This window comes from Gavia stellata, chromosome 8 (genome assembly GCF_030936135.1).
Source record: "Gavia stellata isolate bGavSte3 chromosome 8, bGavSte3.hap2, whole genome shotgun sequence".
Classification (NCBI taxonomy): Eukaryota; Metazoa; Chordata; class Aves; order Gaviiformes; family Gaviidae; genus Gavia; species Gavia stellata.
The window spans coordinates 42,626,341-42,687,288 of record NC_082601.1 but is presented as its reverse complement, the minus strand read 5'-3'; the positions used below and the strand labels follow the sequence as shown (position 1 = coordinate 42,687,288).

The window sequence follows — 60,948 nt, the reverse complement described above, 5'->3', positions numbered from 1 at the left end:
AGGAGCTAGTTTTCCATTGAACACTGAGGAACTCTGATGACTCAGCATGGGAAGAGGGTCACTGCATTTGGCTTTACAAATAAAGGAAAAAAAAAATACCAAAACCAACCCACAACCCAGAGCAGTAAATCATTTACTAGAAGATTATGACAAAGCAGCACAACTCAACAGATAAACCCATCAGCTTCCTTCAAAAACATCTTCCAGCTACAGCCTGAAGGAGAATACTTTCACAGTCCATATTCTGACCACAGGAACATGTCTTTGCAGCTTTGCTGTGCCCGGATTTTTACCCTCCTCCTCCTCCTTCCTGGCCTCTCAGATGGAGGGAAACTCCTGGTGGTGCCCATGGATGGAAGCCACTGGCTGAGCATGCGGCAAGTGGTTGAAAAACTCACCGAGAGAGGACACGAGGTGGTGGTGGTTATACCAGAAGTAAGCTGGCAGATGGAAACGACACAGGCATACACTGTGAAAACATACCCAGTGTCTTACACGCTAGAAGAGCTGGATAATGCCTTTCATGAGTACGTTGCCGCTCACCTGAAGGACCTGCCTTTCCCGCTGAATGCTCTCGCACTATACAACAGCTCAGTGCATGTTTTCCGTATGTTCTTTGTTCAGTGCAAGAACCTGTTCAGCAGCAAGGAGACCCTGCAGTACTTGAATCAAAGCGGCTTTGATGCTGTCCTAACAGACCCCATTTTAATGTGCGGAGCCACACTTGCTAATTATTTTTCTCTTCCATTTGTGTTCTTCATGAGAGGATTTCCTTGCAACTTACACTATGAAGCACCGCAGTGCCCAAGCCCTCTGTCCTACACCCCGAGACTATTTACCTTCAACTCAGACCGCATGACTTTTTTCCAGAGAGTGGAAAATGCACTGGTTTCCCTTCTGGAGCTTGTGTACTGTGATGGTTTCTACGCAGATGCAATAAAATTTTCCTCCGAAGTTCTTCAGAGAGATGTATCCCTGCTAGACCTCCTGAACTCCACTTCCATTTGGCTTCTGAGATTTGACTTCGTGTTTGAGTATGTCAGACCAGTCATGCCCAATATGGTCTTTATTGGAGGTATAAACTGTGCTCAGAGGAAACCACTGTCTAAGGTATGTTCTTTTTCCTCCAAATTATACATTTTCCAATGAAATGTGATTATGTCATTTCTGGAATTTTAGTGCTATTGAATTTTTTTTATTTCTGGTAATGATTTAATACAACCTGTTTTGGCAGTTGTTTTCCACAGGCTGAAATCAAATTACCTTGATGGTGACAGATGACATATTTGAATTAATGAGGATTTTCTGACAAGTCTAACAAAAAATGGACTTCATCTGCCAGCTACAAATTACTGTCCTCAGTGAATGTGTATTATTCAGCAACCAGATGCAGTTTTGATTTAATTTTCATGGAGTCTGACATAAGTTTCTTTCACCTGACCAAAAACCCAAAGACCGTGCTCTGAGAGTCACCTTTTTGTTTTTATCTCTAGGCTCAGCAAAGTCAGTTAATTTGCTTTGGTTGTGTTTTCATGACATATGGTTTCCAAACTGGCTGTCTATGTCATTTCTGTTTGTAGATCATGGTGAAACATAAATGTCACGTTGACATGGGAAGAATTAATCTAAAATAGTGTATTTGTTGAAAGACACTTCTGTGCAAAACTCAGATAAGTTTTCATAGCTATTTCTTGACATTTGCTTTTACCAGAATGGTTCCGCAGGGTTTTTAAAACTAATCTAGAACTTTAAATCTATTTTGATAGTTACCATATAGTCTCTAAAACAATTAATAGCATTAGACATTTCTTTCTAGGCATAAAGCAGGACACAAATCTCTTTCCTATGAAATTACTCCCTCACTTCTGAATTGTGGTCACATATTATCACTGCACAATTGCAGTACAATATCCTTGAGCTGAAGGGGTTTTTTTTCTTTCAGATTGCTCTTATACTCTTTGACAGGCTTATGCAGAGTCCGCTGAACTTAAAGAATCAGGCAAATAAAGAATAATATTATTAATTAGAATAATATTGTAAATAAGGCATTCTCTCACGTTAGGCTCAAGAGAGTGGCACTTTGTAGTTTGAGATTTAAGAGGCAAATTCTTGCTGGTTGCATGACATAAGTATCTACTTTTTTATCTTGAAGGTCTCAGAGCTGCAAACAGTTTGTAGCTTGTTACAAGGGCAGAGCCATCCTACCCTCATTTTATACCTGGCATCTCCCATCTTCACACTGACATTTATCATTTGGTGGAAATCATATGTTCTGAACCTTGAAAAACCTTGTATGTTCCTCCTATCTTCAGTCTGGCTTTTCGAGCTACATTTTCTACAGATGGCAGAGGGATTTCTCCTATTTCACTTTGAACGGAGCCCAGCAACAAGGCAATAATGCAGTAAGGTGTAAACAAATGTGAAGACAATCATATGGGAGAAAAAAAAAATATCTGTGGTAAGCCCTGGGTTGATCATTACTGTTCAGAAATACAATCACATGATAAGAATAGATAGTTCTCTGAAACGTGGTAGCCCATTGCTCAACAGACAAGAAAACAAGAAGTTAGGATGTCTGGGAAAGGGGGAGAGAACAAGGGATTCAAAATACAGTTTCTTTTCCAGATAAGGAGCTTAAGCCACAGACCTTTCTGTTATACCACTTCCCATAGTTTTCCACAGGCAGAAAATTCGGGCATTGTGGCTTTATTCCAGAAGAGGGCTCCTCTCTGTCTTATCTCACATGGTTCCGTGGAGTACCTGCTCCGGAGCTGAAGGCATCAGGGTGCTGAGGAGCTCCTGCTTTTGCAGAACTGGGCATGTGGGTCTTATCCAGCACAGAGCTGGGAATTAAATCCCAAATTCCCTGACCCTCCTGAGCCGTAAGCATCATCCACAGCCTGCAGTCTCAGAGGGAGTGAGAGAACATGCAGCCACGGGACTGGGCCTGGGGGAATACCAACTGCACTTATTCATTGACTAAGATAACCGCACTGGCTGCCTCAGGCTGGATTTCCTCTTGCCCTGCACTTTGCATAGCCATCTATCTCAGTATCAATTACATATTCATTAACAGACACATAAATCCGGTTGCCAAGTCACGATGTGCCTGGAGGTTTAATACAAGGCTCGCAGGAAGTCAAACCCAATATCTTGGCTGAGCAGAGGTCCTGTGCCACTGTCATCCTCCAGTCGCACCTGAAGGCTGGCATGGTAAGTGGTCCCTTGTTAGGGGGACATCGCAAATGAACTTGGGCCGTGAGCCCGGAGATATTTTGATGAATATCTCATCTTTAGTTAATGCAAAGTAGCTTTCTTCAGCAGTTCGTAAAAACAAAGTTCATATGATTGGATCAAAGCTAAGTTCATAAATGTAAGCTATAGCAACCTTTCAAAGTTGTTCCTGGGATTTTTTTTAAACCTAAAACACCCATTACTTATTTAAACAACTGGTTAACTTAAAACATTAAAATAACCCTGGATTTAAGTAGGTAGTTACTCAAGTAAAGGAGAAGTGTAACTGAAGAAAGACCCTGTGGTTTGTCCATCCAGCACAAGCATTAAGAAAACAGGTCCTGTTCTGAAACCCTCCTGCCAGAGCCAGCAGCATCTGGGAAGCTCTGATAAGGAGACATTTCTAACTGGTCCTTTGAAATGTGTAATTGAAGTGCAATTCAAAGACCTTGGCAAGAAACCAAAGACTACAGTAAGCAGTACCAAAGCGCGCACACATACCTGATAGATGGAGACACACTTTTCAAAAGCCTGCACAATGCAGACGTCACTTCGCGTGACCTCAGAAGGGATCCTGTCATGTCTGCGGGTACTGTTAATTTGCTAACATGGGTAGCTAAGATGAGTACAGCTACAGGGGAACTCTTCATTTTCAGCACCGCAGCAATAGTCATCACTCTGTTCGTGAAACAAATATTAGGGTTGGGGTTTTTCCATATAATATGCGCGAATTTGTTCACGAATAGGTTGATGTGGCGGTTCAGAGCAGCCTGATACCACATCAGCATCTGTTTATTATGCTTTTGTAAAGGATGTTGAGCACCTTTAAAGCCAATGATACTGTTCATCTGCCTTATATTGCAATGGCAAAATGCACAACATCAGGCAACTAAAAGCAGCACTACTTTTGAAAAGGGAAATTTAACTGTTGTGCGTTGAAGACGTACAATGCACAACATGTATCAACTCAAAATGGCTGCTCTAACCAAACTGTTCATCTTACTGTCCTCTTCAATCTGCTTTTATCCACATCCCTTTACCTCCCGTATTTTGAAGAGGAGATATTGAAGGAAGCTGTAAAACACAGTTCCTTTGACAAAAATTCCCTCGTATCAAATGGAACTGCTGCCTTAGTTTCCTGTTCCATGAGATGTGTGTCTTCTGGTTAAATTAAAACACCTTCTGTAACGTGAGTCTAAAGGTACAGTATTTGACAGAGGTCTATGCACAAAAATGTAGAAAGGCTATGAGAGTATTAAATTTACAAATATCAAACACATTGCCCTACAAAAGTTAGGATATGTTCCAGTTACAGTTACCTGGGCAGCCTTAAATGTCATCTTTCTGTTAGGATACAGTCATTCATTTCAGGATCACATACTATCTTTTTCATATGATTTCTAATTACAGCTTAGGAAAGGGCTGCCCTAGAAATGACCTGTCTTTTGTGATTTGCTTAGCTGTCTGCTGCTTCTTGCTCTTGCAAAGACTTAGAGTAAGGTTACTTTCAAACTTGCAGTCAACATATCGTCACTTTTATGGGCTGTTTTTCCTCTGAAGGCATGCTAGCCAGACTACACACTATCTTATACTGTGCAGGCAAATGCCAGTGTACCTCCCTAGCTATGTAAAACATAAGGGGGAATCAGGCAGGTTCATGTCCTCAGCTACGAACCTGCATTTTACTATAACCCTTTTGCCTGACACTATTTAGCATTAAAAAAAAAAAAGAGTGGGTTTAATTACACAAGGATTCCTCTATGTATAAGCCCGATGCATCATCCAAAAACCTGGGAAATCAAATTACAGAATCACAGAATGAAATTACATCATTACTTGTGCATTTGAACAACCTGTTCCTGCTTGCAAGACCCAGAGCATAAGGGGATGAGCAATCTCATCTAACAACAGGAAAAATGAAACCAACAATTCCAGGCTGCCTCAACAATCTGGTTTTAGAGCTGCTCATATAACAAGTAGCAGCTGAGGTATCCATTTGCTATCTTCTTCCCTTAATGCTACTTACGGTTTGCTGCTCAGGTTAGCAGGCATCCACACATCACAACCAGTCCAACTCAGAGATAAGCAGTTTGAGGGAGTTTTCGTACCTTTTCTAGCTGAAGCAATCATAGGGTGACACATAAGCACACCTGCGCCCAAACCCCTCAGCATAGTTATGGCTCAGGGTCCAAGCAGTCTCAACTCTTCATGCTGCTTGCATGCTAGTGCAGCACTGCTCCATCACAGCAATACTCCTTGCCAGCTCAAAGAGACACCCTGGAGTAACCCACACAAGCCTTATGGTGAGAGGCACTCCTGGGAGGAAAATAAATCTGCAGTCTTGAGTCACCCAAGCTTCAGCCTCATTTAACATAAAATTTCTGTCCTTAGTATCCAGTAGGAAAGCCTTTCCTCCCAGATGCCAAGAGCTCACACACAGTTCTCACTCTTTGAAGCTTCTGTTCCTCAAACTACTTTGTGGTGCTTGTTTGCACATACAAGAGGAGTCGGTAACGAGCACCACACCCTTCAAACCTGAAAGGGGTCCAGGTGCCCTTTGCTGCTGGATAATGAACAACATGTGTAAACCTACTATGTTATTTTGCAAAAAAGAGCCAGTCTATTAATTTTCTGAATAATAATGACCCTGCTTAGATCTAACCTCAGCTGATTCTGTGCTAACCTAAGAACTTAATCCTTTCTTTGTCTGTTCTCTGTTTACCTCTAATTTATCTTTTTTTTTTTAATTTTAATTCTGTCTTTCCTGTTGCTGCGTTACCTTTTCCACAGTTTTTGCTCTGATGGTCTGGTACAAAAAGTAGGGAGTCTTTTCAGTCCGTAAGAAAGTGTAGCCGTACTAGCAAGAGGCTTGTGCTCATATAGAGACTGGAAGATGAACTTTGTATTAGCTGTTTTCAGCCAACTAATTTTGTTGTTGGAGGTCATATGCAAGTGCAGAGAAAAAAACACGCCAAGCAGCAAGGTCGAAATGGATTTGGTCACTTCCTATCACAGCACTTGCAATACACTCTTTATCTCCAAATCTCCAGCATTTAATCAGTTATTCGTAAATCTGTTCATTCTCACACTTTCAGTCTGGGCTTTACAAAACTGCCTCCCGCTTCTCACTCCCCCATATTTGGCTCTCTCTATCAGTTCTCCATGTCTAAAGGTGGTTTCTCCATGTCTAAAGGTGGTTCCTCCATGTCAGCTGTGACAGTATGGAGCTACGCAGAGCAGTGCTAGCACCCTTTGGGTGTCTACTGAGGCAAACCCCATTGCCTAAGGCTGTAAGGGTTTGTTTCTCCATACTAGAGATGCTGGGAATCCCACCACCACTTATAAAAGGAAGGAACAGGAAAAACTTTGTGCTGCTGATAGTTTTGCATCAGCTCTTTTTTTCACAAGGACCTTTTCCTTAGCACCACCCAAAAGACTTTGGTCTGGCATTGCTTTTACTTGCATAAAGACAAAACATTCCTCCAGCAAAGCCCTGAGGGCCTCAGTTCGCTGCAGGTTTCCAGAGGATAGCAGCAAATGCCAGCAAACAAGGGGTCACAGACCCTAGTAGAGCTTTCTTTGGAAACCCAAGCTGGGGTGTTACCATCTAGTTCTTTTTACAGCAGCCCAGCAATCAGTTCCTCCCTCAGGAAATATGAACTCTAGGGACAGCTTGTGCCTCCCTGTGAGTGGACTCAAACCCACAGGTCCAACTACCAAGTTCCTGGCTAATTTAATCACAAGAGGATCTCTCTACTCATCAAAATTGGGCTGCTGCTCAGAATGGAACATGGAAGAGGAAAGGCGAGTTTGCAGCTCTGTCAGGGCTTGTAGCTGAAGAAGTCCAGGAGACACCTGTATGTGGTTGCTTACATTACCGCCTGTATCTGTAAAAGGAGGAGAGCTCAGAAGCCTAGTTTGCTTGTTGGGGTTTTCCGTGTGTGTGTTATCAGTGGGATTAGTAAAAGATATCGTATCTCCTCCTAAATTTTGCTTTGTTCACACTATATAAAAAGGGTTTTCAGGACAGTGACCAAGGACAAAGGCTCCTTCTTTGTGTCCCAAAAGGTCTATGCCGGCTTCTTTTCCCTTCGCTTCCCCTGAACCCATCATTTATTTCAATTTTTTTGTCTAGTACCATGGGGAGAAAAGCCAAACAGGATTGTTCTTCTCCTCCTCAGATTTGGGATTGTATGGTACATCCTGGTAGATGTGATATATTCATAGGACATGCAGGTTTGACAGCTTACAGGACACGGGAATTTAACATCAACCTTCTACATACTGGTTAGGTGTTCTCAGTTAGGCTAGTCCATAAAAGAAATGGTGTTGCAATTTCCATTCATTCTGCTGGGTGTATTTTAAAGGTTGCCTTTTGAAAGCAAAACCAAGCTTATTTTCTCACTGGGTACTTACCAAGTCAACAGTATTAACCACAATTATTATTACAAGATGACATCCGTGGTCTTCTTAGTTTCACAAGGGAAGTAAGGTGATGACATACTTCCAAGCTTAAAAATTAACAAAAAGTTCAAAGGGGAACATCTTTTTTCAAGAACAGTGTGCTCCCCTTCTCTGTTGTATGAGCAACTGCAATATTGAAGGATAACCACAACAATATCAGGAAGTTAAATATTTATTTCTGCAGTCAATAAGTTACCTGCAGAAAAGTTAAAGCTTGCATGGACCTTCATACAAAGGACTGTGTCGGATGCCTTCAGAGCAGAACTCTCCAGTTTACTTCCACCGAAATGGCTCTTCTGTTTCAGTGTTTTTACCAACGTACTGGGATATTTCTTCTTCTGACATCGTCTTTAATCTTTGCTGAAGGTGGAAAGATCCTGGTGATACCGCAGGATGGAAGTCACTGGCTCAGCATGCGCCCAGTAGTAGGGAAACTCCAGCAAAATGGACATGAAGTTGTTGTGATTGTGCCGTCAACAAGTTTGTATATGAAGCCAAAGGAGCCTCAGAATTATACAGTGAAAATATATCCAATGCCTCACGCAGAGGATCATTTAGCTGTTGTGCTCGAGTCATTCGTTAATGCTCATTTTATTGAACAATCTGTTTTGAATATGATCATTACAATGTATCAAAGCATGTTAGACATTTCCAGGTTCTTTCTCACCAGCTGTAAGAGCCTTTTGCACAACGAAGACATGATGCAGTATTTGAGAGAGAGCAAATTTGATGTGGTTTTCGCAGATCCAATTCTGATGTGCGGACCGATAATTGCTGAGTATCTTTCCATTCCTTCTGTTTACTTTTTGCGGGGACTTCCTTGTGGTATGGATTATGAAGCTACCCAGTGTCCAAACCCTCCTTCCTATGTCCCCAGACTCTTCGTAAATAATTCAGATAGCATGACATTTGCTCAACGCGTGAAGAACGTGCTGGTCCATATGCTGGAGTTTGTTTACTGTAAGCCTATTTTCGCTCAATTTGAAGAACTTGCATATGAGATTCTTCAAAAGAAAGTGACAGCTACAGACCTTCTAAGCCGTGCATCTGTTTGGCTAATGAGATATGATTTTGTGTTTGAGTTCCCGAGACCAGTGATGCCGAACATGGTTTTTATTGGAGGGATAAACTGTGGTCAGAGGAAGAAGCTGTCTGAGGTATAAAATTTTATTTTGTTTTTATTGAAAAGGCAAGATCATAAATGTTTAAGCATCCTTACATCAAAAGCTAACTGACAACACCCAGCTATTTAAAAATAGAAAGCTAATGAGAAATGATGCAGAAATGTTATTTCCTAGTATCCCGCATTCAGATTGTATTGTATCCTGGCAAAGCTAAATCCTTATCAGGTATGAGAATTTAAGTGGCACGTAACCTTTATGCAAATGCTAAGATCTTTCGTTGAACTGAAGCTCACCTGAATTTTGGTGAGTGGCAAACTTTCCTCCCCAACAGGAGCCAGACTTGTTAGCTTCTGTTTCATCGAAGTTTCTTATGCCATGTCCATCTCCGTAAGAGCTGTCCCTGCAAACAAAGCCAGGCTTGGAGGACTTGGCTATATTGCTCTGAAAGAGAAGCCTGAGGAACACCCATAAGCACAGTCTGCTCTCTGTCTGCCCCATGGTGTCCTCCCGTCCCAGCTGTCTCATGGACTGTCCATCCATACTTCCATATACCCATTCTCCTTTCATCCCCATTGAAGGTTATGGGACTTAAGATTTTAGCTGTTCATCGGGGGTTCTTTTTCTGTCACATCCATCTGCCAGATGGATTCATTTACATCTCTGCCATTACGTCAAGGTGTCAGTATCTAACCCCAAAAAGAAAGCCTTTTTAAATTGTATCCTCCCCTTCTTTTATAGGTTATTTAATTAGGTTTTAGGCTTTTCTTGGCGTGGATGTCTTCTGTAAATTCCTATTCAGGTTTTTGGGTACTAACCAGGTCTCTGAATCAAGTACAGCATATTCTATAGCAGATCGAAAGCAGGAAAGGGATGTTCAAGTATTGCAAATTGTGAGTGCCCCTGAAACAGAGTAGTGTAGAAGACAGCCCTTTTGTCCAGATAAGTATGTTTAGTGCTTGTGTTGGAAGTGGCAGACCCAATTCTCTTACCAGGACTTGGATCACTCTAACTGGTTATGTATGTTCGAATGAAGCAAAAGGAGTAGCAGTTGCTCACAAGGGATCCTTCAAAGGACATGGAGTCAGGAGCGGGAAAGATGGCTGATAGGATATTAAGGACCCAAAAAGATGTCTGTAAATGCCCCACATGGGAAATGCATGACTGTCTTTCTTCATCAGTCAGTCTAGCTTGAACGCATCTTCTTCTAGTGTTCATTTGACAGCCTTTTCAGAGGTTATGAGCAACAGGTCTGTTTCTGTGCATCACCTTCTCCTGAGCTGTTTGAAAATTCCCATTAAGTTAATCCTATGTTGTAAACTACTGATATGGGAACAGTGCGGGCAATGGAGCTGGCTGCTCTTTTCGGAGGGCAGGCTCTCAGTAAGGTCAAAGCTTTCCCACCAGGCTTGAAAATAAGCATGCAGAAACTGCATGTGAAAGAAAGCTCCACCAGTGATGTAGAGCCTTGAATGCCTTGGAGGAGCAAATTGTATCCCAAAGGCACCCATCCAGCCACCTACTTATAAACTTTTATGGTGGGAGGTTATCACCAACGTTTAAAAACCCAGCAATTTATAACTGAGAAGGATCTGGACCCACAGAGTTGATGAACTGTTTCAGTCATGAACTGAACTGACATTGGTCATGAACTCGCAACTTCATGAATTAGAAACGTGTTGTTGGTTTATGTTATCTGAGGTACAATGGTAAACTGCTGTTTTGCAACTTAGTTTTATGCCTGATAGGATAAGAGGTTAGATGAAAATTTTATGTAGAGATGGGGAAAGATTTTCTGTCGGCTACTTCTCTTCAAAAAATGCATGTTTGCATCCATGAAAAAAAAAATAAAAATTTCTCAGTTGTACCAACTGGTTTTGGTTATTAAAAAAAAAAAGCGAAAACCAAACCCCAGGTACTTTAACATTGATTTCTCATATTTATCTTTACTATAAGTTATATTTCACTGTACAACTTGCCTCAGCTTCATTAGAAAAGAAAGTACTTGTAAAAAAAAATACCAAATTACTACACTCTGTGACAACTCTGACAGCCTCCAGTGACATAGAGAACACCAACACTAGATGGAAATGAGTAATTTTGGTGCACTCTTTATAGACCCGGTACTACCATGTGGGGTAATCCCAGCAGTGTTTCAGTCCGTCCACTCTGTGAATGCATTTCTTTCATGGATTCCCATGTACCTTAGAGCAATGCTGTCAGTAAGTGTCAGTAAAGGTTGCTGGGTTGCTGATGGTAAGAAGTGTGAGGCTGTGGTCCTACTATGGGAAGGAGAAGAGAAGGCTGAGGCATTGAGCTTGTAGTCTCAGCTTGGGTGGGTGAAGCGTGTGATAGGAGACACACCTTTCTTGTGCTCATGCGAACCCGATTTTGAAGTACAAACCTCATCTCAACCTTTTATAATCATTAATGACCTACACTCCATTGCGTGCAAGCTTGTGAACACCTGAAATGTGAGGCAAGTCAAAAGGGCAGAGGTATCATTAGAAAGCACTGCCAAGTTGTGCGTTTGTGTAGGTGGAGCATATCTACAAAAGCTTGCGAACCATCCCTGGCCTCTCTCTTGTGCACCGATTCCTGTCTGTCCAAATTGCAACATGCTGGTGGCAGTGCTGCTCCCCTTCTTGTGCTGCCTGAGTCCTGCCGCTGCTGGGAAACTGCTGGTCGTCCCGATGGAGGGCAGCCACTGGCTCAGTATGAAGGAAGTGCTGGCTGAGCTGAGCAAGAGAGGGCACAAAATAGTTGTCATCGCACCTGACAGCAAAATGCTGACAGATTCCTCGGAGATGTATGAATTGAAAACATATCGTGTACCTTTCAAAAAGGAAGAGATGGAAGAACTTATGCGCACGTTCACTGCAAATTGTTTTAGCGAAGAGTCTTTCCTAAGGAGATTTTTGAATACCTGGGATAATTTCAGAAAGAGCTCTGCCATGTTTCAAGCTTCCTGCAATTCCTTACTATACAACAAAGAGATGATGAAATACATCAAAGAAAGTAAATTTGATGCCAACTTTACAGATCCTCTGACACCCTGTGGACAAGTAATTGCTTTGCACTTTTCTATCCCTACTGTTTTCTTCTTGCGGGGTGTCCCGTGTGCTATAGACATTCACGCTGCTCAGAGTCCAGACCCACCATCCTACGTCCCACGACTGTTCTCACTCAATACAGATCATATGACATTCCCTCAGAGAGTGAAGAACTTCCTGATCAGCCTTTCAGAGTCTTTCACCTGCAGTATGGTCTTTTCACCGTTTGAAAGCCTGGCGTCAGACTTTCTCCAAAAGCCAATGACAATTACGCAGCTTTTAAGTCATGGATCCATTTGGCTGAAGAGACTTGACTTTGTCTTTTACTATCCCATGCCTGTAATGCCCAATATGATTTTCATTGGAGGCATAAACTGCGGACAGAAGAAACCATTATCTCAGGTCAGTGACTGGCTGGGAAAGGTATAACAAGGGAAAAGTTCTGGCAGTCATACACCTGCATGATCTGGATGAGGTCTAATAGTGTGTTTGATACAGACATTTCTTACCTAAAGAGATAATTTAGATTAACGCTTTCTGTATAGCCAATCCACACGAAAAACAGAGTGGTATAGTAGACCAGGAGGACAAGATGCAATTCCACCTCCTTTCCTTGGGTCTGCCCAACATAGGGGTTTTGTTCGGTGAAGGGATCGTGTGCTATGCTGTGTTTAACTCCAGCTGAAGTCAGGTACACAAACACCACCTCACCCAGGAATTAATGCCAAAAGGGCAGGTGAATTATAACGGCTCTTCCAAAAATTCTTTGCCTCACATAAGAGGCAGTAAAATATTTCTTCAAGAGCATTAGCTGCTTATCCAGTCAGAAAAATAACTTATTATGTTATACGCAATAGCATCATGTGCTCTTTTCTGTAACACCAGCATTGTTTTTGAGTCGAAGGCTAATATTTTGTGGTGGAGGTTTTGGTCTAACAACAGTTTCCATCACAAAAACTAGACAACTGAATTCTCAACTGCATTTTTAGGAGACATCCAGTTTGGATAGGGAAATGTTGATGGGTGGTTGCTTGGGCATCTGTGGTCTAAAAAGCACTTGATAAAGGCACACACATGATGTATGTTAGGTTATTGATGTTCACGATGTACATTAGCTTGTTGCTGCATGTGATGTCTATTCTTGCTTGTTTGTGCTGTGAGTAGAACAGCCTCATGTGAAGCCGGAGACTATGTGGAAAAGGAGAGATAGGAGGAGACAGCTCTCCTCAGTGGGTGGTGCATCTGTAGTTAGTGTCATCCAGCCGTTTCAGCAATAAATCACATTGTTTCCTAGAAAGGATAAAGTTTTATCCTTTGTGAACGTTTCTTAAAAATAAACAGACTCTCCTCTATTCTTCCCTTGAACTTTTTTCACTTGCCAGCCTTCTCTGAGTCTTAAGGAATGGATTCCTCCTGCCTATCACCACCCTTACTCTTCCCCCAAATTCATAGGCCTTTGTGAACATGAATGAGTGAAGCTTCACAACAAAACAGATTTGCATTTTACAAGCCTGGCACATCTTCCCCAGAGCCAACCTTATCTGGCCTCAGGCTTTGCTTTACTCCTCCCAGTACTTCACCTGATGCTGCCCGTTGAAAGCACTGCTTATTTCTGTTGAGTTGCTAGTGTTCAGACCCTGCTTTTTCACAAAAGTCTCTTTTCAAATGGCCACTTTTATCAGGGTAGTGCTTTTTCCTATCTGTTCTGTCCATCAGAGCTGCTTAATGGCTCCTCAGGGACAAACCCGGGCAGATCCTCTGGGAAAGCAGTGAGACAAATCCTGCCTGCAGGCAAGGTCATGTGGCAGCTCCAGCTTAAAATCAGACTCTCCTCTGAAGACAAAGCTCACTCTCACTCTCATCTTGCTCAGGGGCTAAAGATCATAGTCCAGCAGCAATATTTACTGCAGAAGTACCAATTCTTCAGTCCTGATTTCTTCTTGTCATCCAACTGTGCCTCTGAATCACACAGTTACATCTAACGGCAAAATACAATCCTGCGGTTTGACAGGTTTATGACAAGTACTTGTTAACTGCTCAGATGTGGTATCTTACTTTTAGTTTTTCATCTGAAGTAATGCCACCACCTCTTACCATTTAAAATAAATTCCTGGCCTGAAACAAGAGGGCTATTACTGTCTACTTTGGTCCAGGCTTTCCTGTATTGAATGAGGTACAAGGAGAACTGAGCAGTTTTTCCTTCCTATTGCTGCTGGAAGAAGAAAATGATTGAGAGAGGCACAGGATGAGAACAAAGAAGTGTTGTGCATGACAGCACAGATTTGGTGGTTTTCCTTCACTGATGCAAGCCTCTGCTGCAGTGTTGCTTATTGTAATAAATTTGTACCTGGTGTTGTACCTGGCCCTAGTGCTGAGCTGTATGTGAATCACAGACCCTCCTCCTTAGGATTTGCACAGATATCGTGCTGTAGAGTGGCATAATTTTATAATTTGATTTAAACATAAACTTGACAAGCATTCTAGAACAGCTGTACAATGCTTAACAAAAAGAAAGAAAGAAAAGAAGGAAAGCAAGCAAGAATTTCAACACCTGCTTTCAGCAAGCCCAGTGACTTCCAAGTGCCAGCACTATTCAAAGACTTGGGATTTTGGTTTTGCAAAGTCTGATTTTATTTTCAATCTAACATCAATCAGCACAGGGAATCAATCAGAAAGGACCCATCCCAAGGGAGCCTCAGATACCAAGCCCAGTTCTGCCCAAGTTGATTTATCACATTCCTTAAATGATTCGTCAATGCCTTGAATGGTTACTGGTGACTGGTTTTGCTGGAAAAGCTGGATCGTTAAGCGGGAATGTGAGAATCTGGCAGGGGGCTGTGAGTCTACTTAAAATCTGTTAGGTCAGGGCAGATGAACAGACTTAGGATTTCTAGGAACATGGCTCATGTAAGTAAATACAGTTACTTAGTTTCTGCGAGGGTTTTGGTTTTCCTGTCTCTGTTTTGCCTGGGCAATAGTGGAAAGCTGTTGGTGGTGCCAATGGATGGGAGTCACTGGCTCAGCATGCGCTCAGTGCTGGCGGCCCTCAGCCAGAAAGAGCACGAAATTGTCGTTGTCGCACCAGAAGTAAACTTGAACGTGAAGGCATCTGAATATTACACTCTCAAAACGTATCCAGTGCCTTTAACTAGGGAAGAACTGGGAGCAAGTATGCATTCATTTGCTAACGATCTTTTTGAGAGAAGACCTTTTCTTCAAAGAATTGCTGCGCTTTATGAAAAAGTTCAAGTCATCTCCGGTCTCTACGTCTCCTCCTGTACCAGTTTACTGCACAATAAGAATCTGATGCAATATCTCGAAGGGAGTAAATTTGATGCTGTTCTCACGGATCCTGTTGTACCATGTGGACAAATACTGGCTCTGCATCTCTCTATCCCATCTGTTTTCTTTTTACGGGGACTCCCCTGCAGTTTTGATTTGCAGGCTACCCAGTGTCCAGATCCCCCTTCCTACGTCCCAAGAACATTTTCAGACAACTCAGACCACATGACGTTTATCCAGCGCGTGGAAAACTTATTTCTCAAATCATCAGAATCCTTTCTTTGCAATTTTGCCTATTTGCCATTTGAACTTCTGGCCTCAGATGTTCTCCACAGACCAGTAACAATGAAGGAGCTCTTAAGCCATGGATCCATTTGGCTTAAAAGAATGGATTTTGTTTTTGAGTATCCCATGCCAGTGATGCCCAACATAGTTTTCATTGGAGGTATAAACTGCGGAAAGGAAAAGCCATTATCTCAGGTCAGTGATTTCCTTGATAAAATATATTAAGGTTTGAAGGGAAAATGCTGTTTGCAAGTGCTCAGTGTGTATATAATTGTATGCATGAGTTTGTGGGGTTTATATGTGCAGTAAGGTATACTGTAAAGACAAAGAAAATAGATGAAAAACTGCGTTGATTTTAATTCTTTCCCACTCTTGCAGGTACTCTTCTATAGCATTAGCAGAATCTAAGCATTTCTGCTTTCACAATTGTTTTCTTTGGGCTAGGTGGAAGTAGTTTATCACTGCACTCTTGCTAACGAGGCATATACCCACCAGTGAGGGTGATCCCTGTCTTACCAGGCAGGTCTGCTGCTTGTATTTACCAGATCGGTATTATTACCTGAGATTATTTGTTTTACTGTCACAATCCATTTTTAAAAACAATGAAACATTTCGGTGAATAGAACCATCCTTTCATAATTTAGAAATAAAGTGTCATAATGTGTCAGTCGGCAGGTAATGTTGTGGTTGCTTTGCCAGTCTAGGCTTATCCTTTCACCGCATGGATTCCTTACAAAATTTTCTGCAAAACTGTTGGAGGTTGATGTAGCTGCTAGCCAGCACTGAGCATCTGCAACAGCTTACACTGCCTTCTGAAAAGTTTCTGTACAAAAGGTGTACAGGGAGCTGCAGTAGTATGGTAAATGTCCTTAAAATTCTGGTGCATACTATCAACCTTCATAGTAAATTTATGTATGGTCAAAATTCTGTGCAATAATTTTCATAAGTAGGGCTGATTGTCTGTAAATCCTGTCGATGCATTAGTGTTGTTTGCTTTCATGGCCCTGGGGCATGCTCTTCCCAGGCTGATCTGGAACGGTGTTTCTGAGTTGCTAATCCAGTTTTACATATATCTGGCAAAAAACATGCCCTTGTCCTTCCTCCTTCCAGGCCCTACTTCATCCTTCCAAAAAGAGGCCTTTCAGGGAAATGAACTTTGATAGCCAATTTTCCATTTTCATTACAATGTCAAGATATAAAACTGATAAAGAAACCAGACTATTTCCCATGTGAAGCATTAATGTTTTTCTAAAATTTCACAAATAGAACATTATTTGGACTGGCAGGAGGGGAGAAATTTTCTTATACTGAAAATTCTTGTTTAGAAAATTGATGACCTGTTAATCAGCACTTTTGAGCAGACCACTTGGAAGGATTCCTCATTTCCTTAAATCCCAGTGTCCTCCAATACAAAGAGGTGGATGTTTCCCAGTCTAGCGGCTGCTCTGATTACTGTCTGCCAAATTGGCTGCACTTTAACACCTCTTATTCCTTCTTTGCCATACCAATTATTATACATTTACACAGAGCAAATAAGTCTAAAGATCATCCTAAGAAAGCACAGCATAGATTGCTTAAAAGTGTGGAGCTGGGAAGATTCTTTCTGGGCAGCACTCACCAGATTTCTGCAGAAACGGCCCTGGTGCTTAGTGCTCATCAGTCACGCTGGTTCTGCTCTTGTCCGTGCTGAGTTTGGCTGCTGGTGGGAAGCTGCTGGTGGTGCCGGTGGACGGGAGTTGTTGGCTCAGCATGTGGGAAGTGTTGGACGGTCTCAGGTAGAAAGGACGTGAAATAGTCGTCATTGCACCTGAAATAAACATACATATAATACCATCAGAGAATTTTATTGTGAAAATGTATCCAATACCCTTCATAAAGGAAGAGGTGGATGGAAGTAGCCATTCTTTTTCACGGGATGTATTTGAAGAAGGATCTTTTCTGGAAAGATTACTTAAAGTATACCAGAGACTGAAAAGCATCTCTGCCATTAGTCTCTCTACCTGTGCACACTTACTGTACAACAAAGAGCTTGTGAGATATCTTGAGGAGAGCAAGTTTGATGCTGTCCTTACAGACCCTGTACTACTCTGCAGGCAGATCCTGGCTGAGCATCTTTCAGTCCTTTCTGTGTTTTTTTTGCGAGGACTACCGTGTGGTTTCGATTTTGAAGCCACTCAATGTCCCAATCCCCCTTCTTATGTCCCCAGGGTTTTTACAGAGTATACAGACCACATGAACTTTCTCCAGCGGGTGAAGAATCTAATCTTTGACATCCCAAATTATTTTTTTATGATTTTGTCTTTCAACCATACACAAAACTGGCTTCTGAGTTCCTTCAGCGGGACGTGACTGTGCCAGATCTCTTACGCCAGGCTTCCATTTGGCTCATGAGTTTAGATTTTGCGTTAGATTATCCAAGACCTTTGATGCTCAACATCATTGTAATTGGAGGAGTAAACTGTGCTCACAAGAAGCTACCTCAGGTTGGTCATGCTCTGTTTTTAATTCTTGCTCTGATAGGCTTCTGTGTTTACAAGGGTGGAATTTTATATTGCAGATAGGAGTCAGGTTCCTGTTTAGGGTGAGTTAGGTAAATAGTCATGAAAGGCATTATTTTTCTCTCACTTTCTTCCTCACTTTCTATTTTCTGTGTAGGCAGCTGTATCTTTTCATTTATAAAGTATGCTCAGTTGAAGAGAAACTCTAGGCTCTTCTCATGAAGGTCTGTGATGGACATTGTATCCACCAGCAAATGGGATTGTCAGTCTTTCTGGACAGGAGGACAAAGTGCTGGATTTGTCTTATGAGCAACTCCCATGGGATGGCCCACAAAACTTTAAAATCTCTTTCCAGGCTCAAAAACCCAGTCCTAATGAATGGAGCCACGGAGCAGGTCTGCTCTGTCACGTCCAGCAGAGCCTGACTAGCACTGAGGGGATGGATGCAGCCTTGGTGATTATGCTAAGCTTTCAGATGTGGCATGTGCTTTGGGTGCCTTGAACGTAGAAGACAGCAGTGTACGCAGTTCTTACTGGAGAGCCTTCTCTGTTGGTCTGTGGGAGAGCCTGGAGAGTTGTGCTGTTCTTTTTGGTGCCTTGGCTTTCTCTTCAGTCATATTATTCAGGACTTGTATGCCATGGATTGAGGCCACCAAGCCTGTGTGTCAATTCCACCCATCTCCAAGTGGTGGAGGTGGCTGTGACATCTTACAGACATCCTCATGCACACTGTAATTTGCCCCCTGAGCATTCATGCGACTCCATCGCTGCTGGACACCATGCAAGATTTGCCAGTGACAAAAAAGAAGCCAGAATTAGGCCCTGAATTGTTTCGTGGGAAGTCCCCTTCAAAGAGTGTTCAGACATTGCTGATCTGTCCACCAAGCTCACAAAGCCAACCCCTCCATCCCCTGAGGGAGGTCTCAGACACTGGAAGTACCCCTTAGTGTGGGTGATGTGTCCTGCAGACAAACCTGGCATCATGCTTCCACCTTCATCAGTCTTCTCACTCTGGAAACAATCTTAAATAGCTCTTCCACATCTGCTATGGGGCCATAAGCCTCGTAGAGATGAGTCTTCAAAGAGATAGGTGGGTGGGTGGGGGACAGGTCTTGCCCAGGGGGAGGGAGCAGCCTCTGCTAGGCTGAGTGGTGATGTGGATGTGACACATCTGCACTTGCAAAAGGTTCACCCAGAGGAAGGCTATCATGAGTGCAGTCCCAACTAGAACCACCCCTGCCTCCTTCCTGGGACACTCTTTGCTGTTCTTCTAACAGAAACAGATGGGGGTTATCCGGTGCATCCACCACACACCAACAACCTGTGGACTTGGATGGAATTAATGCTTATTATGCAGCCTTTAATCAAATGAATGATTATCCATTTACCACACAGCAAATACCTCCAAGGATCAAAAGTTAGGCTGTAGCAAAGATTGCTTAAAAGCGTGGAGCTGGTGCTATTGCTTCAGTGCTGCCAGTGGTTTTTTTTCTGGGCAGCACTCACCAGATTTCTGCAGAAATGGCCCCGGTGCTTAGTGCTCATCCGCAAGTCACGGCGGCGCTGGTTCTGTTCCTGTCCGTGCTGAGTTTGGCTGCTGGTGGGAAGCTGCTGGTGGTGCCGGTGGATGGGAGTCATTGGCTCAGCATGCGGGAAGTGTTGGACGGTCTCAGGCAGAAGGGACATGAAATAGTCGTCGTTGCACCTGAGGTCACTTTGTACATAAAGCCAACAAAGAATTTTGTTATGAAAATGTACCCAGTCCCTTTCACACAGGAAGAGATGGATGAAAGTTTCCAGGCATTTTTACAAGATGTACTTGAAGAAGGATCTTTTCTGGAAAGATTTCTTAAAATTTACCAAAGTATGAAAAGATTCACTGATTTGGCAATCTCCAGCTGTGCACACTTACTGTACAACAAAGAGCTTGTGAGATATCTTGAGGAGAGCAAGTTTGATGCTGTCCTTACAGACCCTGTACTACTCTGCGGGCAGATCCTGGCTGAGCATCTTTCAGTCCCTTCTGTGTTTTTTTTGCGAGGACTACCATGTGGTTTAGATTTTGAAGCCACTCAATGTCCCAATCCCCCTTCTTATGTCCCCAGGGTTTTTACAGAGTATACAGACCGCATGAACTTTCTCCAGCGGGTGAAGAATCTAATCTTTGACATCCCAAATTTTTTTCTCTGTGATTTTGTCTTTCAACCATACGCAAAACTGGCTTCTGAGTTCCTTCAGCGGGATGTGACTGTGCCAGATCTCTTACGCCAGGCTTCCATTTGGCTCATGAGGTTAGATTTTGCATTAGATTATCCAAGACCTTTGATGCCCAACATCATTGTAATTGGAGGAGTAAACTGTGCTCACAAGAAGCTACCTCAGGTGGGTCATGCTCTGTTTTTAATTCTTGCTCTGATAGGCTTCTGTGTTTACAAGGGTGGAAGTTTATATTGCAGATAGGGTGAGTTAGGCAAAGAATCATGAAAGAAATTATTTTTCTCTCACTTTCTTCCTCACTTTCTATTTTCTGTGTAGGCAGCTGTATGTTTCACTTATAAAGTATGCTCAGTTGATGCCTTTTTCATTACGTGGATTCTAAGCCATTTTGTGTAGTGTTGAGTAACTTGGTACTCTCTCCCTTGCTGAGTGATGGATGAGAAGCAGGCAAGTCTGAGGGGCTGTCAAAGCCTTGCAGTTAGGTGTAATCCATACAGCTTTGCAAATGGTTGTAGTAGGGTCCGGTATTTACGGAGAAATGCACATCCGGCTTCTGTCCTGGGGCACCCTTGCTGCCTTACTACTTCTTTCTTTGTTAATGAATTTCTCTGCTCCTTCACAAGGGTATTTCCGAAGGTGGAATCAGCAGGAGTGTTACAGGTTGTGGACTCTCAGGCCAAGAAGCACCATCTCTGTTTACAGGCAGGACTCAGAAGATTTTTGCCTTGATTATAGCTATATGAGATCTGAGAACAAAATCAACCTCAATGAGTCTGAAGGGGCTATGGTGGCTTGGCGGATCTTGCTCAAAGGCAGTAGAGCTGCCAAGGCTTTTCTAGTAGAAACAGATGGGTCTTATCTGGTGCATCCACCACATTTACCAACTGCCTGCATGGATTGCTGAACTCTAGCACTTGTTATCCAGCCTTTTATCAAATCATTTACCGCACAGCAAATACCTCCAAGGATCAAAAGTTAGGCTGTAGCAAAGATTGCTTAAAAGCGTGGAGCTGGTGCTATTGCTTCAGTGCTGCCAGTGGTTTTCTTTCTGGGCAGCACTCACTAGATTTCTGCAGAAATGGCCCCGGTGCTTAGTGCTCATCCGCAAGTCACGGCGGCGCTGGTTCTGTTCCTGTCCGTGCTGAGTTTGGCTGCTGGTGGGAAGCTGCTGGTGGTGCCGGTGGATGGGAGTCATTGGCTCAGCATGCGGGAAGTGTTGGACGGTCTCAGGCAGAAGGGACATGAAATAGTCGTCGTTGCACCTGAGGTCACTTTGTACATAAAGCCAACAAATAATTTTGTTGTGAAAATGTACCCAGTCCCTTTCACACAGGAAGAGATGGATCTCACTTTCTGGAGAACTAGCCAGGATGTATTTGAAGAAGGGTCTTTTCTGGAAAGAATTGTTAAAACATATGAAGGAGTGAAAAAAACCTCTGCCATGTTCCTGTCTACCTGTACACACTTACTGTACAACAAAGAGCTTGTGAGATATCTTGAGGAGAGCAAGTTTGATGCTGTCTTTACAGATCCAATACTACCCTGTGGGCAGATCCTGGCTGAGCATCTTTCAGTCCCTTCCGTGTTTTTTTTGCAGCAAATGCCATGTGGTTTAGAATTTGAAGCCACTCAATGTCCCAATCCCCCTTCTTATGTCCCCAGGGTATTCACAGAGTATACAGACCACATGAACTTTTTCCAGCGGGTGAAGAATCTAATCTTTGACATCCCAAATTTTTTTCTCTGTGATTTTGTCTTTCAACCATACGCAAAACTGGCTTCTGAGTTCCTTCAGCGGGACATGACTGTGCCGGATCTCTTACGTCAGGCTTCCATTTGGCTCACGAAGCTAGACTTTGTTTTACACTATCCGAGACCATTTATGCCCAACATGATTATGGTCAGTGGAGTAACCTGTGCTCACAAGAAGCTACCTCAGGTGGGTTGTACTCTGTTTTTTCTTGTCATTCTTGCAGGCTTTTACATACTCTGAGAAGCTGTAACACCGGTTTTATTAGCAAGGTCTCTTTCTGTGGGTAAAGTGATTTCAAACTGCTTTTGCTTTGGAAAGACGTGCCAGTATTCCTTTCAGTGAATGCATCCAAATATCACAGTATAAAAATGGAGAAAGTGTTGTAAATTAATTTAGCTCTGAGAAACTCCCCATTGGTCACGTGCCTCTGCTCAAAGCCAGCTTTGACATTAGAGCAGGTTGCTCAGGGCGTCTTTGCTCAGGCCTGTTGATGTGGTGCAAAGCAGACTTTCATCTGAGGAGACTTTCGCTCATCCTCTGGTCCACCCTGTCATTGCTGATTTCCTCTATGTTCCTGTCTTTTTTTCTTCAAAGAAGGATTCTCTATGCTTTGAATTGTCATAGACTCATAAAATACTTAGGTTGGAAGGTCATTTGCAGGCCTCTCAGACAACCTCCTAGTCAAAGCAGGTCCAGTTAGTTCAAGTTGTTCCATTCTATGTCTTGTCAAGTTTTGAATATCTCCTGTAACCCTTATAGTGAAAACACTTTATTATATCCAATTTATTATTTATCCAATTCAAATTTTCCATGTTGCAGCTTGTGTCTGTTGCCTCTTGTCCTGTCACTGTCAGTCTCTCAGAAGAGTACAACTTTGTCTTCTTTATGCCCTTCCATTAAGGTAGTTAAAGACAGCAATAAGGTCTCCTGTTAGCCTTCTCTTCTGAATCCTGAGCAAGCTCCTCTTTCTCAGCCCCTTTTTGTACATCATGGTCCCCAGCTCTGAACCATCTTCTTGGCTTTTGCTGGACTTGCTCCAGCACATCAATATCTTTCTTGTACTGGAGAGCCCAAAACTGGGTACACATCTTCAGACGTCTCGCAAGTGCCAAACGGAGGAGAAGGATCACCTCTCTCAGTCTGCTGGCTTGCACTCTTACTCATATAGCCCAGGATGCTATTGCCTCTGTGGCTGCAAGGGCACACTGCTGACTATATTCAACTTTTTGTCCACCAGTACCTGGGGTAATTTTCTGCAGAGCTGCTGTCTGTCCAGCTGGAGTGCAGCCTGTCCCGTGGCACGGAGTTATCCCATCCCAGAGGCAGAACTTTGCTTTTGCCTTTGCTGATCTTCGTGATGCTCCTGTTGGCCCATTTCTCCACCTTGTGGCATTCCTTTTGCCACATCCCAGACCATTGATGCTCCTTATTTAAAGTATCAACTGGCATCATAAAAATAAAGTATAAGTTAGGTTACTTTATTCTTATAAAATGAATGTTGGATTTATTTCAGATTTTTTTGGAAAGTGTATTCAAATATATTTTGTGGTTTGCAGAGTAACTTCATAGCTTCTATTGTTAGAAATAACTATTCCTGTTAAGTAAGTTTTTCAGACATTGACTTTTTGAAACAGTGAAATAGGGCTTATTTTTCAGAAAAAGCTGAATCTCATGCAGTACAAATGAAGCATTTTTAAGAGGATTCAAACTTGGCACTCAGTCTAGAAAAGCAGAGATGGAATAAACCATGTAACTAAACCTATGAAAAGAACTATGACAGAGGATCCGTGACAAAGGTCTATAAAATCCTGAAAGGTGTAGCGAAGGTGAAAGGGGAACTGATATGCGGTTTGTCCCAATACTCGACCTATGACTAACACTGAAATGAGGCAGCAGCAAGCTTAAAGCAAACAAAAGGGAGTACTTTTTCACACCGTGCACAAAAAAATAAATAATCTGCCTCTCAACAGCAGCAGACTTTTTTTGTAGACAAAACCTATGAATTTAAGAAGGATTTGGGTGGTTAATAAGAGGTACATTCTGACTGCCAGGATTTATACGCTTACAAAAGAGGTGATCATGGATTTCCCTAACTGGAGATATTCACTGTACCGTTTCCAGCGTACAGCCTTGGCCCTCCACTCTGTACTTTAGCTTTACTTTCTCCTGATAGATATCTCTTTTCACCCTTGCCTTTGGAATGGGCTGAATTTGTGGACTTCAGTCTCTGGACTCATATACACATGAAAGTGTGTTTGTGTGTTGCTCAAAATCCAGTGACACAACTTTTAAACTCTCATGAACGTGCAGTTAGCCTTAAGGGTTTGGTTCAGGTTTTTTTACCTCTTTAATGTTGTTTTATAGCATTTTATATTAGTGTTACACAGATAATACACATTTGGCTGAAACATTAGCAGAACTTAAAGGCTACATGGAAGTGACTATATATCAAATATGAGTTTTGAGGGCCCATTATACGTTAGCATAGGGTAACTACATCAGCAACTCCAGGTTAACTACCTGAGTGTACACTGCCACCTTAGGGCATATGTAATGCTGCATCGCCTTGGTACGTGAGATCTTTTCATCGCTGAGACGAGAAAATGCACACATAGGTACTGCAGCTAACTCTCTGGCACATGAGAATACCTTCTGTCCACCTCCTTTAGTTTTTGTTTTTTTTAATATCACCTCGCTGTCAGCTAGAGAGAAAGTTTTGCTTAAACAGGCTGCAGAATGGGACTGTATTGATGTCTGAAACTCCTTCTTCTTTAATGCAGTTTCCTGAGTCATTACAGTCCTTCTTGCTGGCTTATAAGAATCACTTTTTTTTTTTAACATGACACATGGAGAACCTCCTATCAAAATAAACTTTTTAGGACTCACTTCATATTAGCCTTGGAATGTGCTTATCACACCCAGGTACGTTTGGCAAAAGTAGCTGTTTTATGAACCAGATTTCCCATCACTCCTGCCTGCTCCAAGACAACTCTTCCAGGCTGTTGCACAGCATGAAGAAACTGTTCAGAGCTCTCTCCGATCAGGTGTGCTTAGTTGGGGGGTCTAAAACAGTCTCTGTTCTTCAGCCAGCAATTGCTCTTGTTCAGCTACCATTCCTATATCTTGCTTTGCTTTTGCAAACTTGCAAACTTTTGGCATCCACCTTTTCCCTTTCCATGAAATATGCCTTAATGGCAGATGATTAAATCTTCTTGGTCAGGCACTTCTTTTAAGCACAAACTGCAGATATCTGCTTTTCTAGATTTATCTTGAAAATTTTCACGTGCCTTTGCATGCTCTCCCTATCTAAGGACATTGCTTTGTTTATAGGTGCCTATTTCATTCACCCGTCTACCTGTTGGGTTTCCATTGCATCATTTGCTGCAGCTACAACCCAGCTTCTCAAGAATAATTAGCCCTTAAATCCCATTCAAATCAACCTGATTTGGAGATCTAAACAAGTCCTTGGAGTGGGACTGTCTTCCACATCAGATCATGTCAGCCATGCTGTTACACAGGCAAACCTTCAAAACCTCAGAGGTAAAAAGCTTTTTCCAAATGTTCAATCCAAATGTCTCAAACTGCCGTTTGTGGCCCTGATTATACTATTTACTGCTATCCAGAAAAGTTTGGCTCCGTCATCATTGTTACTCCCCATCGAGTAGCTGTAGGCTGCGGTCGAGTGTTACAGAGAACAGGACTTCCAACATGGCTTTGGGTTTTTTTTTGCCTTAGAAATCTTATCACAGCACATGCAAAAGCAGCTCAGAAACTTGGTTCTCCCCTTCTTCTGGTAAGTGCAGGACACAAGTGTGGACTTCCTTGGGCTCATACCACAGCCAAGCCTTATTAACGTCTTTTGAAAAGTAACTATTATTAAGAACTTTCAAAAATGTTTGGCCCATAGCCTCTCACCTATGAACTCTTATGGCCCCTCTTGAGCAAGGACTGCATATTCTGCTGCATCACCACGTTCAAAAAGACATTTGGCCTCGAGCCACTCACCTACGAACTCTTATGGCTCTTCCTGAGCAGGAACTGCATATTCTGCTGCATCATTATTTAGGTGAAAAGGTATTTGGTTAATATGTTACCCAGCCTTTGGTGACACCAGTCCTTGGTGCGCCAGCTGCTGCTTACCATGTAGAACACCCTGTGTGAACTCCAGGCACCTTTCTGAGCACAGGTGTAAGAGAGAAAGTTGGAGGTTTAGGTCTTTCATGTCAATAGTGCAAAATGCTTCTTGTATTGTAAGCTCTCTGGAGAAGCTCAGTGGCCATAAAAGTTGATTCCTGACTTGAATCTGGCACAGGACAGTCAAGTGCACAGTGACTCACTTGAAACAAGCCTGACCCAGAAAAATCCCTCTACAAACAACCGCTACCTCTGCTAATCAAAGACCCTGCTAATTGTTCTGAATCATTTCATATAACTTAAATGCGTGGAAATGCTTCTTGCTTTAGATCCTTTGATATCACTCTTATCAGTGCTTTTATCACCATTTAAAAATGTGATCAAGAACTCCCAACAACCTGTCTTAGTAAACATTTTGTAGAGGTAAAGATTAAAGACCATCAAGTTATAAACGAGGTACAACTATTTTTTGCTTTCATATGCTGCTTGGAAGAAGTAAGAAGGAACAGTTCATTTCTTTTCTTGCTGACAGCCCCATGACAGTTATGTGGAGGTACCAGATATATGCTGGACTTGTTCTTTTTCTTTCTGGAGTTTGGCAGAAGGTGGGAAACTCTTGGTCATGCCTCAGGGTGGAAGTCACTGGCTGAGCATGCATGAGGTTCTGGAGAAACTCTGTGAGAGGGGGCACGAAATCATTGCAGTGATTCCTGACGCCAATTTGCTCATGAAAAGCTCACAATCTTTCACCATCAAAACATACGCTGTGACTTACACACAAGAGTTTGTGGATAGATGTTCCCATTCCATCGGCGAAAAAAGTTTTGATAACCCTCCTTTTCTAGAAAAATTTACAGTTTTACTCAGCAATATATCAGAACTGACCAGCATGTTCTCTTCTACTTGTCAGCATCTCTTATATGATGAAGAACTGATGAAGTACCTCCAGGACAGCAAATTTGATGCCATTATGATGGATCCTGTGTTGCCACGTGGACTAATTGCTGCTGAATCTCTCTCTCCCTTTAGTGTACTTCATGCGTGGTCTTCCATGTACCTTAGCCTCCAAAGCCACCCAGTGTCCCAGTCCTTTTTCTTACGTGCCAAGGACCTCCATGGCCAGTTCAGATCACATGACATTTACGGAGCGTGTGAAGAACCTCCTGGTTGGGTTTTCAGAGCATTTGTTTTGCTATCCATTTTATTTAAAATATGAGAACTTAGCTTCTGAGTTTCTTCACAGAGAAGTAACAGTACTGGAACCGTTGTAGCAAAGCATCCATTTGGCTGATGAGATATGACTTTGTTTTTGAGTATCTGCACCCAATAATGTCAAATATGGTCGACACTGGAGGCATCAACTATGAGCAGAAGAAGCCATTATCAAAGGTTTGTCACTGTTTACGTTGAGGGTATTACAGCATTTATTAGCGATTATTTAAGATTTGCTTTTTTAAGTAAGTGCTTCCTATAGTAGTAGTCTTGAGCCAATATGTGATCGAATACCAGCATGGCATGATTTGGAAGTAGGAATCTCAGGCTCTGATAGATGATCACAAGACTTGCACTGCAAGCAGCTGAAGGGTTGCTCTCCAGGAGAGCTTAGGTGAAGTAGTCTAAGCTAATGTAGCTGCCTAGGCGTAGCTTAGCTTGTTGTAAGCATAAACCCATAATATTAGACAACCATGGCACGTATGCTACATCTAGATAAATGACAAAGTAATTCTAGGTCATACGATTTAATATCCCTAACAGTTGTGGAATGCAGGAGACTTGATTGGATGAAAAATGGAAATGTGGAACTAACTCTGTGTATATACTCAGGCATTTACAGCATGCCATAAAGATTGATAATGCGGATGAATACCCCAAAACCAGGGGTATGCAATCAAAGATGGTAGAGAGAGCTCTTTTGCCTCTGAATTTGTGTAAGAAGCAATGTAAGATAGCACAGAAGAGGATGATTAGAAAAAAGAAACCTCAGGATTGTAACTATCTGCCCTCCCTCCCTCCCTAGCTTGTTTAAATCTCCCTAGTGGGCTGTGCAAATAGTGCAGATGTCAGTCATTTATTCTGTTTTTCAGACCACAGTGGTGTTGCAACAGCAGAAGTTATTGCTAAGCTTGCATCGCGTTTACTGCTGTAGTCTCAGGGCTTTCACTTTGATAACTGGTATAATATAGAAACAAGCCTGAAGACAAACCGTATCAACCCACCATATATCAAATATCTGTCAATCATTGCTTCTTGTTTAGACTAGACTCTGAGAGCACAAGCTAATCCAAAGGTCAGACTTCTGTTCCAAGTTTTGTGTCCAATCAGCTGAGCAGACTCAAGGGAGGGAGTTCATCATTAACTGGATGTTAATAAGATAGTGTTTGCTTGGTCAGGTGTTACTTCCCATTCATAACTCTGTTCAGCCTTTCAGTGCAACACATGGCCAATTGCTTGACACTTCTCCCTCGAGCATTTGAATCCTCTAATGTTAATTCAAGCATTCAACTTACCTTGCAGTGCCCGGTTGCTAAAAGCCTTCACCGTGTGCACAGATGATAAACCCAACCTTTACCCACAGTTAAAAATTACTCTCATTTCTGCCCAGAAACATACAGTTCGTTAAAAATTAAACACTTACCTTAGTTAAGATTAAAGTGCAAAGTACCCCACGATTCAGTCCTCATCCCCTGCAATAGTTTTGCGGCCGTTTAAAACTTTGCTGACAGCACAAGGAAAATGGCTTCTTCAAATCCAGGATTTAATTCTCTTGCCTCCTGGGCTGTGTTTTTCCTGCTCCTGTGGACCTTTTCTGAAGGTGGAAAGCTTTTGGTTGTACCTATCGACGGCAGCCACTGGCTCAGCATGCGCCCGGTTGTGGAGCGGCTCAGAGAGAGGACACATGAAATAGTGGTAGTTGCGCCAGAGATAAATTTGCGGATAGATTCGTCGGTGCATTATACCATGAAAACATACTCTGTGCCTTACACCAAGGAGTATGTGGAGGCAGAATTTAAGAAGCTGGGCTATAGGAGTTTCACACCTCAACCCTTCTTGGAAAAATTCTCAAAAATGGCAAATATTACAGCCATGTTCTATGATTCCTGCAAACGTCTTCTGTCTAACAAAGAGCTGATCAAATACCTTGAAGAAAGCAAATTTGATGCTGTCTTTATGGATCCTTTTTTTCCATGTGGACAGATAGTGGCTGAACATCTCTCCCTACCTTCTGTGTACCTTGTACGGGGACTGCCGTGCAGCCTAGACTTCCACGCTACCCTCTGCCCAAATCCTCCTTCTTATGTTCCTAGGTTCTTCACTCGCTACACGGACCGCATGGCGTTCCTCCAGCGTGTGGGCAATCTCATAGCTAGCCTGAGCAGCTCCCTGGCTTGCAGTTTTCTTTATTCACCGTATGATCATTTGATCAAAGAATTCCTCCAACAAGAGGCAACAGTGCTTGAACTGTTCAGCCATGCGTCTATTTGGCTCATGAAATATGACTTTGTGTTTGAGTACCCCAGGCCCCTAATGCCTAATATGGTCTTGATCGGAGGCATAAGCTGCACTCAGGAAAAAGCATTATCACAGGTTAGTTACCTTTTTTTCCCTAGTTAAGCTATGACTGCACTGTTCGCTCTCACCATGAGATGGAGCTCCTGGCAGTAACAAATAATAAGAGGAGAAAGAGCAAGGTGGGAGTGCCTAGGAAAACACTTTGCACCTCTGCACCCCCTGTGCAATGAGGAGTACGTTATTTTGTGGGACACCTCCAAATTCCCAAACAAGCATGCACGAAAAGCTGGGCTCTTCCAGTTTTTTTCCCCAAGTATTTTCCTGTATTTCCAGTAATTCTGTTTTGTATACCTTCTTACAAGTCTTGGTGCTAGCTATGTAACGCAGCAGGCCAAAAATCATGCTAGTCCTCTGCCCTTGAGCAGAGGACTGTTCCCGCAGGAATTTCAGAGACTGTGGCAGACCTGAATGAAATCCCTACCCCCTCCGGTGAAGCAGCAAGAGATCTGCTTCTTTCATGTAAAATACTCTGTCCCAGATCTGGACGGCAATATTTTGCTTGAACAACGCCAAATGTCCCAAATATGGGATATCTGCCACTTTCAACTAAGAAATCTTCCTAATTCGTAGTGCTTTCTCATATTTTTCACTGGGTGTCCACTGCAAGTATTTCATAAAGGTCATGTGGAACACTCACCGATACAAGCAGATGCTGGTTAAAAAGTCTTTAGTAAAATAATCCACCTATTCCCAAAGCAGGGCTACAATCATTTTCATAATGGTAGTGACGTTTCTGAGCAGAAAGTCGGACCTTGGCACACGAAAACATTTAAAGAACAGAGTAAAACTGATGTGACTGGACCCACAGAAAATAAACAGGGCTAAATACTCGCTGAGATAGCCATATCTGTTCCACTGCATCGGGAACTGCAGGAAGCAAGTCAACCACTAGCCAAAGAATTTTGTACCAAAAGCGCATTTGTAATTTGGGGAGGATTTTGCAGTTCCCAGCCATCTGTGAGTTTATACAGAACTGAGCCCCGAGTTCCCAACCGGACATCTACAACTCTGTAATGGAGAGTGTGTCTTCAGAGAGGTCTGGTAAGACAGAGCCAAGCCCTGAAATGAGACTTACATTTCACCTTGTTTGCCCCCAGGAGAGCGTCAGGTCTGCTGTTCACGGTGCAGCTGTCACCAAACCTTCGATGGCTCCTTCTGTTTGGGATCCAGTCTCAAGTGAAGGGCCACGGCACTCTGGTCAGCCACGAAAATACGTAACAGAGCGTAAATTAAGAAAGTTAGTCTCAGTTACCCCCTCAGACCCTAGCGATTACATTTCAATTGCCAGACTTACGGGAACATTTAATTCATTTTATTCCACTCATTTAACTCTGATGCCTGCAACAATTCCCTTCAGTTTTGTCTTTCCTTCCCTGGCTTTATCAAATATTTTTCTATGGCACAGTATTTTTGCTCCAGCCTTCAGCTCTTTTTATGCTTCATCAGAATCCTTTTGTTCTTGGATTCCAGTGACAGATCTCCTAGTCCTTCTTTTATTTAAATCAAACAAACAAAACAGATAAAAAAACTGGCAGCAGTTCAATATTATCATACTCAAAGCAGACCCAATAAATCCAGATATTAGAAGTTAGAGGTATCTGCTGTCAGAACACTTTTCAAAATCTTAACTCACTCTTGCAGTCGCATGGGCTGAAAAGAAGAACATCAACTCTAAAGCCAGACCATCTGACTTGCAATAAATGTGAAAATAAACCACAATGGATTCACCTGGGGATTCGTTGCCAGGAAAAGTAGGATGATGAATTGATCTCCTTAATTGGTACAGTATTGTTTTTACTGCACAGAAACCAATGTATTTGAGCAGGCAGGGTTTGCTACGTGACTGAAAGTAAATTTTTTGCTCATGTCTGTACTGAATCTTGGTTCGGGCTTCAACTCTGCAAACGCTTTCACACAGCTCCATGACTTTGCTCATTCACGTGTGCCCATTTTTTTTTTTCCCCATGGGACTCATTTTCATATAGATAACTAATTTTCCTGATCATAATTTTAGCTGTGTTGACTGCTCATTTTATTGCCTTCCCAGATAGTTTTGTGGGAACGTGACAGAAATTACAGCATATGACGTGAAAGGCACTTTGACTAAGGATGTGCTTTGTGTTGGCAGGAATTTGAAGCTATTGTGAATGCCTCTGGAGAACACGGCATTGTTGTCTTCTCGCTGGGCTCCATGGTCTCTGAGATTCCTATGAAGAAAGCCACAGAAATCGCAGATGCCTTGGGATCAGTCCCTCAAACGGTATGGTTTCCCTCTCCCCCTTCCAGCACAGCAGTTCAACACTGTTTTCAAATACAGTACATGACTACCTTCAGCTTTCAGTGTGCTCAGTGTCCTCCCTTCCTTCTCCTGCTCCTTGATGCCAGAAGAAACTCTCACCCCAGCTGCTCTGTGCAACGAAACAGCTTTTGTGCACCACGGGTGTTTTCAGCTGTGCTTTCCAAACCCACTGAGGAGCAGCAAGAGGCTGGTTGCTGAGAACTGACATTGTGTTTACTTCTCTTGAAAGGTTTTGTGGCGATACACAGGAAAGGTGCCCCCCAACCTGCCGAAGAACGTAAAGCTCGTCAAATGGCTGCCACAGAATGATCTTCTAGGTAGGTCTGAGATACCTTGAGTGATACCAGGGTTTCTTTTAATCTCATTATGCTGTTGTAAGGCCCCATTAGCATCATCTGTGCTGACTGTATCACTGTGGGTCACAGGACTGCCTCACAGCCTTTGCTATTTGAACCAGAGCTCGTCTTTTAGAAACTTACCTGATTGCAATTTCAAAATTGCCAAATTATGAAACAACACTGTTTGGAAAGGTTGACTACCCTTACTGTCAAAAAATGGGGGGTCTTTATCTCTGACTAGCCAGTCTCAACACCCAGCCATGCGTTTTTGTTGTATTTTTGTCTACTGGACTGAAAAGAAAATTTAAGATCCTGGGGTGAGCATTTCCAGATAGGTCATCGGGCTTTTCAAGTGGTAAAATTGTACGTGCTATCGCCAGGAGTGCATTTGTTGGTTATACAACAGGACTCAGCTGTGAGAGATCTGCAAAACCAGCAAATGGAAGGCATGGTAAAAAAGCAAGCAATGGTAACATCCTCTTTAACCTCACTTGGCTCTGATTTCATCCTAAAATATGAGAAGCTTTGGAGGATTATCCAAGGCTTTCCAGAGATTACCCAAACCAAGACAGAGCTCTGCAACCCAAGGTTCATTCAATCCCCTATAATATCCTGTTCTCTGCAGCCCTAAGTCTGTCCATAAGTAATGATGCACATGACAGCCCAAAGTTCTTGATTTATACCTACCAGTGCCATTTTTGTGCAAGTTTTTCCCCACAGATGTTTTACTGTGATTTAACAACTCAAATAGCTAAGCCACGTCTTTCTTTCCTCCACAGCTCACCCTAAGGCTCGTGCCTTTATTACCCATGGAGGCTCACATGGTGTTTACGAGGGCATATGCAATGCGGTGCCAATGGTACTAATGCCTTTATTTGGAGATCAGATGGACAACGCCAAGCGAGTAGAGTCACGGGGAGCAGGACTGACACTGAATATACTCGAAATGACTTCAAAGGACATATCCACTGCCCTGAAAACAGTTATTAATGATAAAAAGTCAGTAATAGAAGCACAGCCTTTCTCCTTCTACTGTTGTGCAACACCAGCACTCTAGCTTCCAGCTTAACAGCATACTAATCTGTTCTTATATGCCTTCTTATATCAAAGTTACATCATTGAGAAGCTGATGCTTGCCCTGGCTTCACCTCGTCCTGTCCCTGTAACAGTGCTGTCCTTCTCACTGACAGGGATTATAATCATTAGGTGACAAGAACTGGCTGATACGAGAGGATGCAGGTATCGGAGAAGATGGGGTATAAGTGCAATGGAAGAAATCAAGTTGACAAAAAATGTGTCACCTGCTTAAAGCCAAATTTACTAGGCAGTGATGTCGAGGGCTTTGACACAATGCAGTAGAAAAGGCAATCGGTGAAGGGAGATGTGGCAAACTGCTTTTGTTCCCCAAATCAGTGGTGACATAAGTCAGCGGAGAGCCTGAAAAAGTTGAAAGGCTCGGCTGCCTGGCTGATTTTCTTTGCATGAGGATTGCCCAGAGATGCTGTCTGCACAGCAGCAGGAGGAAGGAGACAAGTGGCAGTGCCTCAGTATAGTCCAGACGCTGGACTGCGTCAGGAAGCATTGCCTCCCAGCTGGCAGGGTTTACTAAACACAGCTATTATCACTCGTTTATTTTACAGACCAGTTTTCTCAGTCATTTATCCCCCCCTTGTGCTCGTAAGGAGCTGTATGAGCACAGTCAGCTGCTGCCTGCCTCAGCAACGCTGGACAATTCCAGCACAGAGCAGGAGGAATATACAGGGATACGCTGAGGGGGTACAGGGAACCACGCTAGACATCATAGTATTGCAGTCAGTGTGCCCGAGGTGTTTTAAGGCATCACAGCGAAGGGGAGTTTTAAGACATAGCCTCCTCTTCCCCGCTCCCACTCTCTGTTGTCACTAGGGCCTCTCAGTCCTTGGCATCCTTTTCCCCATCATGCTTCTGAAAAACGGCACCTTGTTGCCACTGTTTCCTAATCACTCTTCTTGTAGCAACAATAATAATAACAACAGTAATAATAATAATAATGCACCTCGATCTTCAGCTGGATGGCTTTTCTACACCCAGTCTCACATTTCAGCCAGATACCTTCACCCCAGAGATTTTGCTGACTGCTCAAACTAAGCTGTTTCTTTTTCTTCTTTTCTAATACCTTTCCCTCTTTTTTTGTCATTGAATACACTTTTCTAGGCCCATAACTTTGCCGTTATCCTTCTCATGGGGTGGTGGCGTTGGGGTAACATCACCAGAGAAGCCCCCAGTGGGCCATCAGACAACTGACACTGCATCCTTTATTTCTGGGGACTCAGTCTCAGCAGCACAAGTCATTGAAAACACCGAACGTCTTTTCTTGGCAGGTACAAAGAGAACATCAAGCGCCTCTCTGACCTTCACCTCGACAGACCCATCCACCCCCTGGACCTGGCTGTGCACTGGGTGGAGTTTGTAATGAGACACAAAGGGGCCCCACACCTGCGACCTGCTGCTCACGACTTGAATTGGATCCAGTATCACTCCCTGGACGTCATCGCCTTCCTCCTCGCCGTGGTTCTCCTCTCTCTCTTCATTTCTCTGAAGTGCTGCCTGTTCTGCTGCCGCAGGTGCTGCTGTAAGAAGGGAAGAACAAGAAAGCCAACCAAATCAAAGTCCCACTAGCAGGTGAAACCAGTGGTAGGAGATAAGGCCTCTGCTCCAGACTAGAAGGATCAGAGAACATCTCAAATTTCACTAAAATAATTGCTGACTTTCAGTCAAGAAATAATAGAGTTCCTTTAAACTAGCACCATGGGAGGGGGTGTTTCACTGATAGAATTTTTGCCTTTAATTGAGAATCGGTTGTGAAAAATAATTTGTATAGGAGTGCTTTAGTCAGTCACTTGGGAAGATATTAGTGTGAAGTCCAAGGCTCCTGGCTTCCACATCTGGGTGTACAGAGGTCTCATGGTGACATTTTGGTTTTTTTAACCTTTATATGCAATGGAGATACAGAGGGATTTCACAAGACTTTGCTTCAAGGGCTTTAGAAGAACTATTTGCTCTAGTGTAAGACTGTCAGGTTTATCAAGCACTTTGAAATCTGCGTATAGCTGTTGTTACAGAAGAGGCAAATGGTATGCACTGACAATACGTCTCACATAAGCTAAGCTAGATGCACATCTTAAATGGGGTTTGTGCATGTTTACCATACCCTGAACTCAGTTAAGGTTTCAGCGGGGAAGTGGTTGTAAAGCCACTGGTGTTTCACCCAAGTTCCCCATCAGGCAGAGTGCTGTGTCTGGAGCTTACCTGTTAGGTGATGAGACCTTTGTAAGCATTGTTTATAAAACCCAACTGATTTACTCTTTGGAAATGATGTTCAGGTAAAGACCCAAACCCCAGCCCTATAAATAAACCCCCAATACTAACGGTAATGGCTCTTGTGTTTTCTGACTTGAGAGATACGGGGCTGGACCCTTGTTCGATCATGGAGAGAGAGCTGGAGAAGGGAAAGATTCAATGCCCCACGGTGTGAAAGCCACCTCTATGCACAAAAGCCAGTTCTCAGCATTACCGTCTCGCTGCTTGGTGACTCGGTCCTTGCTGAGAGGTTACATCCTGAGGCTGCCACGGTCCCCACTACTACGTATAGAAAAAGTCAGAAAAGACCTTAAACATAAGTTAATACTCAGGGCTCAAAACAGGCTGGGGCATCCCGGTACGTTATGGCAGCACAGGCATCCTGCTAAGTACCTGGTGCTGTTATTTTCTATTGCTGTTTGAAAAAGCACGTACTTTAGTGAAAGCTGTTAAGTTCAAGAAGACGGTCCTTCTGCTCCTCAGCCTGTCCCCATTGCAGTGCCCAATTCTCGCGGGCATCCATGCCACCTGCAACCCGTCCAGGACCAATGCTGACCGTCGCTTTTCATCCTCTGCCCTTCCCTCCCCACCTCCTGCCCTCGGTAAACAGATGGAAACCTTTTCCTTGGGACACACAGAGGGAGTCTCCACGGTGCATGAGAGCTGACCTGCTTTTAAAATGCAGCTTTTGCAGCTCCACATGCTCCTGAAGTGACAGCTCCGGCTGTCCCCATGGTCCTGGCTGGAGCATCTGTGCAACGGTACGCAGTGCCTCTGGAAGCGAGACCTCGCAGCGCCCATCACACTACCAACCACGGTGGTTTCAGTCGTCTCTGAGCATGGGGCTGGCTTCCAGCAGCTGTGCGATGCAAAAAGCACTTTAAAATGTCCTTATGGAGATGTTGGCTGAGTACCCTTCTGCAAACAGGCTCTGGATCTATCCAGTGACTTTCTCTGCACAGACAAGAGAAAAACCACTTCATTTCAGAGCAGATGAACAGAATTTAAAAAAAAAAAAATCCCAATGGCAGCTGTTCGGGGTTTGGGGTTTTTTTCAGCTGAAAACCTCTTGTGTTGGTGGCGGAAAGGAGCTAAGAGAAAGGGAGGAGAATGCAAAACGCCCATCCCATGGCTTTCATTTCAGAAAGATCTCTAACAAAGCTGAAGCAAAACAGCCGCAGAAACCAGGCCTCCTCCTCCTCCTCATTTCCCTTTGCTCGCCTTAGCCTCGACTAGTTTGTCCTGTTCTTTATTTTCCCTTGGCTTACCGGAAAAATACAGACGAGAAAGAGGCCTTAGGGGACGCGTGATGCCAGGACTGGACAACCGTCATGTCGTATCCATTTTCAGCTGTGCCCAGCAGAGGACACTACGATATCACTAACAGGAGGGAGCAAGGGAAAGGCCATTCTTCCCCGCCAAAGCCAAGGTAGAAGTCGATAGCGTCTTGTTTATCCACCCGTGCTCCAGGAATACGGACCCGGCTGCAGAGGGATCATTTTCAGAGTGAATTAGGGGCCAAACTGCGTGGGACGAGCAGCTTCGGTGCAAAGGAGGGAGCCAGAGGGGCTGCAGTATCACCGCAGCACGGCCTTCCCGATCATTCTCAAGGGAAGAGTTACTCTGGGGATGCCGTCCCCTCTTATCACCCCTTAATCAGGTACCACATAGAGCCGTGCTACCCCTTAAATGGGGCAGAGAGCCCAAGCCCCTGCTTCCCTTACTGGGAGAAGGAGAAATCATTACCATGATGCATTTCTAAGCAACAGAGCTGAGATTGGGTCACTTCTCAAAAGGGGAAACTGAGGCAGGGCCACCCATCGCTGCTCTCCCTGAGCTGCGCAGGCTCCACATCATCCCAGGACTCCAGGCACTGCAGCCTGAGCTTTTCCAGCAAACCCTCCAAATCTCTGTTTTTAAACACCTGCCATAAGAGAGCAGCCCAAATCCCTTCGCTGGCTTTGGAGAAAGGAGAGGCACAAACACCTCCTGCCTCCGGCAGCCTCTCGGCATCGCTGAGTGCTCACGTAGCACTCCTTCGGAGCTGCGAAAAGAGAGGAGAGCTGTTGCTTTCCGCTCCCGCCTGGGGACTTTTTTAGAGTTTATTTTACTTTTGCCTGGATTTTAACATCCAGGCTTACAATAGACTGGGAAAAAAAAAGCAGCGCAAGCCAGTGCTGCTCCTGGCTCTTCTGGCGACCCTCAGACCCCCCTGGCTGCAAACCATGGGCGAGGGCCTCTTTGGCTTCCAGATGGGGGTGTCCTGGGGGACACAGCAGCCCTGGCTCCGGTGGGAGGATGCAGTCGGCATCTCTCGCTGCTTCCCACCAGCCGGACCGCGGGAAATGACAGGAATTGCTGACATTTTTCTGCAGCCACAGGGTTTCTGCAGCTTCACCCCAATCCTCCGGTCCCCAGGGGCAACGGTGAGGTTTTTCCACGGCCACGGGAGCTCCGGGTGGCTCTCAGGCTCCTCCACCTCCCCGGTACATGGATCCAAGATGACTCCTGGCCCCCAGGGACAGAGCGCTCAGAAGGGGACTTGCCCGCTTGCAAGACAAGCTGAGAAGTTAAATAAACTCGTTATCCGAGGGCAGAGCAAGAAACAGCAGCAACAAGCAAACGAGCGCTCCCTCCTCCTCCCCTGCGCAGGGCTCCCCGGGCCAGACACCCGGCAGATGGGTGCCCAGTGCTGCCTCACCCCGTGCACTCCCACTTGGATGCTCGTGCTCAGACCTGCAATTATTTAACCTGATTTTTTTTTTTTAAAGATCTATCTTTTGGGTGGCTTTGTAGAATGCAAATACTTACTGCTGCTGGCAGTCAGCCATGACCCCAGTTTTGGGGGTTTCACAGGAGCTCCGCATCGTTCTCCAGAGCTATCCCAAAGCGGGCTCTGCTCCCTGCAGCATCCCAGCGGGAGAGCTCTACCCCGCCAGCCTGGAGCTTGGCACTGGAGATGTCCCATCCCGTGACACGCTGTGTGATGGCTGGCTCTGGTCCCCAGCACTGCCTCGAGGATGGCAGGGAGCCGCCGCTAGCTTTTAGCTGGAGCAGCCACACAGCTTTCCAATTAATTATCACCTGCAGAGGTGTGTTTAGGAGTTATTTATAGGTGAGCACAGTGAAACCTGGGGAAAGCAATTCCCAAAGCGAACCAGGCACAAAATGCAGGACAGCCTCTCCCCTCCCCGGGGAGCAATGCGCCCCGCTGAACCCAGAGAGGGAGCGAACTGCTCCGGCTTTAGCATTTAAGCTCAGTGAGCCAGGTTAAGCCCATGTGGCAGCTGGGCTTGGTCCATAGCTTGGTCCATAACCCTGCTGCTGCCAGCGCCGCAGGCTGCTGGGGCTGAACAGGGCTTACAAAGGAAAGAGAAGATGAAATCTCCGTCCACAAATGTTTCCTCTCTGTCTGAGGATGCCGGTATTTCTAGGAGAGGCGATGCTGTTTCCGAGCTCATCTTTCCCAGAGCGAACTCCTGCCCTGCCTACGGCGAGTGTCACAGCTCGCACTAACCATCACGAAAAAAGCTGCTGTCGCGCAATTCTGCTTTGACAGGTACTAGCAAGTGCTCCCAGCGTCAATTCCCTTTCTATTAAGGATGGGTGAAAGGTTTCATACGCCAGATCTGATTGCTTAGGATGATAAAAGCAAGTCATCAGCATGGGCTGTTCAGGCATCAGCAAATCCTAAATCCCCCCCAGCCAGATATTAGCTGGCTTATCTAACCGCGTGACCTCTCTTCAAAAGCCAGCCTGAACAAATGGAGCAGATTTCTTCCCTGAAATGTTACCAGCCTAGATTATCTTGGGGGTTGATAAAGTCCCCCCCTTCGCTGGGGCAGATCCAAGCAAGCTGCATCTGTTACCAAGCATCCCTCTCCGGCTCATCGCCCTCTCCCAGTGAGGGACCGGACCGCATCCCAGTGACTCGCTTTGTGCCGGACGAGACTTCGCAAAGCGTCTGCTGGAAGATTTAATTAACGTTCAGTGGGGGGTGATCAAAGCAGGGCAGGAACCCAAGGTTCGTTATCTTCCGGAGGCTGCTGAAGAGGCGGTGGGGCTGTCCTTTGGGTTTTGACCACAAATGGTTGGTCCAAACTCCTTGGAGGGGTGGGTCCGGCATGATTTCAGCATACCACGAGGGAGGCTGCGGGATGGATTCGGTGACGGGCAGGGGAAGGAAGGGGAAACTACAACCAGCGGTGCTCCTGACGTCAAGCGAGTCTTAAACAGTAACAAAAATAACACGTTCATCTCCCTAGCCAGAGACTCCTTCCTTTTCATGTAGGACATCAGGATCCTCCCACCCCAAACCAAACAGTCACCCCTTGCAGAACTAACCACTCGACGAGTGAAGCTTGCCCCTCTTTTGGCCAGGTTTCGCTGCATACAGCCTTTGGGAAAAAACACGCCTTTATATTCTGCTTTTCCTCCCCCCATTATAATAAAAGAGCCCAAACGTGTGTTTTGTTGCTTGGAAGTCCCTGAATTTCACCGATGGATTAAGCCTGCTGAGTTGTGAAGAGACGAGCCCCAGGGGATCCTTCGTGTAAAGCCCGTTATGCAAAAAAAGGGCTTTCGATAGGAGGCGCGAGCGGGTCACGACACGGATGCGCAATGGGAGTTACATTTCCAGGGACAATGACCATCTCTGTTAATTCACAGTCATCCAAGCCCACATTTTACGAGGGATCAAGCCCGATTAAGTTGGCTTGGGTTATTAAGGTGGGAAGGTTGTAAGAGTCCAGCAGACAAGGAAACCCAAACCCGGAACAGGACGGCCGAGCCAGACGCGCCTGGGATGCCGGCCAAGCCCGGCACCCAGGACAGAAGTCCAAGCGATGCATCATGATCCTCGCTGAAGGTGTTTTCTACCACCGTTTTTCACAAAGCAAACCATCGTGCCTCCACCCTGCACAGGGGATACGGCCATCAGAGGAGAGCAAATGCAGGAGACGGCACTGGGAAGGATGGCTTTCTGGTGACAAAAGAAAGCTACCAACAAGAGAAAGACCTAGGAGCAGCCCTTTAACCAACTCCTCTCCTCTAAGCACTCATGACCAGCTCCTCATATTGCAAGACAAGGGTGTCCTGACGGCAGATAATCCACCACAAGCGTTTAACTGAGAGCTGGGAAGGAAGCAAAGGAATTGATTTTCAGCAGGGATTTCTAGGGATGAAAACGGATGCCCAGAGACCTCTAGGGTCTTTAATCAGAGACTAGTTTTCATTGCAAACTGTGCTGGATATCCAGACTCTGAGAGCTGGTGAGGACAAAGCAAAAATCATAGACACAACAGCTTTTCTGTAGACACCGATAACCCAGAGGTGACTTTTTTTCCTCCTCCCCTTCTGACATATCTTCTTCAGTCATTTAGTGTCAAGCTGAGCTGATAGAAGATGATCATTCAATTTTGATAGCTGAAGTAGAGGAGAAAAAGATGCGAATGCATTTCCAAGGTGAGCTGTGCTGAAGCAGGCGGTTCCCTTGATTGGCCCGAGGAAAAAAAGCCAAATCATTTCCTCAAAGTTGAAATATTAGAGGGAATCAGTCACCAGTGAAGCAGCTAACGGGGAACTGCCCAAATCAGATAGCTACTGCCCTTTATGCCCAGACCACGTAGGAGCAAGGTGGCACATGGTGAAGCATCCGTGGTGGAGCATCATCCATACCCATCCTGGCAGTGAACCTGCAGTGCCGGGGCAGTCAGGAGGAAACCAATAACCCCAGCAGAAACCAACCCTTTATGCAAATAATTCAGAAGTTAAATCAGAAAACGCCACAGCAGACCATCAGTGGGACATCATCGCACACACACTCCCTTTTTTGCTTTCTCACCGGGCATACCTGTGCTGGAGGATGGGTTTTTTTGTGCCACGCTATGTTATGAAGCTCCCAACACCAACCACCACCCCAGCCGTGGGTTACTGGCACTGACCAATTTCACAGAGGAAAGGAAAGAAGTAAAGACGGGCAGCTAAGAGACCTTCTTACCAGCAGAGACTTGCTAGCAGTTCAAAAAACATGTGGACGTGGCACTTCAGGACATGGTTTAGTGGGCACGGTGGTGTTGGGTTGATGGTTGGACTTGATGATCTTACAGGTCTTTTCCAACCTTAGTGATTCTGTGTGTGAGTTGGAAATGAGGGAAAAGAGGCAGGCAATGGGATACACAGAAATCTGCAGGTTTCAAGGAAGCAAGGCAATGTATCATTATTGGACCAATAGATCCATATGTGTAATCTAATCCAGGGTCATTATTCCCAGTTTACAGACATCTCAAAGCATGTGTATTTGCATAAAGCAAGCAACGAGCTGTTCTAGGAAAGCATCTGTAGGAAACATCAGAGGGCTGAGAAGCAGCAGCGGCAAGTAAAATAGTGGCTCAACCGCATCATCCCCCCCCGGATTACAACTTTGTCCCAAACGCACCATTTTAAAGCGCAAATGTCAGCCCCAACACAGCCGCTCTCCAGCGTTGGGGCTGCAGCAGTGCTCAGGCTGTAGCCCTGCTCTCTCCAGGGAGCCTCAACTGGGGGCATGAATTGACTGAAGCCCCAGGAGTGGGGACGGTGTCTGAACCACAGCCCAAACCCCGTGACGGCCACGGGTCCAGGCACCGAACCGAGCTGGGACGATGCAGTAAGGGCTGAGCGAGCCTGGGCTGGAGGAGTGTGCTGGCAGCACGTCCATCACCCTGCTGTGGAGGCCAACACCCTCCTGAAGGTAGGGCTGAAAAATTAAATGGGTTAGATGGGAAAAATCTGCTTGGGGAACAAGGGACTGCTGAGATCAGGAGACAAAAGGAGGAGAGCCGAGCTGGCTCCTGGTGCATCGTGCCTGGAAGAGTCTGGGAAGAACTCGGTTGCTCATTCCCTTTGACAATGCAAAGGGATGTTCTGTACTTTCCTTAGCTCATGAGTTCCACAAAAAGGTTACTTTCTCTTTTTCCTGCACTCTCTTCATCTTCTCCTAGGCCAGACCTTAGTTTTGCTCTGGAAATTAAGTCACGTTATGCCGAGAAGGAAATTTCCAGCCTCCTTCCATGAGCCAGATGACCTGGTGTCAGCAGGGTCTGGTACCCAGCTCCGTGCGCTAATTAGCCACCAGCGTGCACCCTTCTGCAAGCTCATCCTCCTCGGAAGGAGGGCCCAAGGCATTCAGGAGAGGACACAGTAACACCCACCCAGGCATGGATGGAGCAACGGGTGCCAAGCAAGGTCCGAGCACGTCCTTGTGCGCGACACCACCTCCTCGCCACCCGTGAGATGCGGCGGTCCTGGCTCAGCAGCCCAGAGGTGCCTCCTCGTGCCGGACCATGAGCCGCGTTTACCAAAGATGAAATCCAACCATTGCGTCACCTCTTCACCCTCGGCAAACTGAAGCCACAGGCAAATAGCTGAATATTTCACCTTCAGGGCTTAAAATCTGAACTTTGTATCGGGAGCACCATGACTGCCTTTGCTAAACACGTTTTTTTTTTTTCTCCATTCAGAAAACAGCCAGAAAAACATCTCCGCGCCAAAACAAATCCTGCAACCAAATCTTTTCCCGCTTCACATAGTTTCTTACCTAATACTTGAGCACAAGCAGCACCTTGGGAGGCCGAATCGTTTCCAGCAACTTATCCCCCAGAGAGGGCAGGAGGGAAAGCACAGGGAAGGAGGATGGGATTGAGACCAGCCCCGGAGGACCGCTGGCTCCAGGTGTGGAAACGTGTTGTGAGAAAACACGTCATCCGCATGGTGGAAAACCCACCAAATTAATCCCACGTGTCCAAGCTGCTTTGAGACGAAGAGACAACAGTAGATGACGTCTACTCAGGAGCACTGGAATAGTAACAGCTTTAATCGGAATTATTTTTTTTTTCCCCCAAATTTTTTTTCTTTAAAAAAAGAAAGAAAAAAATAAAGGAACATTAAACAGCAAGTACAACAACCAGTTACTGCACGAAGGGTGGTAATGCAAAGCCCAGACGGAGCCTTTGGAGAAGGGCCTGACGTTTAGTGGGCAGAAAGCATCCGAAGGACATACAACCAGTCCCGACACGTGAGGAGGGACTGGATTTCGGACTGAGGACAGGGACAAATTAACGCAGCGGTTACCCCAGGGGCCCCAAAACGTGCCGGCTGGGCTCCTGCAGGTGTCAGGGAGGGTGTATGCCATCAATGAGCCAAACACAGCATGTTTTAGGCTGCTGCTGAAATGTTAAGCTGGGTATACGGAGTACCTGAGGTAGTTAGAAAAACCAAGGGGCGGCTGAAAAAAAAAAAAATAATGCTGAAATTATTCAGGGACATCCCTGAAACACAGGAGGCTCAAATTTCTGCCCTCACCTGCTGCCGACACCCTCGGGGGTCCCCAGTGCCGCTGTTCTGCAGAGCCCCAGACCCTGCGCAGGGCCCACCCTTCCTACAGCACATGCCGCTTCGGAAAGCGGCGAAAGCCAAGATTTGGGTACAACCCTGGGAGAAAGCCGTCCCCCTGCCTGCACGCACGCTCTGGCAGGTGGCATTCCTTATTGCAATGGAGGTTTTTGCTCGTGCATGGAAAAATGTGCTCTTAGGGTGCCTTAGGGAAAGAAAAAGGGGACGGGTAGTGGGCTCAGCTGCTGCCAGACCCTCTCTCTGTGCTATGTTAAGTTGCATAGGAAACTCCTTAAAGCCCCTGAGGAGAAACTTAAGGTGCTATTTACTTCTTGTGGGGTGCGGCGAGAGCGATCGTTTCTGGGGACGTGATTTTGGGAAGAGGAAAGGAGAGCAGTCCCTCCCGAGGCCACCGTGCCTGCACGATCTGCCAGATGCCTTTCCCATTCTTTTTCTTTTTTTTTTTTTCTTTTTTTGTTTTGATTATCCTGAAAGAAAATCATCCTTTAACAACTAACCTTTCTGTGGTAGCAGTGTTTCACTATAAAGAGACCTTGCACTTAAAATCATCTTTCTGTGCAAAAATATTTCCCTCCCATGTAAAAATATTTGAAAGCTGGCGAGCGGAAGGAGGAGGGGAAGTCATTCAAAAGACTCGGCTATAAAACAAAGGGGAAAAATACGGGCACTTGGTGCTGCAAATATTTAGCTCGATGGCACCAGGTTTATAGCAAAGACTATTTACAAGTTAAACTGGACTTTAGGAGCCTTGAAAAGCCCCGCTCGAAGCCCTCCGAGATCACTGGCAACGAGCGTTAAGTCACATAGCGCATCTGGAGCGTCTCCAGTGAGCTCAGATTTTAAATTAGGACAAACATTTTCTCTTTTCCTCCTTTTTTTTTTGGTGTGTGTAAAGGGATATACGCATGGCAACAATTCCCTCCCTTTTTCTGGCCTCTTCCCCAGAGCAAGAGCATCTGGAGAGGAGCAGCCCAAGCAGTTTGCTGCCATGGCAGGGTAAGCCACTCTCACCATCCTCCTGGTCTATCTCCCACGGAGGTCTTTGCTGCACCTCAAACCTCCAGCTTCTTCCAGAGATGTCCTACAGCACCCGGCTGGGATGAAGCGCAAGCAGCAGCGACCGCTTCTCCTGGTTAAAAACAGTACCCGTGCATCTGAAAACAGGCAACGAGCATCTCCCTGTCCGCAAATGAGAAAACGCATGTTTGCAGAGATGTGAAAATAAAACAAAAATCAACCAAACAGCTCACGGGGCCTGTGAATATTAATAATAATAATTAAAAAAAGCTCCTTTTTTGGTGTAAGATGCTCGTTGGGCTGAGGACATCCCAAGTTCATACAGCGCTTTACAGTCACGTCTGGGAGTCTGCCAACGCCTGACCGTGGCGGTGGCAGAGGGCATTTACTGTGCTTCCTCTTAAAATACGTATTTACATGACTCACGTCTCAAAAACGATAATTTAAAAGCAGTTTCTACAACATAAAAAACAGCCACAGCTTCCCCCCAAAGTGGTTACAACCTTTACTGCTCGTTACAAAAATTAGACTTTTATTTGTAAATGTCTAAAAAAAGTGATTTCTTTTGTGACCCCTCCCCACCCCCTTGCCCCTTTTAAAGTTTTTTAGTAAGAAATAGTTTAACTGGTATCAATGCCATATGAAAAGTCATCCCCCTCTGGATGCCTTCCCATCAAGGAGGGATGTCTCCTGCTGATTTCCAGTCCCGGTGGAGAACTTGCAAACTTTGGCCTCTTAAAACGCCAGGAGAGCAACGTCCGCTTCTTTTTAAAGTCAACTGCTTAAAAAAAAGGGGGGGGAAAAAGCACAGAAAATCCCCAGCAAACGAGATGTGGACAAGAACATTGCTGCAGGAGCTAGATGGCAAAATCCTCGTGGTCTTGCGGGCTGAAGGCAGCTGCCCGCAGCATGTCCAAGGAGTTGACGAGGATCAGGGTGCCGGTGAGATGCTTCCAGCGCTTGGTGATGGGGTTCTTCATCTTGTCCAGCCCGGTGTGCAGCTCCTGGATCACGTCACGATAGCTGTCGCCCATCTGGCTGCTCCAGGTGAGAAGGAAATCGTATGCTGGCTTCCACATGGCCTGCAGTGGTGGGGCAGAGGGGAGAGGAGATCAGAGCTGAGTTGGATGGCCAGTGAGCAAGTGATGCCATCCCCCACACACCCCCATCCCAAGAACAAGCACACTCCCCCAGGGAAGAACACCCCCAAATTTCCCCAGCACACCCAAATCTCTTTTATCCCCCAAAGGTGCACCAGAAGAACGTGCTCTGGAGGTATCTCCAACCATAGGGGACCCATGGAGACTGAGACCCATCCGCTCTCACCTCGCTGTCCACCGCCCCTGTCTTGTCCCGATGCGGGGCCTCATAAGCATCCATCTGCTGCTTGGAGACCTTGGCGAGCTTCTCGGCGAGCTCCCTCCAGCGCTGGGCCACCTCCACGGCCGTGGTTAGCAGCACGAAGTCCTGGATGAGGCGGACGACCAGCCCCTGGCAGTCCATTTTCAGCAGAGCCTGAGGGAGAGTGGTGAAAACCAAACCAGACAGTCAAGGCAGGCAGTAGAAGGCAGGTGACCAGGGGACCGTACAGGGAAGTCCTTCAAGAAGCCACCCCAAAAATCCTCCCACCCACTTTCTGGCGACAGCCGGTGAAATTAGGCCACTGGGCTCAACAGAAGAGTAATCCCATTAATTGAACAAAGCGCCCTACCCCTGTTCAATGAGGCTTGCAGCCTGGGCTGGCCAACGCAGCTTTATTTTCCAGGCAACCCCTCAAGATGTTCAGTCGTCACCATAAGCAGTTTAAAGCACCCCAGGGGCTGAGAAGAACAGATGCCTTTAATCAAGGTAACTAATCCAGCGCGGTCCAAGCTGCATGGTTTGCCTCCCCGAGCCTGGAGGAGCACCGTCGTGGGTAGGGGCCAGCCAGAACATTTTGGGATGAGATGTGGACATCAGCCTCGGGAGGAGAGGGGCTGGGGCGAGACCTGGGCGAAGGGCCAGTTGGCAGCACTACAGGACCATCGCTCGGCTTAGGATGTTCTTGCTCCTCTCACCACCCCTCTGCCTTTCCGTGCCAGTTTAGAAACCACCTCCTTCTGCCTCATTTATTGACCTAAAAGCTGAGATTTTCTACAAATTGTTTTGAAGAAGTGGGGAAGAAGAACCATAGCAGTCACAGTTTTCTAGCTAGCGATAACTTAGCCAGGAAAAAAATGACAGAGTGGGGTTAGCTCCTATCTTTAGGTACCACATCACATTAACATCTGCTCAAAGCGGGAAAACAAGTTGCAAGAAAGGGTTTAAGTGGCAATTATCAGAGGACAGGATCTGACTGACAGAATCAACATCCCACACACCAGGGCTCCCCCATCCTCTGCCTGAGCCCGTGGACCGCAACAGCCTCAGCAGCAACCCCAGTCCCTGAACAAATCCCACCTCGAACCTCACGTGGCTACAAGAAAGGTGATTTATATTACGAAACAGCAAACAGACCCCAGACTACGCCTTGGGCAACAGTTTGCCGAGTACCCTCTTGTTTTCCTACGGCCAGATCCGGACCCGTGGCACCAGCGGACTCAGGATGGTGGCTCCAGGATGGGTGAACCCAAGGGCTCAGTGTTTCAACAGAGGGTCCCACTTCAGTAAAGGCAAACCACAGCTCAGGGATGCAGGAGACAGCCCCCTCCCGCCCCGAGGGATGCTGAACACCAGCGAGCACCCAAGGAACCACGCTGGCACACGTGTCCCCATTGGGAACATCACCCACACCTTCACAACAGCACGGGGCTGGTTATTACAGAAACTGTGGATGTTGTGGTCCACACGCAGCCAGAATCCGCCCGCTTTCTGCCGCCGTGGGTCCTGACATCCTCTCCTGGCACAGGGGGGTCTGGTGTGGCTCTGGGGCAGAAGAAGGGTTAAATCCTCGCATAGGCAGATACACAGGGACAGTTGGGAGAAGATGGGAACATCTGAAACCACTCCAGCAATTTGCAAAGCAAATGCATGTTGATTTTTTCCCTTATCTGTTTCCAGCTTAAAGCTGGGCTCTAATCTAATTACAGCTGCAGACCAGCATTTGTTTGCTCCTCAAGTGCTTACACTGGTTTCCTGTACTAGGAGAGAAGTAATAAAGCTTCTTGTTAAGCAAGAAAGGAAAACACATTTAAAAAAGCATTATTTTTTTTAAAAAGGGCATTAAGAAGCATTTAGATCTCACACCTGTGCCATAACCGCCTCCTCTCCAGCAACGCTACCTTACCACCCAGCCCCCAGATTCATCACCCTCTCCTCTGCAGGCGGAGGATTCGGATGATCCTAAGGAAGGGCAGATTTCACATCCTCAAACCTGCGGTTCCCCGGCAGCTCGGTTGCCTGCCTTCAAACCCCAAAACAACCTGGTATTTAGCAAAGCAGGCTAAATGAGCCTGTTCTCATCTCTTGCCGGAGGCCAAGCAGGTCCGAGGCAGCAGAGGAGGCCACCGGGAGCAAACTGCACCGCAGGGGTTAAGGATAGAGCTGCAGGAGAGGGATTCTCGAGTTCCTTCTGCTGCTCGATGTAAACAAGAGAAGGCATCAAGTAAAGCAGCTGGGAGGCCACATTAACTGAGAACTGTAAATCGCTTGAAGCAACAGCTTTGGAAGAGACAGATTGCTCCCCGCAGCGCAGCATGTTAACTCTGAAACCTACTGTTCGTCACCGAAACACCTACTTCCTGCACTTTGTGATTTGAGCTGGGGAGGCTCAACACGCACACTACGGGGTGGGGAAAACGCGGGTTAGCGGGCAGAGATGATGGGAGATGGGGACAGCACCAAAGCCAGGTGGGGACAGGGTGCAAGAAGGACACACAGCCACCAAGGCTGGAGCCAAAGGGGGAATATTAGTGGTAAGAGAGACACTTTTTTTGGCCTAGGCACAACTTGCCCCCTCTGTCACGGAACTACGTGAAACGCACGCGGGCATGGGGCTCTCCTGGAAGCCCTGATTGCCCTGCCGGGATCAGCAGGGCTCACAACAGATTTAAACCTCCAGCAGACACTTTTGGGACTACGCTACCATTTCTTTCCAACCTCCTCCCTCGCCCTGGACAAACCTCCCCGGATAGCTGGGTACACTCACCGTGTCTCCATCCCTCGGTACCCAGCCGTGCCCCCTGCCCCGGCGTGACCCGGGCTATGCCTTTCCAGAGCACTCCAAAGCATTTATTAACCTCGGAGCGGCTCCAAGCCTGCTCCACCAGACAAACACATAGCAAAGGAGATGGTTTGATATTCAAATCCCAGTTCAAAGCGCCTCTACTTAAAAGGCATCCAGGGGAGGTTGAATTTGCATCCCGGCTCTGAAATGCAGAATCCCATTTCCCATCCTCTAACGATGGAAACCTGCAACTGGAAGAAAGCAAGCAAAGCCAGAAGCAACAGGCAACCCCAAAGACCACCTGAAGACGCGTGGCCACCCCTGCCCGTGCCCATCACCACAACCTTCACAGCCCAGCTCCCAACTCTGCGGGCCTCCAGCCCTGCTCGCCCTCCCATGCACAAACACGCAGCTCCCCGTGGCCCAGCCCCGACTCCCACGTGTCTTATTTCTTCCCCATCTTCAACCAAACTAAAGGAGTAAAAACCTTTCTCCTTTGCCCCAGGAGCAGAAAGCATCACCAAGTTCACGTGTGCCCACCAAGCGTGGCACAAGACCTACAAGGAAGCTGTTATGGAAATGGACTTTTAAAATTAATGGTATTTTTAAAAATAGCATTTAAATCAGAAAACACCCCAGGGGGGTCTAAGCGTTATCATGAATTACTCATCCCCCGAAACATCTGTAGGGTGTTTGGCGGGGGAAGCGGAGATGCGGTTACCGTAAGCAGTAATATTTAGTGTCCCGTTAACCGCTGCGGGGATGTGTGCCAGGGCAGGGATGCGACCCGAGCGTGGCAGACAGGGCAGGCAGGCGATGTGCCTGGGGCAGCACCACGCTCTCACCTGGCTCCCGTGCTCACAGCCCCCGGGATCTCCTCAAACACGGGGAGAAAGGCGTTATTTCAGAAGAAGTGATGCCGAGTGCCATCAGCCAAGCGCAATCAATCGCAGGCAGATTTTTTTTTTGCGAGAGCAAAATTGCATGGGAACGAGAGCACGGAGCCTGCAACCACTGCGCTGGGGATGGGAAGGTGGTTAAAGATTTCCTGCCAGCCCCAGAAAATAAAAGCGGGTTGTCTTATACCGCCTGCGGAGTCATAAGCCCAACAACACGACAGCTGAAAGGCATCGGTGGCATTTCTACAGCTTTCTATTAATTGGTAGGGGCGCAGGGCAAGGCTTACAAGCGACGTGTATGAAAAAGACCTTGCTGGAAGCGACTCCTCTTCTTCTGGGGCTGCAAGCAACTTGGCTATGCAAAGACAAGCCATGTCCTACAGGAAAACATCCCCACCAACTTCAGCGTGGTGCAGCGTGGTTCCTTAGGGGAACAATGTCCAGCATCTATAGGTGTGGTGGGGATTTGTTTCCATGAAAGCAGAAGAAGAGCAGGAGTCTGGTTTTCCCCATGGACCCAAATTCAGCACGGGGACTACCATTACACAGCAGATTGCTTTGGGATAGAGGAGAAAGAGGGGCCCAATGTGAGCAACCTTGGGCTGGCATGCTCCGGGCGTGCTAGCACAAGGTCCAAGCAGTGGACACCCTGCTCCGCAGGACGTGAAGGACTGCTTGAGTCCACCAGCAGCTCTTTGGGGTCTGCACACACCAGGGACAAGAAGTATCTTTTGGTAGAAGAAAGGCAGCATGCAGATACCTGCAGTCAGAACAAAAGATAGAAAACAATGGGGAAAAAGAAAAACCCCATCATGATCTGCATGATCTTTGGAAGTTGCCTGGAGAAGAAAATGCTCATAGTTTCCACAGCTCTCTGCTGACATGCCCAGTAGCATTCCCAGAAGACCCATGTTTTTCCCAACAGCAGTGTCTGCTGGAAAGGATGATAACGCTCTATAAAAACATCGTATCGAAAATCCAGAGAGAGAGAAATGCTGTGTCTCATCAAAGGTCTAACCGCAGCTCCCGAGGACCGGGTAGTGCAGCCATTGCATGGCCAGGTACTGGTGGCCCAGCCGCAACGAGGTCTTCTGGCATGAGGTTTTTTTAGCAAGAGCATGTGCGCTGCCGGCTTTCAACAGGCAGAGAAGAGGGAGGGGAGAGGTAGATTTCCCTTTCTGATGTGGTGACTAACTTCTGAGCAACATTTCCCCAGTTACCTTCACAGACCGCTGCTAGTGCTAGATTAGAAAAATAAAGTGCAGATTACTTATTAACTAGTCATCATGACCGGGCTTTTCCATGCTTGGCTGCTGGTGCATGGTTCTGCCACTGCTATGTTGTGTACTCAACGCTGAAGTCTGATAAGCCTGCTTACTACCTCTCCCTTCACGGTCCCTTTGAGAGGTGACAACCAACTAAGAGATGAAACAGCCAGGTCAGAACTTAATCCAACCAGTTCTTCTTGCCAGCAGACGCCAGAACGCGAGTCCATTTGTTACAAATAAAATCAGATTTAAACACAATAAAAATACATTACTGCTCCATCGTCATCCCCTGAAACATCTATTATTTTTTTTTTCTTTTTAAAAACAGGCTCAATCTAATTTCTCCATCAACTAAGGAAGATTTGACAGCAGCAAGGGGTTTAGAAGAAGCATCATCTTCTACCAGGAAGGGAGCTCATCCTTTATCGACAAGCTCAGACTCACAAAGCGACAGAGCCAACACTCAGGATTTGCCTCCATTCAAACAAGGAAAATAAAACCTGCTCTGGGACTCTGCACTCCAGGCATTCCCTGGGGAGCAGGATGTTTTCCCGCAGCTTACGGCCCTCCCCTTGACTTAGCAGCTCCCTGAGTAGCCAAAGAGCCTTATCTTTCCCTTCGTCTCCCTGCTGAGGTCTAGCAGAGATTTTTCCGTGACCTACAGGCTGTCTGGGACCCCTGGAGACAAAGTGAATAGATAAAAGAAACGCTTACAGGTTTGCGAAGCGGTAAGGCAAACAGAATGAAATCCTTGGAAGCATCCAGCAAGAGGAGCACAGATTTCATCCCATCCTTCACCGAGGCTAATGATTAAAGGAGCAAACCCTCACTTGGGGGAACCACGGGGCCAGATACCAACCTTGGCTACCACAGTGATTATTTTCCCCTGCCAGAAAGAAAAGAGACAACCGCATACGATGGCCAGAAGAACCCCTCAACAGAAGCGGCGTTGGTGGCACGACCTGAACGTCAAAGCTAAAACATTGACTCACGGGCCACAAAGTGGTACCCAGGCACTGGGAACTCCCTGGAAAATATTCCCATGAGTAACGAAGGGTTCCGTACTCTTCATAATGCCTTACACCTCATATTCGATCCTCAAATTTCCCCCTTCTTATTACAGGGGGTTTGGGAAATGAAATACTTCACACGGCTCCAGTCCTCCTTACCCAGTCTGCCTACTCATAATTTCATTTTGCATACTGCTGCCTGCGCCCACCATCGCCAAGCAAAGCTGTCGCTATTCCTTAATTCAACTGGCATTTTAAAGCACACGATTCGCCGTAACTCAGTTATCCTGCTTCTGTGGGAGAGCCTGTTAAGAGGCAAGAGCTGCAAATCTCTTCCAGACATTTCGTCCTGTATTTTCTTTGGCTCACTTCCTACGAAATGCTAGAAATGATCATGAAGATGATTTCTCGTAAGAGGCTTCCTAACGGCATCCTAGAAATACTTGCAGGCAGTGCTTCCCCAAACACCTTTCAGGACAGAAGCAAGCCATGCATTTCAATTTGCAAACGCGATCCACAGTTGGATGTAAAGCATCCCGGCTCAGAGGTGCCCTTGGTTTAGCTGCCACTCAAAGAGAGATGGGGCGGACATAACCCGACATTATTATAGAGGAATTTGAGGTTGTTTCGTGAAGGTAAAGGTGTACCATCCTTCTTCACAGCAGCCATAAAACCCCTTTCCGGCATGCTTTGACACACCTAATGATGCAAAAGTACGTGAGCCGAGAAGTGGCTCGCCTACCCCACTCTGTGTAGGAAAAGCTTTTGTTTTTCTTGCCCTTTTTCCAGTTTTCCATCAGTATTGCCTTCAACGATGCACGCTTTGACACTGGGGTTGAAGAGACCAGCAGCTCTCAGGTAATTCCTCGAAGCGTGCATCATTGAAGGTTGAAATGTAAATACCCAGCAGCAGGGACCAGCTGAGTGCCATGAAAACATTGGACCAAAATCACCTTGATTCTGAGGCGCTTCAGATTAGCTACATTCCAAAGCAAGCCCACTGGCTGCCCTCACGCAACACGTACCTACTGTATTTCACCCAGCGCATCCCTCATTTATAGCCACAATCTCATTAAACCAGGAGCCCTCCAACGCGTACAACTGCAGGGCTGAACTTCCACCTGACTGTGCCAAGCAGCCCGCAGAAGACCTTAGAAATGGACTTCATTTTCTACAGACTGAATTAGGAAACTTCTACCTCCAGTTCACCCTAATCGCTCTGTACGGCAGAGAATTAAGACTCCCTCATCAGATCTCGGACTCACCGTCATCAGCTCCTTCTGGAAAGATTTCCTCTCCTTGTTCTCGGTGTTGTTGCAGTCTTCCTTCAGCTTCTCCAAGACGGAGGCCACTCGCTCCGGCTCGCTGTCCAACTCCGCTCGACAGAAAAACGTGAGCGGCAAGTTCAAATACCCCAGCGCATCGGCAAAAGACCTCCAGCTGCTGAGGTTCTCCATGAGCAGAGTCCTCACGGAGGCGTAGATGTAGGTCAGGAACTTGCAGGGCCTCAGGATTTGCTCCAGCAACAGGCTGGTGGTGAGATCTGGCCCAGAAAAGTAGCTGGGCTTGACCTTCCCGACCACCAGCACGTTTTTGGTGTGCACAAGGCCTATTTTTCCCTGGTAGTAGCCAATATACCACTCTTTGGTCCATAGCTGCCCTTTCAACCTGATCTTCTCCTCACTGAGGAGGGCGATGACGTCTCCTTTCTTGTACTCCAGCAAATAGTGGTTCTTGCTTTGCCGCACCACTGTCTTCAGCAGCTTGCCGTACTTCAAGCTCAACACCGGCCGGTCCTGAAAAACTGGATACTTGGCGGTGGCAGCCAGAGGTGAAAGGATGATCTTTCCGACCTCGTTCTTCTTGAGGAACCGCCTCTGCCCCGTCGGTTTGATGGCACTTTTCGGAGGCGGCTGCGGCGTCTGGACGCAGAACTGGGTCAAAATGGCATCCTTGTCATCCTTGACCTGTACCCTTAACGTGAAGTCTGAGAGCTCGTTGGGGTCATGGGATGCAATGGGGAAGATAAGGCGGCTGACCTTGCCCAGCTTCATCTGGAAGCCCCGCACAATTTTGGCTTGCTCGCTAGCTTTCACCTCGTAGTTGGTCATGTTGGAGAACATGCAGAGCTTGAGGTCCTGAGGCCGGGACAGAGCAAACTGATGCTTACCCCAGAGCTGCAGGGCCACGGGAGCCGGGCTGTGGGACTGTCTTGTGACCTCGTTCACCAGGAGAGTCTTGGGCGCGCATTCGTGCCCGAACATAGCCACGACGGTTTTAAAGGAAGGGTGAATGTGTTTTGGGCCGTAGACGCCAACCGTGATCTTCTTGCTGATGTAATCCCAAACCGTGTAAGGGTAGAGGATGTTCTGCCCTTGGGCTACAGCCGCAATGTACATGCAAGGCTCGAGGTTCTCCAGCTGCACCTGGATCGTGTCCCCATACGAATAGCTCAGCTGCATCGGCGTGTACGGCCCCTCTTTCATGTCACTCCGCAGGCACTGCAGTCCTACCAAACTCTTGCTCATGATGTCATTCTTGACCTCTGCCGACACCTTCATCTCCAGAATGATGAAGGTTTTCACCTCCATATTGCTGAGTTTGATCTGCAAGACCGGGCTGATGGTGCTGCACTTGTCACTGTTCAGCTCCAGCGGTGGATCCAGCATCGCTTTCATGGATATCTGCTGCGTTTCCCCAGGGCACACGTGGCCCTCTGGCACGTGGATGCTGATGTTGGTATCTGGAAGCTGAACGGCTCCACCAGAGCTATCCAGCTTGCAGACAATGTTGGTCTCCACTGGTTGTGTCTGACCCCAGCCAGGATTTTGACCAAGCAAATCCAAGTCATGGCAAGACCGAGCCAGCTTCCTGTGGTTCAGCCATGCTGTCCTAAAATCTTCCCGGCTCTGGAACTGCTCAGGGGTGGGAGACTTCAAACCGCTGAAGAAACCCGACGATGCTGGAGCGTCCGACTTGGCTTGAAGAACAGACAGTTCAGACAAACTGTAGGAGCGTTTGCTTCTGAAGAAGGGATTGTCCCTTTTCACAGGCTGTTCCAGATCCAGCCTGTTTGTGGATGGAAACTCATCAAAAATGTTACCCAGGCTGCTATTAGCGGCCGAACTGGAAACAGTTGAAGTAGGAGCCCCCGTGTCGAAAAGCAGCACGTCAACAGCGACACTGGAGATGGACTCTTTGTCCGAGTTGGGCACTGTTTGCAAATTCCCATTCAGAAACGGGTTCGTCTGGGCTCCGTTCAAGAACGGGTTGTTATTGTAGGTTTTCGCAGAGTTTCTTTTCAGGTCAGTCCATTCTCCAAGCAGGTCTAACTCCCTGACCCCCTCGTCAGGGCTCTCCAGTAGATTGTCTATCATCCCACTGTCTGTTAAGGAAGAGTTGCGGTAGTTTACAGGCTGGACGTAGGAGGAAGGGATGTAACCCATTTCCGTGGTGTTGTGAGCGTACCACCACTCACCTCCCGACGTGTCTAAGACATAAAGGTGGTCCCCCTTGGAGAACTTCAAAGTGGTGAAATTAGTCGGACAGTAATCTTTGATTGCTATTACTTCCTTCGCATTTCCAAAGGACATGGGATTGTCAACCAGCAAGGCACTAGGAGAAGGCACTGCAAAGCCAATAAGAAAAACAGCACTGTAAGCAATCCACAAGAAAGTCACAAATTACTTGCAATGATTTGTTTCAGGTCAGCAATCCGTGCTACTTTAAGCAGCGAAGTAAGGTAGTTTTACAGCCTCTCAAACCTGCAGGTATTTCCCCCCGCCCCTAAAATTTTTGAACAAAACTTCCTCTTCCCCAAAGGGTTCATGATCTAAAGGGACAGGCATCGACGCAGCTGGGAAGAGCAGCGGGAGCCGAGACAGGAACAGCAGCAACTCGTTACCCTCCCGTGGTAGCAAAGTAGGTGCAGAGAAAGCAGTTCTCCTCCCGATGGAGTCAACTGCCTTAGCAACAAGCCTCCCCCTCGATGCAGGGCCCCACGCAGCTGCTGCTGTACGAGACGCTAGCATCCCACAGACTCCCTAAACTCCCTGACGAATGATGTACAAGGAGGTGTATCGGAGGGAGTTTTGATGGAATTGGAGTTGCTTCTTCTCAGCTCTCCTTTTTACCTGGTGTGTCGGGATCTAAGTTCCTACGGGCACGTGCCAGGATCACAGGCATCACCTTAAATGTTCACATTTAAAATAACGAAAGTTAATTTGGGAGGGGCTTCTCAACGACTGCTACATAGGAAGAGGTTACACCTTGAATGGTATCTCAAAGTCTTTCGCCACCATTTCTTTAGCACCACCATTGCGCTCTCCATGCAAAGAGTTATCTGTGCTGCTGCTGGTGAATGCGTCCTCTGCAAAGAGACTACGTGATAACCCATGGTAGCGTAAACCCAAGCTAACTTTTAGCACAGGCTAGAAGTGCTCTCGTTCACCTCTTGTGCACGTGCGAAACATCTTATATTTCAGGGCAAGAAACAACTAAGGGCACGTCATACTCCTACTTTTTCATGTCACGCCAGCCAGAAAAAAAATCAGCATCTCACTCCTCTTACGCAGCATCTGTATTCCAAAGCTCCTCAACAAAAAATAACTCCATTTCTAAAGAAGGTCATTTAGTTTGAACCCTCAGAAAGAAGCACAGCATTGCCTTGCCGCAGCGCTGTCGTGGACCAAGCAGCATCTCCAATCTCTGTTCCAGCAGCGCCAGCTAAAGTCAATTTGCCAGGGGATCCCAATTACAAGCAAAAGACCTGGGTCAAGCCTACAGATGCTCAGGCTGTCACCCTATCTGTTGGTTTTGGTCTCATTTTTAGGACCTATTTCTGTAAAAAGCAACAGAAACAAGCTGCAGGTGATGTTACACCAACGTTCAAATGTGTGTTATCTCACTAGACAGACCTAAGAAAACAAGGAGAGCTGGATTTTCACCAATACGGAGCTGCAAGAGAACTGGGACGGCACCTGCTTCAATAGGTCTGAGAGCTCTCTGGAGGAAAAAAGGAATTTAAGAAACACAAGAAGCCCCTAAAAACCTGGAGGCGAAGGGGTGGCGGATTAGACTGTGCATCCCTGCGGTCACTAGCTGCAGGCTGGCAGCAACTCTCAGACACGGAAACTACAAGGCAAGGGAAGACATAGATGAGCAAAGAAAAGTCTTTAAATAAACTCTAGGAATCAAAAAATTAAGAACAGTAGAGTTCGCACACATCCTAAACAACCCATCGTTAATCCACTTCCTCCGCCGGCAGGTAGGGAAAGTCGTGAGGACATTTATTCAGTGTAAAACTATATATAAACTCCGTACTGAAACTATTTTACCACCCTGGTAGGAAACCACCGTTAACCCAGCGCTGCAGCCGGAGCTGTCTGCGGGACGGGACGTTTTCGGTCTCCCCATCCCTTCAGATCAGACGGGCGAGCAGCTGTCCCCATGACCGCCCCCATAGCTGTGCGTGCAGCCAGCGCGGCGGCAGGGTGAACAGGGTTGTGCTGAAACCGGCAAACCCCTTGGAGAATATGAATAATTCCTATTTTCGCATTAAAACCAATCTAATTTGCAGTGAGAGCGTTTGACGTTCGGGTCTCTTCTTGCTACGCCTGCAAAAGCAATCGCTTTTGTACGTGTTTATTTTTAAAGGCCTTCGGCACATGCTAACTTTCACCTCGAGTGATTTCTTGGGATCCGTTTCTGCCGAGGGAACAGTAATTCCCCTCTCACCTGAACATGGCTTTTATGCTGGGTAAGGTAAATACAGCTGAAGAAAAAGCAATAAAAGGAATAAAAAGGATTATTCAAGCAACCTGCAAGCTCCCAGCTCTGGGGAAAGGGAAAACAAACCCTTGCAACCGCCTTGTTGCTGTCACCTCTCTTGGCTGCTGGATCTCTTGGTGCCAGGCCCGTGCCCATCCTTGCAGACGTAGATCAGCTCAGCAGCGCTTGCTGCTCTTCCCCATCAGCTGCCGTCTGCTAATTATTAACCAACCCCTTCCTGGACCCCAGGGGTGAGAGGATGCACATGAATCGAGAAGGGAGCATCGTCCCCACCCATCCCACCCGTCCCTCCGCACCTTTGACGTCGCAGAGGCTGGTCTCAGCGAAGCCCTCGCTGAGGTCGATGAGCGTTCCCTCCGACTTGCACCGCGGCAGTCCACCGGAGTTGGCCGCCCGGATCCTCTGCGCCGCCATCTCCAGCCCGCCGACCCCACCGGTCCCGGGGGGCACTAGGTGGCCATAGCCTCTCCACGAGTGAAGCCGGCTACAGGGACCCCGGCGTCACCTTGGGGAACCAGCCTGGGGGAAAGAAACAAACCCCAGCACATTAGCAAAGGCTCCAGGTCCCACCATGCCACTCACACGCCAACATGCTCTCCCCAGGCACACGCCGGCCCTGCGGTGCCGACAGAGGAGAACATCCTCGTGTTCTCCCTAAAGCGTCACAAAAGATAACCTGGGTGCTCCTAGTAAGCAGGGCACTGCCTACAAATCACCAAGGGCTTTGGATAGCAACTACCTGAAAAGGGGGTTGTGTTGAGGTGGGTGTTGGTCTCTTCTCCCAAGTGACAAGTGACAGGACAAGAGGAAACGGCCTCAAGTTGCGCCAGGGGAGGTTCAGGCTGGATATTAGGAAAAATATCTTTACTGAGAGAGTGGTGAAGCACTGGAAGAGGCTGCCCAGGGAGGTGGTGGAGTCACCATCACTGGAGGCATTCAAGGAACATGTGGACATGGCACTGCAGGACATGGTTTAGTGGGCATGGTGGGGTTGGGTTGATGGTTGGACTTGATGATCTTACACGTCTTTTCCAACCTTAGTGTTTCTGTGATACTGAGCACGATGCTACTGCTGGCCACAACCCTGTACAAAGCAACTCTGCCTTTAAGAGTTATTTGGGGATACGTTGCTCCCAGGCTCATAAATCGGTCCTTCTCCCCATTTCATAAGAGCTTTCAGGGCATTTGCACGTTGCTGTAATACATATTTATAAAACCATCAAGCACTCAGATGCTGTGGGAGCCCAGGGCAGTGGTTAGCGAGCATGGAGAGCCCATGGGATTGGGCTTTTTGCACGTTCAACCAAGTCATCACTCCCACTGCAGCACCGGGATCTCCCAGGATGGGGACTGGCTCTTCCCGCTTCCTCCCTGCATCCCTCCCCTCAACCAGCTGACCGGGCAGGGACCAGACAGAGAAACGTGCCTTCTTGCACCAACTGCCCTGCTTCACTTGAGGAAAAATTAAAAGAAAGGGGTTTTTTTCCTCCTTTTTTTCCCCAGAAACGCTTGCAAAAACAATTCCAGAACTCCTGTGGAAGAGCAGCTGCATCAGCACGCCAGAGCCGAGAGGGAAATTAACCCATTTCCCGCTGCCCACAGAACACGCCGGCACTTCGACCGCCAACGTCGTGGCTGATGCAAGCACTGGTAAGACCTCCTCTGGTGTCACCCATGTCCTCTGGAGCTTGGAGGGTGGCCAGAAAGGCCGGGAGCATGTGGATGCGCAGGCAAGCCTGGTGCCTCTCCGCTGGCTGAAGGCTGGAGCAGAGCGTGAGCCACGCTTTGCTCCTCCAGGTTTGCACCAGGGTGCAGGTCTGCGGTCCGACATACCTGGCATCATCCTGGTAAATCCTGCCATCCAGCATCCCTACAGACATCCCTACATCCTGCTCCCTACAAACCTGCCACAAAACTCCAGCCTGGCTGCAAAGCGCCAACAGCTCTTAAAAATAAAGCCCTGTGCAATTAAAAGTTATATCGAAATCCCCTGCTTGAGTTCAGCAACCCAAAGGGCTTTTCATCCACTCCTAGCACTGTTTTTCCCTTCTCCCTGTTTCTCCTTTCTCCCCCCACATACAATTTTTTTTTTCCTCCCTCTGCTTGAAAAGCAGATCAAGCAGAAAATAACTCCCAACCCCAAATTTCCTAGGTGGGATATGGAGGGGATGGAAACGTGAAGACAAGCGCCGATCTTTTTGTCTGCAGCCGGGCTGTTATTAAACCGGCGTGTCTCTCTGCGCCGGCAGAACGAGGAGGAGCAGCAAGCCCTGAAGGATTCCGTGCCCTTTTCTGGAATGCAATAAGAGGAAATTTGCAGGGGAGAGCCTGAGCAGGAGATATTCCAGCCTGCTTGAAATGCTTCCCAAGCCATCCCCGGGGCCGGTATGCCGGGAATGCGGTTAGCTGGAAGGGATGCACCAAGCTCCAGCCAGAAAAGGGAAGGGAGAACTTGCGTGCAAACACTTTTCCCTTTGAGAAGAGCATTGTTTCGGATCCTGCTGGGAGCACTCCAAGGGGAGAGGGCTTGGCAGGCATTAAATACAGAGAAACCAAGCTTTTGAGTCAAGACTGTGCTTATCAGAGCCAGGCCAGGTAAGACAGCGGACTTGGAGCTGCCATCAGCGGCAAGAAAAAGCAGTAAGCAGTCCGTGGGACTAGCAAAGATGGTCTCGTTAGCTAGCACGGTTCACCATCCATCCAGCTCACCCCTTTGCAAAGCTTCACCAGGGTGGGCAGGGTGTTGTTTCTCATTAACGCGAGGCACTGTTTGGGATTGCACATTTTCCAGCTGGCATGCAAGACCCTAAACACATACTGCTTCCCCCTAAAGAGACCCTGC

General features: G+C 46.4%; 8 protein-coding genes across 8 annotated transcripts; 7 read left to right on the top strand and 1 right to left on the bottom strand.

Moving 5' to 3' along the window:
- The first annotated feature begins 258 nt into the window (after window positions 1-258).
- LOC104255802 (UDP-glucuronosyltransferase 1A8) lies at window positions 259-2,007 on the top strand. The gene is made up of 2 exons (XM_009810013.2): window positions 259-1,110; window positions 1,966-2,007. The coding sequence occupies exons 1-2, from the start codon at window positions 259-261 to the stop codon at window positions 2,005-2,007; spliced, it is 894 nt and encodes a 297-aa protein (XP_009808315.2).
- Window positions 2,008-7,985: 5,978 nt separating this feature from the next.
- Window positions 7,986-8,861, top strand: LOC104255801 (UDP-glucuronosyltransferase 1-6-like). Its single transcript, XM_059820802.1, has one exon. The coding sequence runs from the start codon at window positions 7,986-7,988 to the stop codon at window positions 8,859-8,861; it is 876 nt and encodes a 291-aa protein (XP_059676785.1).
- A 2,651-nt stretch (window positions 8,862-11,512) lies between these two features.
- LOC104255800 (UDP-glucuronosyltransferase 1A1-like) lies at window positions 11,513-12,301 on the top strand. Its single transcript, XM_059820801.1, has one exon. It carries the CDS (start codon window positions 11,513-11,515, stop codon window positions 12,299-12,301), a length of 789 nt encoding a protein of 262 aa, XP_059676784.1.
- Window positions 12,302-14,770: 2,469 nt separating this feature from the next.
- LOC104255799 (UDP-glucuronosyltransferase 1A1-like) lies at window positions 14,771-15,937 on the top strand. The gene is made up of 2 exons (XM_059820800.1): window positions 14,771-15,634; window positions 15,884-15,937. The coding sequence occupies exons 1-2, from the start codon at window positions 14,771-14,773 to the stop codon at window positions 15,935-15,937; spliced, it is 918 nt and encodes a 305-aa protein (XP_059676783.1).
- A 161-nt stretch (window positions 15,938-16,098) lies between these two features.
- Window positions 16,099-18,000, top strand: LOC132317436 (UDP-glucuronosyltransferase 1A1-like). The gene is given in 3 exon segments (XM_059820799.1): window positions 16,099-16,114; window positions 17,100-17,726; window positions 17,729-18,000. Coding segments are annotated over 3 exon segments (915 nt in total).
- Window positions 18,001-19,416: 1,416 nt separating this feature from the next.
- On the top strand, window positions 19,417-20,397 carry LOC104255798 (UDP-glucuronosyltransferase 1A1-like). The gene has a single exon (XM_059820798.1). It carries the CDS (start codon window positions 19,459-19,461, stop codon window positions 20,395-20,397), a length of 939 nt encoding a protein of 312 aa, XP_059676781.1. The 5' UTR covers window positions 19,417-19,458.
- Window positions 20,398-21,217: 820 nt separating this feature from the next.
- Window positions 21,218-34,906, top strand: LOC104255797 (UDP-glucuronosyltransferase 1A1). The gene is made up of 5 exons (XM_059820617.1): window positions 21,218-22,093; window positions 31,740-31,871; window positions 32,140-32,227; window positions 33,028-33,247; window positions 34,609-34,906. Exons 1-5 carry the CDS (start codon window positions 21,233-21,235, stop codon window positions 34,904-34,906), a joined length of 1,599 nt encoding a protein of 532 aa, XP_059676600.1. The 5' UTR covers window positions 21,218-21,232.
- Window positions 34,907-45,595: 10,689 nt separating this feature from the next.
- On the bottom strand, window positions 45,596-58,622 carry SH3BP4 (SH3 domain binding protein 4). The gene is made up of 4 exons (XM_009810009.2): window positions 58,403-58,622; window positions 53,582-55,944; window positions 46,322-46,510; window positions 45,596-46,077 (listed from the first exon to the last, which is right to left on the bottom strand). Exons 1-4 carry the CDS (start codon window positions 58,518-58,520, stop codon window positions 45,853-45,855), a joined length of 2,895 nt encoding a protein of 964 aa, XP_009808311.2. The 5' UTR covers window positions 58,521-58,622; the 3' UTR covers window positions 45,596-45,852.
- Between the last annotated feature and the right edge of the window lie 2,326 nt (window positions 58,623-60,948).

Coding starts and splice junctions, on each gene's coding strand:
- LOC104255802 (XM_009810013.2), top strand. CDS start 259: ATGTCTTTGCAGCTTTGCTGTGCCCGGATTTTTACCCTCCTCCTCCTC. Junction 1,111..1,965: donor AGAGGAAACCACTGTCTAAG/GTATGTTCTTTT, acceptor ACTCTTTGACAG/GCTTATGCAGAGTCCGCTGA.
- LOC104255801 (XM_059820802.1), top strand. CDS start 7,986: ATGGCTCTTCTGTTTCAGTGTTTTTACCAACGTACTGGGATATTTCTT.
- LOC104255800 (XM_059820801.1), top strand. CDS start 11,513: ATGGAGGGCAGCCACTGGCTCAGTATGAAGGAAGTGCTGGCTGAGCTG.
- LOC104255799 (XM_059820800.1), top strand. CDS start 14,771: ATGGCTCATGTAAGTAAATACAGTTACTTAGTTTCTGCGAGGGTTTTG. Junction 15,635..15,883: donor AGGAAAAGCCATTATCTCAG/GTCAGTGATTTC, acceptor TCTTTGGGCTAG/GTGGAAGTAGTTTATCACTG.
- LOC104255798 (XM_059820798.1), top strand. CDS start 19,459: ATGGCCCCGGTGCTTAGTGCTCATCCGCAAGTCACGGCGGCGCTGGTT.
- LOC104255797 (XM_059820617.1), top strand. CDS start 21,233: ATGGCCCCGGTGCTTAGTGCTCATCCGCAAGTCACGGCGGCGCTGGTT. Junction 31,872..32,139: donor TGGGATCAGTCCCTCAAACG/GTATGGTTTCCC, acceptor TTCTCTTGAAAG/GTTTTGTGGCGATACACAGG. Junction 33,248..34,608: donor ACAGTTATTAATGATAAAAA/GTCAGTAATAGA, acceptor TTTTCTTGGCAG/GTACAAAGAGAACATCAAGC.
- SH3BP4 (XM_009810009.2), bottom strand. CDS start 58,520: ATGGCGGCGCAGAGGATCCGGGCGGCCAACTCCGGTGGACTGCCGCGG. Junction 55,945..58,402: donor CAGCCTCTGCGACGTCAAAG/GTGCGGAGGGAC, acceptor TTGGCTTTGCAG/TGCCTTCTCCTAGTGCCTTG. Junction 46,078..46,321: donor CAGGGGCGGTGGACAGCGAG/GTGAGAGCGGAT, acceptor CCACCACTGCAG/GCCATGTGGAAGCCAGCATA.